The 52,185-nt window shown below is 47.2% G+C and overlaps 3 protein-coding genes across 3 annotated transcripts; all 3 read right to left on the bottom strand.

Annotated features, from left to right (window-relative positions):
* Positions 1 to 14,177: 14,177 nt before the first annotated feature.
* Positions 14,178 to 19,366, bottom strand: LOC144455966 (galectin-1-like). The gene is made up of 4 exons (XM_078150486.1): positions 19,342 to 19,366; positions 15,416 to 15,479; positions 14,825 to 14,996; positions 14,178 to 14,337 (listed from the first exon to the last, which is right to left on the bottom strand). The coding sequence occupies exons 1-4, from the start codon at positions 19,364 to 19,366 to the stop codon at positions 14,191 to 14,193; spliced, it is 408 nt and encodes a 135-aa protein (XP_078006612.1). The 3' UTR covers positions 14,178 to 14,190.
* A 5,766-nt stretch (positions 19,367 to 25,132) lies between these two features.
* Positions 25,133 to 28,063, bottom strand: LOC110205618 (galectin-1-like). The gene is made up of 5 exons (XM_020982305.1): positions 28,055 to 28,063; positions 27,779 to 27,889; positions 26,316 to 26,395; positions 25,725 to 25,896; positions 25,133 to 25,279 (listed from the first exon to the last, which is right to left on the bottom strand). Exons 1-5 carry the CDS (start codon positions 28,061 to 28,063, stop codon positions 25,133 to 25,135), a joined length of 519 nt encoding a protein of 172 aa, XP_020837964.1.
* Positions 28,064 to 32,992: 4,929 nt separating this feature from the next.
* On the bottom strand, positions 32,993 to 36,382 carry LOC110205588 (galectin-1-like). Its single transcript, XM_020982280.2, has 4 exons — positions 36,232 to 36,382; positions 34,287 to 34,366; positions 33,711 to 33,882; positions 32,993 to 33,212 (listed from the first exon to the last, which is right to left on the bottom strand). The coding sequence occupies exons 1-4, from the start codon at positions 36,238 to 36,240 to the stop codon at positions 33,066 to 33,068; spliced, it is 408 nt and encodes a 135-aa protein (XP_020837939.1). The 5' UTR covers positions 36,241 to 36,382; the 3' UTR covers positions 32,993 to 33,065.
* Between the last annotated feature and the right edge of the window lie 15,803 nt (positions 36,383 to 52,185).

Raw genomic sequence — 52,185 nt, 5'->3', positions numbered from 1 at the left:
GAGAACAGACAACTAGGTCACTTGGGGAGCTGGGAGGCAGGTCTGATGTACTGATCCCAGAAGATGGAGAATCTCTCTCTCTCTCTCTCTCTCTCTCTCTCTCTCTCTCTCTCTCTCTCTCTCTCTCTCTCTCTCTCTCTCTCTCTTTCTCTCTCTTTCCCTCCTTCCCTCTCTCTCTCTCCCTGCTTCTCTCTCAGAATCTGTGCTGTGTTATGGGCATTGGGGAAGGGAAAAGGTCGTCTCATGAGCAGAGAGTTAAAGACACTAGGGGAGAAGAGATCAGAAGAAGATGACAGCCCATCCTCTTGGCTGCCCTGCCTCTGGTCAGGTTGCCTCAGTCTCCAGCCCAGCCATCAACTCTCCCATTCTGTTCACTTAGTAGTGGGGCACCTCCAGTCCATCTCTGTCTCTCTCCCACTGCTGGGCTCTGCTCAGGGAGAGTGAGTCAATGTGCACTCAGTGAACCTCATCACCTAAGGCCATCATCTGACCCCAGAAACCAGGCTCAGAGAGGTACTAAGGCCTGCCCTCAGCCACACAGCCAATTCCCAGCACAGGCTGCCCTGGAACCTGGCTTTCATCTTTGCATCTCCAGGCACCCAGAGGCTCTTTTCACTCAGGACTGGGGGCTGCATCTCCTTCCTCCCTCTGACACTGGGCCTGGCCTAGAGGGAGTGATCCCCAAATGTCTGTGGACTGATCACCCCCCTTCTGCTCTGGGGAGCGTGGATGTGGTGAATGGGGCTCTTCCAGCCAACCAGCCCTAGGCCCCGGTCCAAACCCAGAAGTGGTAAGCCCATCATTGAGAGTGCACTGTGGAGGCCCTGGCCTCTGTTTCAGAGGACCTACAGTATTGTCCATTGTCTGTGGGCTCATCCCATGGTGATACAAATCCAGGAGCTGAACCAGAACTAGTTATGCATAGAAGATGTTTGAAAGCCGATGTCTTGCTTTCTTCCCTGTCTGGTTGGAAGAAATACTAGAATTTATTATACTTCAGAGGAGGAGAGGAGAGATCAACTGCTCACAGAGAGGACCTCAGAAGCCTTGTGGTCCAACTTCCTCATGTTACAGAGAAGGAAACTGAGGCAGGGGGAATGACTTGGGCACCTAGGAGCACAGGTGTAGACAGCTGGAAGGACCTTGGAGGCCAAGGTCTTCATTTTATTCCTGAGGAAACTGAGACCCAGGGACTTCTCCAAGGTCACTTAGGCAGTGAGGATCAGAGGTCAAACTCAAACCCCATACCTCTGACTCCAGAGCCAGTGAATGGATTTCCATTCTCCTCTCCTCTTGCCTCTAGTTGTCTCTGAGCTTCCTTAGGCTGGTCCTCAAAGGGTCACAGTGCTTCCCTGGTTTATATTCAGCATCTTTCCAGCTGGTGGGCTTGCCCACTCTCTGTGCTCTGATCCCCTATCTTAACTAATATTCAGAAGTTCCCCTGTAGTTACTAATGTGGGAAATCCTTTTCCCATTGCTAATCAGGGATTGTCATGGCTTCTAAGGGCTTGTCTCCTTATTTGTGTGATGGCCTGGGCTCTGGACAGTTTGGGAAAGCCTACTGGCAGTTTTTCAGAAAAATGTGGTAGTAGTGATGGTGTTTTTTCATTTAATGAAGATTTTATTTTTTTTAAATTTCCAACAACCTTTTTTTTAAATTCTGAGTTCCAAATTCTCTCCCTCCCTCTAATCCTTCACCCTTACAAATAACAGACAAGCAGTATGGTATCAAGTAGAATAATATTATAAATATACAAAAATGCAGAGTAATACTAGTAACACCAGAAGTCAATGACAATAAAGATGGCATTTCTCCCATCGGAAAATTTTCCCTGGACCACAGGTGGAGAACCCCTGTCCCAAAGAGTCAGCAAAGGACCTCCACTAAGGTGGAGCGACTTGTCCAGGGTCACCCAGCCACTCTTCCCAACTCCAAACCCAGCCCTCTTTGACCCAGACCAGAATAACACAGACAAGGTCAGCTGTTCTCATTAGCAGCACTTTTATTAGTAATAAGAGAGAGCCAAGATTCAAGAATGCTGGGAAGCTGGCTTGATTTGGAGCCTTATTCGAAGCCCAGTGATCTGACTGCAATGTCACCATGAGTTCCCACATAGTTAATTCTTTCTGTGTCAGTGCGATTCAGGAAACTGAACACAAAGCCATCATGCAGCTTTACCACAAAGAATCTCTCGTCAAATGCTATGAAAATCTGAATGGGGAGAGGGAAGAAGTTGAACAGAGAACCCTGGGTTTGGAGATAGGAAAGCCTGGGTTCAAATTCTACCCAGAGATACTTAAACAAGACCCTGCGTGATCTTAGGCAAATCATTTCTCCATTCTGAGCTTCAGTGTCCTATTCTGCAAAAGGAGGGAGTCAGTCCAGATGGTTCTCTGCAGCTCTACATCAGGGTCCTATTACGTGTCATAAGGCACTCTAGTCTTCTGTCATCCTGTTGGGACCACACCCCAGCCCAACTCTCTCCCTTTCTCCCCCTACTCCAGCTGTGGGGGTGCTGGGCTTCTTGCCCCACCCTTTGGAAACCCACTGACCCCTTTCTCCTCTAGCTTTTCATCTTTTCTCCATCAGAGTTTGCTTCCAGGGCTCTTCTGTCGCATGCAAGGAGGGGATGAGATCACCTCTTGGGCCCTTCCCAGCTCTGACACGCTGGGCTGATTCTGGCCTCTTACCTCTGTTCTGGCCCCCCTCTGAAAGGGGAAGTGCTTCATCTTTCTTTCCCTCCCGAAATAGTCACCACGCTTGGTGTTGCAGATGATGACATGGTGACTACCAAGGTAGTTGAAGCGTGCGTTGAAGTGCAGTGCAAAGTTACTATTATCCTCGCCTATATCTATTGAAAAGCTGGGAATTGAGAACACATCTCCATCATTGCCATGGGGCCGAGAGCCTTGGAAACCCACCACTCAGAGAATCCCTGAGCTAGAAGACCACCCCCACCCAAGGGACTCTCACTCAGTGCTGACCTGAAGCACCATGGCTTCTCTTCCTACCCCCACCCTGTTCAACAGGTGACCATTGTACACATTTTGCTACCTCCAGGGCCAGGGAGCTCACCACCTATGCAAATTCTCCATTCCAGGTACTGGGTGGCTCCTGTTAGGAAGTTTTCCCTCATGCTGAGTCATGGCCCTGCCATCTGGGGTTGAGGCAAAACCAGCTGGGTGCTTCTAATCAAGGGTCAAGTGCAAGCAGGTTTGTAAAGGATCCAGCTCTCACCCATGGTTTTCTGTCATCCATCCCATGTCTCACTTACTGCCTGGCATCAGGTAATATGTCTCCCGCTATTCTTATGAATGCTCCTTGTGTCAGGTTCATGTCATAGGCTGCTATTGGCTGAAGAGAGCAAGCACAGCATGGTTAGGGCTGGCTGGCAGCTGAGGGGACCCAGAGCTTCTGGTTGGGCAGGGCCACCCTCCAGGAAGGATCTAGGAAACCAGGCTCTCCTCCAGTCATTACTGCTGAAGTGGGAGTCAGTCCCAGCTCTGTGACCTTGGGGAAACCCCTTCATGTCTCTGGACCTCAGTTTCCCTATCTGTTAAATGAGGAACTAGCCTAGGTGATTGATTCAGTCCATTCCTCATTTTGTAGATCAGGAAAAGGAGGCTGCAAGAAGGAAGAAGGGAGCTGTCCCCAGTCACACAAGTGAGCACAGAGATCGAACTGGAATCCAAGCTTTCTGGGTCCCAGGACCAAGTTCTCTCTGTCCCACTAGATACCTCATCTCCATCTTTGGCTGACATCACATGTACCCTGGCTCATGGGCAAGGATGAAGGAGGAAGGGAGGACAGTGGTGCTACACCAAGGGTAGGAGATAGACTACAGCTCAACTGGAAACTCTCTGGCAGCTTAGGTCAACCTTACCTTGCCTCCCCAATACCTTCAGTCACTGTTCTGCCCTCTTCTTCACTCTCCCAGAGCTGCCTTCATCTCACTTAGCAGGCAAATTAAAAAAAGCCTCCCCAGGAAAGTTTTCAGGAAGAGCTTCCCTCTTCTGCAGAGCCAAGTCCTGGTCCCAGTCTAGGGCAGCAGCCAGCTCTGCCCAGGAGAAGGGGAGTTGGCAAGGGAAGGGAAGTTTCAGAAAGAAAAAGAATCAAGGGTGACCTTGACTGAAACACTTAGGTAAAGGAACTTAGTTTCTCCTGCCCAGGGGTAAAAGGGTAAGGGAACCACGGCAGCAGAGGTGTGTGGTCCCTTCCTGTACCAAATCAATGAAGAAGTCCTTGGGAGCAGGGGGAGGGAAATCCTATGAGCTGGTTTCCTGGAGAAGAGGGAAGTAGTGTATTTGTGAGATCAACTTCGTATTATTTTTAAAGGGGGGGCGGGTCTAGAATTAGGAAGGACCTTGTTCCTGGCCCACCCCTACTGCCATCTCTAGACTTCTCCTTTTCCATCGGAGCCTCCTCAGCCTGGACTCTTTCGGTACCAGCGGGCTGGGTTGGAATTAAGTCTGCAAGGCAGTCATTCATTCTAGAAGTCTGATCCTCTGGCAGAAGATTCATCTCTGCCCCCATTCTCCCTCCGCTCCGGACCTCGTCCCTTTCCCTTCCCTGTCTACTCAAGGAAGGTAATTCCCCCACATCCTATCCCCACCTCCATGCAGATGAAGCCCCTCAGTGCCAGGGGATGCCCTATCCACGGGGACATGCCACGTCCCACTTCCTCCTTGCTCGTCTCTCCCAAGGATTTCTGTGGACTTACCAGTTCGGCAAAGACAATTGGCAAGGGAATGGGGCGTGGAAGGGCCCACTCTTACAAGAACTGGAGAGATAAGGGTCGAGGGGTTCCAGAAGGAGATAAAGGAGTCCCAGCCACACGATGGGAGGGCGGGACATTAGAACATTTCCACTGCCTCTCAAACACGCAGTCTCGAGTCTCCTAGATTCTCTCCAATAGCCGACCCCAGAGAACCCCCCACTTTTGGACTGGCAACATATATACCCCGGACAAGGAGCCCCTGGCACACTCACTTGGGCCATGATTGAGGGTGAGAAATACTCCTTCGATTCTCCTGGTTGTGCTGGGTTTCCGAAGCATGAAGTCCAACTCCTACTCTGAGATGGTAACTCAGGGAGGTGGTGCACCCTTCAAATAGGCAGTCGATCCCGGGGCTTCCTCGAGTCCCCACCTCCGCACTCCTCCAGCCCTCCCCTCTGGCAGTTTCCCCCAATCCGGAGCACAAAAGGGGAAGGGCGTATCTCGGGGGCGCGGGGCCGATTGAGTTTTTGAAGTCTTTCTAGGAGGGGCAGCCAATCCAGGAGGAGACAAGCCTTTGGCCACACACCCCCACTTCAAGCTCCTTCCTTTTCTAGTACTTTCCTCCGCATCCAAACCCCAAAAAATGTCCTTTGGGGGCTGGAGTTGGGGCAAATAGCAGAGAGTAGAGAGATTGGTGGGATCAATGGAAAACTCGTTTCAGAATGAACTGGAATCTGATATTGGAGGAAAGGAGCTGGGACCGTGTGGGGGGGACCGCTAAACCCTGGTCTGGGTGACAGTCAGACCCCTGGCCTTCAGAGTCCATCTGGAGGAGGAAATCCTAATCAGAGGATCTCATAGACCTAAGAAACCATCTGATTTCTTAACAAATGGGAAAACTGAGGTCCCAGGGTCACTTGGGCAGTGAGGAGCTGAGCCAGGAGTTGTACTCAGGTCGTCTGACCCCAAGTCCAGTGCTGCTTCCACCAGGTGCGAGGATAGAGAAGCCTTTGCTTTTCTGTTCCGCCGTCAGAAAGCACTCTCTGTCCCATCCCCATCATGAGGCTGGAGGGAGGCAGGCTGAGGTTCCTCAGAAAGTGATGCAATAACCTCTGACCTTGTACCTCTGTTTCTTTGGGTCTCGTTGTCAGGGAAAGGTCTGTGGATGTCTAAGGGGAGCACCTAGCCTGGTTCTCATTCTTTGGCTGCACAAGGAGGCTCCTTTGGGGTCCCTGCCACTCCCCCCCTTTACATTCCTGCCCATGAGACTCAGTGAAAGCAGAGGTACAATGTTATTCTATGAAGCCAGAGCTGCTAGGAGGCTCCATAGGGCACCTTGCACTGGATTTGAAGTCAGGAAAAGGCTGCTTCAGATACTTAACTAGCTTTCTGACCCTGGACAAGTTTTTGAACTTCTGCGTGACTCAGTTTCCTCCACCCATATAATGAGTGTAATAGTAAGCCTACCTGCCAGAGTTGTTATGAGGATCAAATGTGATAATATTTGTAAAGTGCTTTGCAAACCTTAAAGAGTTATATATCAATGTTATTATTGATCCTTAGGACAACCATATAAAGGAAGCTTGATTAGAATGACCATTAATTTTTTCTCTTTTTTCCTTTTATTTTTTCCCACTTAATAGTATTATATTTTTTCCAATTACATATAAAGATAGTTTTGAATGTTCACTTTTATATGATTTTGAGTTCCAAAATTTTTTTCCCTCCCTCCCCTCTCCCTCCCGAAGAAGGCAAGTAATTTGATATGAGCTGTGGAGGGAATGCTTATCAAAAAGCCAGAAAAGCTTCTAAAGGAGTCATGTGAACTTGCTAAGATGATGGGACTATCAGTTGGGAGTTTTCATATGGCTGCTGCCACCACCCAAGATGTGTCCCACCTGACCCAAGAACTATACCTCCAAGCCTCTGAAGCCTGCTAATGAACAGTTTCCTCTCACAGATGCACCCTTTGAAACCTGGAATATTGATTTCACCCAATTGCCATCTGCCCTTGGTCACGAATATGTTTTGGTTATGGTCTGTATGTTTCCCCAGTGGGTATAAGTATTCCCTTGTAATACTGACACAACTTCTGGGGTAGTACAAATCCTCTTAGGAAAAACTTCCATTCTGGAGGGTTCCTAAGGAAATTCATTGTGCCTATCACTCCCAATCAACAGGAATGGTTGAAAGAGTTAATGGGATACTTAAAACTTCCCTTGCTAAATTCTCTAAACAGCTAAGTATCCCCTGGCCCAAAGCCCTTCCTTTAGCCCTGCTAAGCCTTAGCTCTAGACCATTTGGTCTATACCACTCCTTAGAGAATTTACCTCAAGTAAATGCCAGAGATTTGAGAAAAGTCCAGGGGTTTTCTTTTTTTGTGGTCCACATCCCATAGACATGGTCTCTTCCTTTTAGGGGTTTAGATCCCATTCCCATCATTCTCCCCTCAAACAAATGGGACCCACATTCTTTTGGGGGAAGGGGTAAAGGCCTTGTCTTCTGAAACTGTTTCCTTGCTGGTAAGGGGAATAGAGTTGTCCCTGCCTCAAGGGGGTCCCAAAGAGGATGTTGACTAGAACCCAGCACAGGCTGCATCCAAGGGACAATGGGGGGACATTGGCTGGTACTGTTTGCTAGCACTGTAGGTGAATGACCTGAAGTCTGGAAGACACAAATCTGACAGAAAAGACTGCAGGGCCCAGATACAGGAAGAAGTAAAAGTATAAGAGCCCCATTAAAATCATTTACATTTGACCTGCAGGATTATCTGATCTCCTTACTTTTTCAAAAGTTTAAGTAACACTTTTGCAGTTAGAAGTTTGTTCAATAGTTACACAAATGAATTTGCCAAGAAAGTGACTTCCACTTCAATTATCACAGAAAATCTCCTCCGAAACCAAACTGAAGATGTTTCTGATTTAATTTCAGTTGTTTGGTGGTATCGAATGACTTACATATTCAGGTCAAAACAGCAAGATCTCACACACTTGCATTGATCACTGATAACTTGCTCTGATTATAGAAATTTGCTACAAAAGGTCAAAGCAGAGATAAGATTTAGGGCCCAAATATGACACAATAAAATATTCTTAGCTGTGTTTGGATTCAGATAATTCAGTTTTCCAATCATGCAGTATCACATCCACCTCAGAACCAGACTCAGGAATAGCCAGATGGGCAACATTCCTCTTCAAAGGAACACAATGGGGAAACTGAGCCAGGATTCCCATCTTAGACCCAGGCTAAAATTGTCCTCTTAGATTTTCCCTATATAGATCCCATGAGTATCACATTCTCTCTGAGTAGCTTGTGGCATTTCCCTCAGAGATGGTCGATTATTGATTATCGATGGATTGTTATGATCCATCAGACAACTCAGAATAAAACTATTTATGGTTCTATGACCCTTTACCTCAAACAGCAAGTTTCACCAATCACAGCTTAGGAAAAACTTTTCCAAGATTTACATCTCAAATTTAAATTTGTCCTGGTGTAAAAAGCCATTTGTTAGAGGCCATTTCTACATACTTGCAAATTCTCAGCAAGCTGTAAACCAAACAAGCTTTTTTGCAAGTTTATACATTGAAACAATAACTAACAATAGCCAAATTATTTTACTAGTAACCAAATTATGAAAAGTTGCTTGACATGACTGAGAGAAAAAATTCACCTAATTGAAATTTGAAAGAAACCCATTACTAATCAGGTGACTTCAATTTTGTTAGGTGAATGACCTGAAGTCTGGAAGACACAAATTACTTCAGACAGAGATTCAACATCTCATCATTAACAGTTAAAACTACAACTTTAAAAGAGAGAACTTGCCCAAGTTTGGAGGCTAGCTTCTTTACCTTGATCCATCCCCCTTCCTTCTCTCCCCATGGCTGCCGGTGGCTGGGGAAGGGTGAGCAAGATGTGTTGAACCTGGGTGGTGCTTCCACGTAAAGGTTGCCCCAGGGCCCAAGGCCATTGTCAGTGGGGCCCATGCTACAGCTGCTGTCCCTCCCTCTTCCTTCCTTTCTCCAGGTGGGGGAGAGCAAATTAGAAGGTGAAGGGGGAAGGATGAAACTCTCTTCTCCTATGAAAGGTGTTAACAAAGGTACCCTCTTGACTAAAGGGAAGGGAGTGGGAGAAGGGAGTAAGTAAGCCTCAGGGAACCAAAAAGCACCTGCAGTTTTCCCAATTCCCTAGCACTGAAAGAATCAACAGAATTGGGCATATTCTTATGGATAGGGCATCCCTCCTTGTGCTCTATGCTGGGGAAGGTATACCCAGGTCCATGGCCTCTAAATGAACCAGTTGATGGAGAGACTGAGAGTATCAGTCTGAGTGTGAGATATCTTGTTGTAGCTGTCTGCCTGAAAAGCACCTCCAAGCCTTCCTAAGTGCTTGGAAAGTGACCCCAACTGCAGGGCAAGAAGGAAGGGAGTAGAGGCTTACATACCTTCCAGTCTTGGCTGGAGAAGAACTTGGGGTTAGGCAGCTTCCCTGTATGGGCCACCAAAATGTTGAGGTTTAGGGGTGCTGAGACCCCAAAATCACAACACGAGGATCCTGCCCCTATAAATTTGACCCAAGCCTTCTTTCAGCCAAAGACAAGGTTTATTAAAGTTCCACCATATTGGCCAGACTCTTAAGGCATCTAAGGATTTAGAGCACTAATGCGAGCCATCCAGATCTTAAGAATCTGAGCCTCATTAAAGCACTTTGAATTGTTACTATCAGTGTAAAACTGAGCCAAGAATCCTGCATCTCTCTAAGCTTTGCTTACACTTCACTTTTGATGGAGTTAAGTGTTGCCTCCTTAGAGACGCATGAACTATCCTGCTGGTAAACCCTGTGGATTTCTCGGTTTTTCTCTTTCAGTGCCTTCTGAATTTCTCCATCATTTTCAACAGACCGGTCTCGATGTTTGAAAGTGTTCTGGCCCACATGAGCAAATGCAGTGCTGTACACCAAATCTCTGAAAGCTGCCTACACCTTTTCTGCTCCACTGGGCTTGGCTCTCCCTCTAAGTCAGCAATCAATTGTTCATGCTCAGAAAAGTGCTCTAATCTCTTGATGTTATGTCTTCTGGGAGTGGTCTTGCTTGAGACTGCTGCTTTTATTGAACTTGAAAGTTTAGCTGTCAGAAGATAATCTATGATCACCACCTGTCACCTTCATCAGTCTCACATCTTGTTTATCTCATCTCCTTACTATGACATAGTCTATTAAATGCCAGTGTTTGCTGTGAGTGTGCATCCACAAATTTTTTTTTCCTTTGGATAAAAATGGAAGTGAATGTTGAAAACTAACCACAAATAAATAAATTTTAAAAAGAAAACAAAAAAATCAATGCTGAAGCTATTGACTGTATACCTCAGGTTTACATCAATTCCCCTCTAGCTGAACTTTTAACTAAAGAAGAGATTTTGAATGTCATTAGGCACCTCTTGTGTGGCAAAGTTCCTTGTGCTGACTCTGCACCAACTGAGCTTTATAAGGCAGGGGGTCCAATGTTCATACAAAAACTGACTGAAATCTTCCAGGTTATGTGGCAAGAGAAGGTTATTCCCCAAGAGTTCAAAGATACCTCCAGTGCCCACTTCCTCCTGTCCAGCCTTGTGGGTCCAGTGGTGAGCTATAGATCAGGATGACTAGAGATGGCCCTGGATGTAGTGGGAGACCTTGGCCTTTTTAAGCTAAGGTCTTTAACAGGTCTCAGTTTGACTAAGGCAAGGCACATTCAGTGATGAAGGGTAGGTAAGAAAAGAAGCAGAGAATGATCTCTTTACCAAGTCAAAAAAAATGAAAAATGAAAAAAATCAATCTGTGAGGGGAAGACCCTCAGGGTTTCTGGCCCAAACAGAAACAATTGCTCTTTACATTCACTGAGAGCCAATCAAGGCCCAAGCAGTGACCAAGTGGGGTTTGGCCTGGGCCAATTGTTGGCCAATCAATGAGAGCCAGAGTAATAAAATGAAGGAGAATTTCCTCAAAATCAAAGCTTCCTGACAGTGGAACTGATTGAGAACTCCATCATCAAGGATGTTCAAGCAATGGCTTGTCATAAGGAATGTCTCTGCACTAGGTCAGGGGTGGATCTCTGCAGGCAGTAAAGGGCAGAGCTAGGATTTGACTGCAGCTCTTTCGACTCCCAATAGGAGTCCCATATCTCTAGTGTTTCTATATCAAGTTCATCCTAATAACCTTAATTTGGTAGGTGACTAGGAAAAGCCTCTTTCCCCATTTGATGCATGAGGAAATTGAAACTCAGAAAGCCCCACCACGTCAACTCAAGGAAGGGAGTAGCAGGGACCCCATTGGGGTCCTCCCAGTGCAGCTAGAGAATGAGACACAGGCTAGGGGCCCCAAGAAGCCTGTGACACACTCTCCTTTAAAAAACCCCCAGATCCTTCCCCTGACCATGAGACCCAATAAATACATAGGTACAAGGTCAGAGATTAGTGACTCCTATGATTCCTTAGGCCAAAGAGGGATTGTTAAGGGAGGAGATGAGGGGACATGAGTTCTCTAAGAGAAAAAGAAGGGATCTCATTTCCCCCATCTTGCCTACTCTTTTACCCCTACCTCTTGTCCTTCTTATGAGGGGGATCTGAAGGCTAGGACCTAGAGCTGCAAATCCTAGCAATAGAGACAGCATCCACCTTGGACAGCTCTCAGAACTGCAAGTCACCAGTTCTCTGATCCTCAGTTTCCTCATCTGTGCATGGAAAGATAACAAGCAATTTGTGCACTTGGAGAGGAAAAGAGAATTAAGATCTTTATTTTCACTGAATTCTAATGCAAAAGTACCATTTCCTTCTGCTACAACATTTTTTTTTCAGAAGGGCTTCACCAGACTGCCCAGGGGGTCAATGACAGAAACCAGTATAAGTACAGCTGCTCTAAGACTCCAAGTGCAGAGAAGGTACTCACTTGTATTGGGCAAGGGGTGGGGGCTGGGGGTTTCCTCATCTGGCATTACCTGATCCATCCTGGAGACTCCAGTGTGGGTGAGTACAGTGGTCAGACCACAGCAGTGACCAAAGAGAATGTCCATCTCCAGCTGGTCACCCACCATCAGGGTGTGAGCTGGGTCCACGTCAAAGTGCTCTATGATATACTCGAACATGTAGGTGCTGGGTTTGCCTACCATTCCCACCTGACGCCCTAATGCTGTCTCCACTGCTGCTGTCAGGCTCCTGGTCCCTGTGGAGTGGAGGGAAAAGAGAGATGCTGAGCCTGAGATGAGAAAGGAGAAATGCAAGCCTGGAACTCCCTACCCCCCCCACCCCATAGCTCTGATTCCTTATCATGTCAAACTCACCATCTTAGATTTATCATGGAGATGCAGCATGGTCTTCTGGGTTAGAGTGCCACCTTGGACAGCTCTCAGAGCTCTAGGCACCTTTCTTGAGTCACAGAGGTGTAAACCTGCATTGCTAGACTGGACTCTCTCATTTGACAGGTTCTAGGTCCAGTCCCCACTCCCAATACACTTCTGGGAGGCAGTGTGGTGCAATGGATAGAGGCCTGGGCTCGATTCTTCCCTCTGATCATGGCATCGTGACCCTGGGTAAGTTAATAACCTCTCAGTGTCCCCAGGAAACTCTATTAGTAAAAGGAGGAAAGGTCCATTTTTTACAAAATTAAATATTAGTTATGTGCCTGTCCTATTGCCCCCTAGACCATGAGCTCCAGGCATGCTACCCAAAGTTTCTCTCTAGCTAGAGGAAGCGTCAAGAACCAGTGGGACCCGGGTTCAAATCTCACATGCCACATTTACTGGCCAAATGATCCCTTAGGAAGTTACTGAAGCTCCTGTCCTCCTGGCAGGGAAGGTGCTGACCTGCATTGGTAGAGGGAGGGCTTTTCTCATTCTGGAATCACCCAAATCAAAATCACATCTCCAGTTCATCTCTGTCTTCCTCCCAGTGCTGGGAGCTGAGCAGAGGCTCAGGAAAAGTGAGTCAACGTGCATTCAGTCAATCTCATGACCTAAGGCCATCTTCTGACCCCAGAAACCAGGCTCAGAGAGGTACTAAGACCTGCCCTCAGCCACACAGCCAATTCCCAGCACAGGCTGCACTGGAACCTGGCTTTCATCTTGTTTGTGGACTGATCACCCCCTTCTGCTCTGGGGAGCATGGATGTGGTGAATGGGACTCTGCCAGCCAACCAGCCCTAGGGCCAGGTCCAGACCCAGGAGTGGTAAGCCCATCTCTGAGCATGCACTATGGAGGCCCTGGCCTCTCAGAAGACACATAGTATGTTCCAGTGTCTGTGGGCCCATTCTATGGTGATACAAAGTCTTTGAATTGGGAGCTGAGCCAGAACCAGGTATTCTTACCAAATACTTGAGAGTTGATTTCTTGCTTTCTTCCCTGTCTGATAGGAAGAAATACTGGAATTTACTATACTTCAGAGGAGAGGAGAGATCAAAGGCTCACAGAGGGGACAGCAAAGGGCATCTGGTCCAACTTCCTGATATTACAGAGGAGGAAACTGAGGCAGGGGGGAATGACTTGGGCCCTTAGGAGCACAGGTGTAGAGAGCTGGAAGAACCTTGGAGGCCAAGCCCTTCATTTTACTCCTGAGGAAACTGAGACCCAGGGACTTCTCCAAGGTCACTTAGGCAGTGAGGATCAGAGGTCAAATTCAAACCCAATACCTGTGACTCCAGAGCCAATGAATGTCTTTCTCCTCTCCTGCCATCTTGCCTCCAGACCCCTCTGAGCTTCCTTAGGCTGCTCCTCAAGGGGACACAGTGCTACCTTGGCTTGTATTCTTCACCTTTCCAGCAGCTGGGCTTGCCCACAGTCTGTGCTCTGGGCCCCTGTCTTCACTAATGTATAGAGGTTCCCCTGCAGTTACTGCTGTGGGAAATCCCTTCCCCATTGCTAATCAGGGATTGTCATGGCTTCTAAGTTCTTGTGCCCTTATTTGTATGATGGCCTGGGCTCCTGACAGTCAGGCAGCTTCTCAGAATAATGTGGTGGTGGTGATGGTGCTTTTTCATTTAATGAAGGTTTTATTTTTTTTTTAATTTCTAACAACCTTTTTTTTTTCCCTTCAAATTCTGGGTTCCAAATTCTCTCCCTCTCTCTAATCCTTTGCACTTACAAATAACAGACAAGCAGTATGGTATCAAGTAGAATGATGTTATGAATATATAAAAATGCAGAGTAAGACTAGGAAAACCAGGAGTTAGTGACAATAAAGAGGGCATTTTTTCCCCATCTGAACATTTCCCATGGACCCCAGGTGGAGAACCCCTCTCCCAGAGAGGCACCAAAGGACTCCTAAGGTGGAGGGACTTGTCCTGGGTCACTCAGTAATCCTTCCCACCTCCAAAGCCAGCCCTTTCTCTCCCAGACCAGAATAACACAGGAAACGCCAGCTGCTGTCACCATCAGCACTTTTATTAGTAAAAATGGAGACCAAAGGTTCAAAAAAAGGTCTGGAGCTGGTTTCATTGGAACGCTCATTCAAAGTCCACCCTTCTGACGTGGAAGGAACCATAAACTGATATGAAGTCTATTTGCCTTAAACCAAGGTGATTGGGGTAAGTGCAATCATAGCCATTATGCATCTTCACTCTAAACTGCTGGTCCTCCAACATTACCTGAATCTGAATGGGGAGAGGACAGAAGGAGCTGAACTCAGAACCCTGGGCTTGGAGACAGGAAGACCTGGGTTCAAATTTCTCCTCAATTCACTTAGTACAAAGACACTGTGACCGTGGCCAAAGCATTTGTTCATTCTGAGCCTCAGTTTCCTATTCTGTAAAATGAGGGCACCAGACTAGAGGACCCCTGAGGTTCTCTCCAGCTCTAATCTTGGGTCCTGGGACAACCAAGAGTCTAGTGTTATCCTATTGGGACCACAGCCATTCACAACTCCCTCCCTTTCCCCATCCCCCACTTCAGCTCTGGGGATGCTGGGCTTCTGGCCATTGACTTTTGGAAACCTGGTGACCCCTTTCTCCTCTAGCTTTTCATCTTTTCCCCATCAGAGTTTGCTTCCAGGACTCTTCTGTCAAATACAAGGACTGGATGAGATCATCTCTTGGGTCCTTCCCAGCCCTGATATTTTATGTTCTAATTCTCTGCTCTTACCTCCACTGTGGTTCCTGGCACATAGGGGAAGTTTCCTTCCCTGTGTTCCATACCCCATTTGCCATCCTTCCTTGAGTTGAAGACAATCATGTTGATATCACCAAAATAGTTGAAGCGTGGGTTGTAGTGCAGGCCAATGTTAAGCTCATCCTTGCCCAGGTTAATTCTAAATCTGGGAATCAAGAACACATCTCCATCATTGGCATGGGTCCCAAGAGCCTTAGAAATCTCCTCTGTGAGAGTTCCAGAGCAGAAGAACCCCCAAAGTGATTCTCATCCAATCCTGACCTGAAGCACCTTGGCTTCTCTTCTGTATTACCTGTCTGCACCCTGTTTAACAAGTGACCACGGTATACATTTTACTACCTCCAGAGACAGAAAGCTCACTACCTATCCAAACTGTCCATTCCAGGTACATTTTAGGTCCTGTTAGGAAGTTTTTCCTGATGCTGAGTCCTGGCCCTGCCATCTGGGGCTGAGGTAAAATCAGCTGGATGCTTCTAATCAAAGGTCAGGTGCAAGAAGGTATGTAAAGCACTCAACTCTCATCTAGAGTTAAATTTTGTCTCATTCTTTCCATCCCTCACTTACACAGTGGCATCAGGCAGGATATCTCCTTTTACTTTTATCCACACTCCAGGTTGGATATTCAACGCTGTAAGATAAACTTCCTGAGGAGATCAAATAAAGTAAGGTTAGAGCTGGCTAGGAGCTGAGGGAACCCAGAACTTCCAGTTGGGGTTGAGGCAGGTTCTGGGTTCTAGGAAAGGTTTTAGGAAAGCAGATGCTCCTTCAGGCTAGCTTGTGCTGAAGAGGGAGTCAGCCCTGGCTCTGTGACTTTGGGCCTCATTTTCCCTATCTGTTAAATGAACTAGCCTAGATGATTGATCCTGTCCACTCCTCACTTTAAAGATCAAGAAACAGAGGCTCCAGGAAGTAAGAAGGGACCTGTCCAGGGTCACAAGAGTGAGCAACAGCATCAGAAGTGGAATACATGCTTTTCTTGGTTCATAGGTCCATGTTCTCTCTGTCACACTGGATCCCACAACACCATTTTTGTCTAGCATCATATGTATACTGGCCCTTGGGCAAGGATGAAGGGGGAAGGTAGGAACCTGGTGGTATTCCAAGGGTAAGAGACAGCCTATAGCTCAATGGGGGAACTCCCTGGTAGCTAGGCAAGCCTTCCCTTGCCTTCCCCATACACCCTAGTCATTGTCCTGCCCTCTTCCTCATTCTCTGACAGGTGCCCTCATCTCACTAAGCAGGGAAGGAATTCCTCCCCAGCAAAGTTTTCAGGAAGAACTTCCCCCATTCCCCAGAACCAAGTCCTGCTCCCAATCCAGGGCAGGACCCAGCCATGCCCAGGAGAAGGGGAGTTGGCAAGGGAGGGGGAGGTTCAGAAGGAATGGGGAATCGAGGGTGAACTTGGCAGCAACAGTAAGATCAAGGAACTCAGCTTCTGGGGTCCCCCAACTCTTTAGAAGAAGAGTAAGGCAACAGGGCAGCAGAGATGTGGGGTCCCTCCTTGTTCTAAATCAAAAGAGAAGTCTTGGGGGGATTGAAGGGACAGACTTATCTTGTGGGTTACCTAGAGAAGAAGCAAGAAGTGTATTTGTGAGGTTAATTCGGTCTTGTCTTTAAAGGGGACAGGACTAGAGTTTGGAAGGACCTTAGGAATCGCTTGCCTCCTATCCCACCCTGTTGGCCATCTCCAGCCTCCTCAGCCTGCACTCTCTGCATACAATCAGGCTGGGATGGAGTTAACTGTATGAGACAGTCACTCATTCCAGAAAGTCTGATCCTCTGGAAGACGATTCCTCTCTGCTCACCTCTTCCCTTTCCCTTCCTTCTCTCCTCAAGGAGGGGGATTCTCCACATCCTACCCTCATCCTCATGCACATGTACCCCCTAACAGCCAAGCAACACCCTCCTTCAGGACTGGGGAACCTGTGGCCTGGAAACCACATGTGGCCTTCTAGGTCCTTGGGTGCAGTCTTTTGACTGAGTCCAGGTTTTACAGAACAAATCCTTTTATTAAGGCAGTTTGTTCTGTGAAGTTTGGATTCAGTCAAAGGGCTGAGGACCTAATCGGCCACACGTGGCCTGGAGGCTGCAGGTTCCCCACCCCTGCCCTACTCTAACCCATGCCAAGTCCCACTTTCCCTTACTCTCCACTCTCCAGGATCTCTCTGAACTTACCAGGTTGTGAAAGACCTTGCACCGGCAGCCAGGGATAGCGGACAGCTTCAAGGTGAGGGGGGCATGGGGGGGGCATGGGAGGGGCAGCCGTCCCCAGGGCTGGGAAGATCGGGGTGGGGGGATGGAGAAGAGAAAGGTACCCCAGTCCATACGCAGAGGAAGGGTAGAACGTTCCCACCCGCTCGGGAACACAGCCTCCAGGAATCTTCAGGATCCTTTCTAAGCACCAACCCCAGAGGATCCCCCACCCTCGGACCCTTAGCCTATAACCTGTGCAAGAACCCCCGCAGCCTATACCCTGGCGCACTCACTTGGGGCATAATGGAGGGTGAGAAATGTTCCTGCGATTCTCCTGGCTGCGCTGGGTCCCGAAAGATAACGTCCAACTCCAGCGCAGAGATGGTGAATCAGGAACGCGTCTGAGCCTTCAAATAGAAGGTCGGGCTCTGGGCTTCTGTGGAGTCCAGAGCAGCACCCCACCCCAGCCACGCCCTCTCGAACTTTTCCTCCAGGCGGAGCACAAAAGGGGAGGGGCGGCATATCAGGGGCGGGGCCTGGGGAATTTTTGAAGCCTTTCTTGGAAGGTCAGGCCAATCATGGTGGTGACATTCCTGTTGTCAAGTCCCCTCCACATCAAGCTCCACCCTTTTCTAGCCTTTTCCCCACATCCAAACGCCAAAAACTGCCCTGTATGGGATGAGGTTGGAGCGCGCGCTAGAGAGATCGGGGGAGCCAATGGAAAGCTAGTTTCAGAACGAACGAGAATCTGCTATTGGCAGGAATGGGGTGAGGGCATACTGTGGAGGGAAGGCCATGCTCTGGTCTGGGTCAGAGTCACCCTTTTGGCCTCCAAAGAGTCCATCTGAAGGGGGAAATCCTAATCCGAGGATAGCAAACCCTGGGGGAAACTTAAGAAAGCTACTGGTTTCTTGACAAATGTAGAAATTCTGACCACAAGCAAAGGCCCCAGGATAGGGGCCCCAGGAAGCCTGTGACACACCCTCCCCTGGGACACCCACAGATCCCTCCACTGACACCTTGAGGCCAATGAAACCAAGGTGCAAAGTCAGAGGGTACAGCCCCTGTGATTCCATTAAACCAAAGGGGGATGGTTGATGGAGAGAGGATGAGGGGTCATGAGCATCCAGAGGGAAAAGAAGGGATCATCTTTTGCCATCTTGCCTACTCTTTCACCCCTGACTCTTGATCCTTTGAGGAGGGGGACTTGAAGCTCTAAGTCATAAACATTCTCTGACCCTCAGTTTGCTCATCTGTAAATTGGGATTGTAATAGAATTAAAACTAGGGTATCAAAGTCCACAGGAATGCACTCCCTTAAAGTCAAGAAGGCCAGGCTTCAAATTCCACCTACCAAGTCACCTAACTTTTTAGTGCCTGAAATCACTCTCTAAGACAAGTGTTCTTAAGGTGAGGTTCAGAGATTTCCCTGGGATCCATGGATAGATTGCAAAGAATTTGTGAACTTGGAGAGGAACAAAGAAGTTGAATCTTTATTTTCCCTGAACTTTAAATGAAATGTATTATTTCCTTCTACTATTTAAAAAGAATTTTTTTTCTCAGAAGGGCTTCACCAGACTGCTAAGAGGGTCAAAGGCACAAACCAGTGAACAGACTTCTGTCTTCTGTCTCAACATTTCAAAGAAGGTATTGACTTGTATTTCGGGTGGGGGGCGGAGATTGTCCACCTGGAAGTTCCCAATATATACAATGTCATAGCAGATAGGATTCCTGTTCCTATCCCCTAACAGAATCATCAAATTGCTATTTGGAAGGGTCCTCAGACATCTATTGAAATAAAATCTTCCTTTGAAACATTTACCCCAAATGGTTAGTGGGTTCCCTTTGAAGATTTCCAACAATGGGAAACTCACTCCTTTTGGAATCAACTAGTCCCACTCTGGACAGCTTTCATTGTTGGATTGAATGGACAGGTCCCTCTGTACCTTCGCAATTCCTTCTGATTCTGCCTCTGGGGCTGAGCAGGACCTCCTCACAGGCAAGGCTCAGGTGCCCAAACCCAACACCCCTAACTATTCCTTCTCCCACCATCTATCTCAAGAATAAGAGAAGTACTTCATAAACCTTGGAGAAGTTAGAGTAACAGAAACCATGATGCCCAGGCAGAGGGAGCCCCCAACAGTGAGCAAAGCAGATCAGACACAGCTCCCCTCCTCCCAAGAGCCTCACATCCTGAGCCTAATTCCAGCCCCTATATCTCCCACAGTCCTGGTGCCACACACTCTCCCACCACCAGCACTGCCATCTGTGTGATGCATGGACAAGTCATATCTCCACTCTGAATCTCAGTTTCCTCCTCCATAAAAAGGAGATAACCGTCCTTGCACCAACTCCCTCCCTAGATGTTATGGATGAAAGATGAAATGGCTGAGGAGACAAAGGCTCTGTCTTCCAAGCTTATCAAAGTCTTGAGGAATGCCTGGAAATTGCCAACAAAACCAGGACCTGGCGTCTTCCTCACCTTAGGGCAGCCTCACAAATAGAGAGGGGGAGACAGATTTTTATACATAGTAAACAATTAATCAAATGAAGCCAATTTGGGACAGCTAGGTAAAGCAGTGGATAGAGAACCAGCCTCGGAGTCAGAAGGTCCTGAATTCTGATCTGAACTCAGACACATAATACTCACTAGCTGTGTGATTCTGGGCAAGTCACTTAACCCCAACTGCCTCACCAAAAAATGAGGCAGATTAATTCAAAAGAAATGTATAATATTAGCTAATCTGATTTCTACTTGGAGGAAAGATTAGGAAATGTCCAAATTGGGAGAGAAATAGCCAACAGTTACAATTCCCTGAATTCAGAAAAAGAGGTGCCCCACTCCCCCCCAAGTGTCTTTATACAATCAAAGGAACGTAATAACAGTAACTGATTGATCAGTACACGGCCACTTTTCAGATAAGACATACAGGTTGTTTCTGATGTAGAATTGTGGGAAAATTCCTTGCATCAGTGTTTGGACCTGGCCAGGTTTCTGGTCAGCATAACTTAGTTCTTTACTTTAGGAACTCTTAAGCAGCAGGGAGAGGTGGTCCCCATACCAGCCATGCAAGACTATGTTCAAATGATATAATAAGGCTTTCTCCCAATTCCCTCAACTGAAGAAAGTTTTTCCCTGAGAAAGAATTTGTACTAGACCCATAATTAAGGAGAAATTGAACTGGATTAGCTCCAGAATTGAATCCTGGGATGGAATCAGTGAAGTTCACTCAATTCCCAGAATTAATCACTTGCTGTTCTGTTCCCCTCAGTCTCCACAATTCTCCCTTTTAATTAATGGTGGAGTGGAAATCCCACTCCTCCCCTGGATTATTTATCTGTAAATTAAGCCCATCAGGGTTTTCATAAATTATAATCAGAATTATCTAAGTCAGGTTACAAACCAAACTCTTTAGAGGCCATACAATGAATTAATTTTGAGAAGAGAGATTTACATGTCAACGAGGTAACCAAGAAAACTTCAACATAAATATAAACTGCATGAAACAAGGTCCAAGGAAAACAATAATGATCATCAAGATTAATTAAGCTCAAGTCTCCTTGCACCCTAGTAACCCACTCCCAATGTCCATTTAATCAGCAGATTTTGAAGCCCAGATGCCTCCTGTAGCCCTCTGGTGCCAGCAAACATCTTCTCTTGGACATTCTGGAAGAGATCTGATTCTCAAGACAGCTCTGGAGGAGCTGTTTCTCTGGTTCCAAATCACTTGTAGAAGCTGCCTAGACAATTTTGCTAAAATCTGAAAATAACAAAACTTCATATAATTTAGTACAGTGTCTTAAATTTGGTTCTCTGACCCTGAAACTTCAGAACATTTCAGTTTTTATATGCCACTTGTTTCTTTCTTTACCTACATCTTGTCCCTGATATAAGAATGCTAAAAAAAAAAATTCACGAGTGTCTGACTGGTAAAATGAACCCTGTATTTTAAAACTGTCAAACAGATATTTTAAAATGGGAAAGTATGGGGCAGCTAGGTGGTGCAGTGGATAGAGCACCTTCCCTGAAGTCAGGAGGACCTGAGTTCAAATCTTGCCTCAGACCAAACACTTGACACTTAACTAGCTGTTTGACCCTGGGCAAGTCACTTAACCCCAATTGCCTAAAAAAACCCAAAACAACTGGGAAAGTAGTGTTGTTTGGAGAGAAATATTTGAAAACTTTAACTCTTTCTGGAAGAAGAAGTTGTTCATATGGACTGTTTGTGCCTGACATGTGTTAGAGCCTTCCCAGCTTGTATTGGTCTGTTCAGGCAGAGGTGGACACACTGTTCTTTGACCTCAATGTAGTGATGTCATTTTGGTCCTCTTCAAGAAAGAAGGACCACAAGGGCAGCTAAGGGCCCAGTGGATCAAACTCCAGCCTTGGAGTGAGGAGGAACTGAGTTCAAATCCAGCCTCAGACACTTGACACTTACTGGCTGTGTGACCTTGGGCAAGTTAATTAACCCTGTTTGATTTAGGAAAGAAAGAAAGGAAGAAAGAGAAAGAGAAAGAAAGAAAGAAAGAGAGAAAGAAAGAAAGAAAGAAGGAAGGAAGGAAAGAAAGAAAGAAAGAAAGAAAGAAAGAAAGAAAGAAAGAAAGAAAGAAAGAAAGAAAGAAAGAAAGAAAGAAAGAAAGAAAGAAAGAAAGAAAGGAACACAATCAATTAGGGGAGGAAGTACCTTTGAGAGTATGGGGTCTTGCATCTGAGACTTCTGTTCCCCTTCCTGGGTCATGATCCTCATTCTACAAAAAAGGAAACAGGTCCAGTGTGGGCAGGTGACACCCCTGGTCACACAGCAGATAGGGCAGTGCCAGCATCCTAACCCAGGTCTATGCTACTTCCTCCTTCCTCACAGGGTGAGACACAGAAGCCACATAGAGTCTGGGAGGTCACCCACTTTCTGGTTGACAAGTCAGGGCTCTCTGGCTATTCCTATTCACCCTTTCCATCTAAGAAACGACCATATGTTCTCTCTGAAGAAGGAATTGAGTGACTTGGCCTGGGTCTATCCAGCCTATGCAGGGCTGGAGCCCCTCCAAAGTCTTCTCTGTCTTCAGAACTCAGTTATGTTCAGGCCTGAGATCTTGTGTGCCTGCCCACAGCCCCATCTTCCTTCAGGGTTCTAGTTAGCTCCCTCTGCCTTTTCTCATATCGTTTCCTTCCCAGGGTTTTCCAGCACTTGTGGGGGATGGATCTGGTGATGGCCAAACACTAGGCAGCAGATACACAGCAATTAAAACTGGTTTACTTATTCATTTCCAAGTTCCTAGGGCTGGAGAAGATGAGATTTGAGTACATTTAGGAGAGGTCATGTGACCCTTCCTAGAGCAACATAATACCTTAAAAATAAAGTAGTAAATAAACCAGTCCTTGGACAGGGGGACAAGCACATCAACAGTCCCAGGGAAAGACATAGAGGGTCCCAGCATGGGCATCACAGCCCTTGGGGACAGGGTTCTCATTCCTCTTAAAATCTGTGCAGGAGCCACATGGCCCCTCCAGTACTCAGGGCACCCCTCCCATTGACCCACTAACACCTGGAAGTTTAATGGATCCCAGCCTTCTGACTGGTGGCTCAGGACACATAACAATGTGTCCCACACTTGATGCTCCAGAAATTTGAACCAGTCTGATTGGCTCAGTTGGATACAGGGCCCCAAGCTCAACCCCCTGGAGAGTGTGCGTATGGGCGAAGGGAAGCCCCTGAACCAGTCAGAGCAAGGGAGTTGGGAATTCATATCATAGAGTGTTCTAAGAAAGATCCCCTTAGGATCAGAGATTTAGAGGTGATAGGGGTTTCAGGAGTAATTTAATACAACATCCTCACTTTTACAGAGAAGGAAACTGAGGCACCCCTTGTTGCTAGAGTCATAGTTCCTGGGTCTAGAAGAGAGAGAGTGGGGAGAAAGAAGTTAAGGCAGCATCAACCTTCAGAGCTGAGAGAAGGGGAAAGTGGGGGCTGATCTGAAGGGGGAGGGGAAGGGATGCTGTCAATAGAGAAATGGCACCCAGTAGAGGAAAGCAGGAGGTAATGGGGGATAGGACACCTAGCCCCACCTAAAGGGAGGAGAGGTAACCAGGTCCCTTGTGGAGTTGAGAGATAAGTCCTGATCTACTGATCCCAGAAGATGGAGAATCAGTTTGTGTGTTTGTGTGTGTGTGTGTGTGTGAGCATATGTATGTGTGAGCATATGTATGTGTGTTTATCTGTCTGTCTGTGAGAGCATTGTACTGGGGTTGGTGACAGGGAAACATCCAAACTGGATCAGGATATGGGCATACCCTCAGGATATGGGGTCCTCTCCTGAGTACAGTGTAGAAGAGATGAGGGGAGAAGAGATCAGAAGAAGACGACAGCCCATCCTCTTGGCTGCCCTGCCTCTGGTCAGGTTGCCTCAGTCTCCAGCCCAGCCATCAACTCTCCCATGCTGTTCACTTAGTAGTGGGGCACCTCCAGTCCCTCTCTGTCTCTCTCCCACTGCTGGGCTCTGCTCAGGGAGAGTGAGTCAATGTGCACTCAGTGAACCTCATCACCTAAGGCCATCATCTGACCCCGGAAACCAGGCTCAGAGAGGTACTAAGACCTGCCCTCAGCCACACAGCCAATTCCTAGCACAGGCTGCCCTGGAACCTGGCTTTCATCTTTGCATCTCCAGGCACTCAGAGGCTCTTTCCACCCAGGGCTGTGGGCTGCATCTCCTTCCTCCCTCTGAGACTGGGCCTGGCCTAGAGTGAGTGATCCCTAAATGTCTGTGGACTGATCACCCCCCCTTCTGCTCTGGGGAGCGTGGATGTGGTGAATGGGGCTCTTCCAGCCAACCAGCCGTAGGATCAGGTCCAGACCCAGGAGTGGTTAGCTCATTTCTGAGCATGCCCTGTGGAGGCCCTGGCCTCTCCTTCAGAAGACACATGGTATGTTCCATTGTCTGTGGGCTCATTCTGTGGTGATACAAAGCCTTTGAATTAGGAGCTGATGCTTACCAAATGCTTGAGAGCTGGTCTCTTGCTTGTTTCCCTGTCTATTTAGAAGAGATACTGGAATTTATTATATTTCAGAGGAGGACAGGAGTGATCAAAGGCTCACAGAAGGGACAGCAGAGGCCTTGTGGTCCAACTTCCTCATGTTACAGAGGAGGAAACTGAGGCAGGGGGAGTGACTTGAGCCTATAAGAGCTGGAAAGACCTTGGAGGCCGAGCTCTTCATTTTACTCCTGAGGAAACTGAGACCCAGGGACTTCTCCAAGATCACTTAGGCAGTCAGGATGCGAGGTCAAATTCAAACCTAATACCTGTGACTCCAGAGCCAGTGAATGTCTTTCCACTCTTCTCCTACCTTGCCCCCAGATGTCTCTGGTCCTCAAAGGGACACAGTGCTTCCCTGGTTTGTATTCAGCACCTTTCCAGCAGCTGGGCTTGCTCCCTGTCTGTACTCTGGGCCCCTGTCTTCGCTAATATATAGAGGTTCCCCTGCAGCTACTACTGCGGGAAATCCCTTCCCCACTGATAATCAGGGATTGCCATGGCTTCTAAGGGCTTGTCACTCTACTTGTGTGATGGCCTGGGCTCCTGACAGTCTGGGTGAGCCCTTCTCAGAATAATGTGGTGATGTCTTGTTGCTGTGTTTGTTTTGTGAAGGTTTATTTTTTAATTTATTTATGTTCTTTTTGAAAAAAATTCTGAGTTCCAAATTCTCCCCTCCTAATTAGTGATCCCCTCTTCATTTAAAAGTCAAGTAATATATTGTAAAGTAGAATAATGGTTTCACAAATGCAAAACTCACAGTCATACTTTTAACACCAGATGTTAATGACAATAAAAGTAGCATTTTTTCCCACCTGAAAATTACCCAGGGACCCCAGGTGGGGCACTCTTTTCCTACAGAGTCACCAAAGGACCACTGAGGTTGGTGGAGGGACTTGTCCAGGGTCACTCAGCCACTCTTCCCAACTCCAAACCCAGCCCTCTCTGACCCAGAGCAGAATAACACAGACAAAGTCAGCTGTTCTCATCAGCAGCACTTTTATTAGTAATAAGAGAGACCCAAGATTCAAGAATGCTGGGAAGCTGGCTTGATTTGGAGGCTTATTCAAAGGCAATTGCTCTGATTGTGAGGTCCCCGTGAATTCCCACATAGTCAATGGTTGTTATCTTAGTGCGATTTGGAAAACTAAACTGATAGCCGTCAGGCAGCTTCACCACAAAGAAAGTCTCTTGAAGTTGTATACAAATCTGAATGGGGAGGGGACAGCAGAAACTGAACAGAAACTGGAGACTGGAAGACCTGGGTTCAAATTCCACCCCAAGACACTTAAACAAGACCCTGCATGATCTTAGGCAAATCACTTCTCCATTCTGAGCCTCAGTGTCTTATTCTGCAAAAGGAGGGAGTCAGTCCAGATGGTTCTCTGCAGCTCTACATCAGGGTCCTATTATGTGTCATAAGGCACTCTAGTCTTCTGTTGTCCTATTGGGACCATATCCCAGCCCAACTCCCTCCCTTTCTCCCCAAACTTCAGCTCAAGGGATGCTGGGACCCCTTTCCCCTCTAGGTTTTCATCTTTTCCTCATGAGTTTGTTTCCAGGGCTCTTCTATCAAATGCAAGGTGGGGGGATGAGATTATCTGTTGGGCCCTCCCCAGCTCTGACATGACGTGCTCTGATTCTGGGGTCTTACCTCCATTCTGGTCCCCTTCTGAAAGGGGAAGTAGGAGTCCCTTATTTCCTTGCCAAAATATTCATTATACAAGGTGTTGTAAATGACAACATTGTGACAGTTACGGTAGTTGAAGCGAGGGTTGAAGTGCAGTGCAAGGTTATCGTAAGTGTCGCCCAAATCTATTGCAAAGCTGGGAATTGAGAACACATCTCCATCATTACCATGGGGCCCACAGCCTTGCAAACCCACCACTCAGAAAATCCCTGGGCTAAACGACCTCCCAAGAGACTCTCACCCAATCCTGACTTGAAGCACCATGGCTTCTGTTCTCCATTACCCCTCCTACCCCAACCTAGTCACACAAGTGACCGTTGTACACATTTTACAACCTCCAGAGACAGGGAGCTCACTACCTATCCAAACTGTCCATTCCAGGTACTGGATAGCTCCTATTAGGAAGTTTTCCTTGAAGCTGAGTCATGGCCCTGCCATCTGGGGTTGAGGCAAAACCAGCTGGGTGCTTCTAATCAAGTGTCAGGTGCAAGAAGATGTGCAAAGGATTCAGCTGTCACCCATGGTTTTCTGTCATCCATCCCATGTCTCACTTACTGCCTGGCATCAGGTAATATGTCTCCCACTATTCTTAGGAATGCTCCTGGTTTCAGGTTCATGTCATGGGCAAACATTTGCTGAAGAGAGTAAGCATAGCATGGTTAGGGCTGGCTGGCAGCTGAGGGGACCCACAGCTTCTGGTTGGGCAGGGCCACCCTCCAGGAAGGATCTAGGAAACCAGGCTCTCCTCCTCCTGCTGAAATGGGAGTCAGTCCCAGCTCTGTGACCTTGGGGAAGCCCCTTCATATCTCTGGGCCTCAGTTTCCCTATCTGTTAAATGAGGAACTAGCCTAGGTGATTGATTCAGTCCATTCCTCATTTTGCAGATCAGGAAACAGAGACTCCAAGAAGGAAAAAGGGACCTGTCCCCAGTCACACAAGTGAGCACAGAATTAGAACTGGAATCCAAGCTTTCTGGACCCCAGAACCAAGTTCTCTCTGTCCCACTAAATACCTCATCTCCATCTTTGGCTGACATCACATGTACCCTGGCTCATGGGCAAGGATGAAGGAGGAAGGGAGGACAGTGGTGCTACACCAAGGGTAGGAGATAGACTACAGCTCAACTGGAAACTCTCTGGCAGCTTAGGTCAACCTTACCTTGCCTCCCCAATACCTTCAGTCACTCTCCTGCCCTCTTCTTCACTCTCCCAGAGCTGCCTTCATCTCATTTAGCAGGCAAATAAAAAAAGCCTCCTCAGAAAAGTTTTCAGGAAGAGCTTCCCTCTTCTGCAGAGCCAAGTCCTGGTCCCAGTCTAGGGCAGCAGCCAGCTCTGCCCAGGAGAAGGGGAGTTGGCAAGGGAAGGGAAGGTTCAGAAAGAATTTAGAATCAAGGGTGACCTTGACTGAAACACTTAGGTGAAGTAATTTAGCTTCTCCTGCCCAGGGGTAAAAGGGTAAGGGAATCAGGGCAGCAGAGCTGTAGGGTCCCTTCATGTAACCAAATCAATGAAGAAGTCCTTGGGGGGCAGGGGGAGGGAAATCCTATGAGCTGATTTCCTAGAGAAATGGGAAGTAGTGTGTTTGTGAGATTTATTGTTTTATTTTTAAAGGGGGGGAAAAAGGGGATGGGCTAGAATTAGGAATCACCTAAGGAATCACTTGCCCCCCTGGCCCACCCATTCTTCCATCTCTAGCCCCCTCCTTTTTCAACAGACCCTTCTCAGCCTGGACTCTTTCTGTACCATGAGGTTCAGTTGTAGATAATTCTGTAAGACAGTCATTTATTCTAGAAAGTCTGGTCTTCTGGCAGAAGATTCATCTCTGTCTCCATTCCCCCTTCCCTCCACCTGGCCCCTTTCCCTTTCCTATTTATTGGAGGAAGGGGATTGCCCGACATTCTACCCCCACCCCCATGGAGACATTTCCCTTGAGAGGCAGAGGACATAGCCCTAAATTTACTCCATGCCAAGTCCCAATTCCTCCTTGCTAGCCTCTCCCCAGGATGTCTCTGAACTTACCAGCTTGTCAAAGACAATTTGCAAGGGGGATGAGGCATGGAAGGGCTCGCCCTTACCAGAGCTGGAGAGGTCCGGGTAAAAGATGTTAGAGAAGGAGAAGAGAAAGGAGCCCTGACACGTGGGACAAGGGAGTGGTGTGGTGTGGTTAGAACATTCCTCCCCCCCAACACACTCTTCTCGAGTGTCCCAGATTCTTTCCAAGCCTCAAGCTCAGAGGATCCTTCACTTCGAGACCCTAAGACTATACCCAGGACAAGGAGCCCCTGGCACACTTACTCTGGCCATGACTGAGGGTGAGAAATGCTCCTTCGATTGTCCTGGCTGTGAGTTTCTGAAGGATGAAGTCCAACTCCCACTCTGAGATGGTAACTCAGGGAGGTGGGAGACCCTTGAAATAGACAGTCTGGCTTCCTTGAAGTCCCCGCCTCCACAAGCCTCCAGCCTTCCCCTTTGTCACTTTCCCCCATTGCAGAGCACAAAAGAGGAGAAGGCCAATTTTGGGGCGGGGCCGATAGTGTTTTTAAAGTCTCTCTAGGAGGGGCAGCCAATCCAGGAGGAGACAAGCCTTTGGCCACACACCCCTACCTCTAGCTCAGTCCTGTTCTTGCATTTTCTTCTACATCCAACCCCCGCCCCAAATGTCCTTTGGGAGATGGGGTTGGGCCGAGTGGTAGAGAGATTGGTGGGGTCCGTGGAAAACTCATTTCAGAGTGAACTGACAACTGATATGGGAGGAAAGGAGCTGGGGCCATGTGGGGAGATGGCTAAACCCTGGTCTAGGTGAGAGTCAGACCCCCCGGCCTCCAAAGAGTCCATCTGAAGCGGGAAATCCTAATCAGAGGATTTCATAGTGTTGAGGGACCTAAGAAATCATCCGATTTCTTAACAAGTGGAGAAACTGAGGCCCCAGTGTCACTTGGGCAGTGAGGAGCTGAGCCAGGAGTTGTACTGAGGTCGTCTGACCCTAGGTGCTTCCACTAGGTGTGAGGATAGAGAAGCCTTTGCTTTTCTGTTCCGCCATCAGAAAGCACTCTCTGTCCCATCCCCATCATGAGGCTGGAGGGAGGCAGGCTGAGGTTCCTCAGAAAGTGATGCAATAACCTCTGACCTTGTACCTCTGTTTCTTTGGGTCTCGTTGTCAGGGAAAGGTCTGTGGATGTCTAAGGGGAGCACCTAGCCTGGTTCTCATTCTTTGGCTGCACAAGGAGGCTCCTTTGGGGTCCCTGCCACTCCCCCCCTTTACATTCCTGCCCATGAGACTCAGTGAAAGCAGAGGTACAATGTTATTCTATGAAGCCAGAGCTGCTAGGAGGCTCCATAGGGCACCTTGCACTGGATTTGAAGTCAGGAAAAGGCTGCTTCAGATACTTAACTAGCTTTCTGACCCTGGACAAGTTTTTGAACTTCTGCGTGACTCAGTTTCCTCCACCCATATAATGAGTGTAATAATAAGCCTACCTGCCAGAGTTGTTATGAGGATCAAATGTGATAATATTTGTAAAGTGCTTTGCAAACCTTAAAGAGTTATATATCAATGTTATTATTGATCCTTAGGACAACCATATTAAGGAAGCTTGATTAGAATGACCATTAATTTTTTCTCTTTTTTCCTTTTATTTTTTCCCACTTAATAGTATTATATTTTTTCCAATTACATATAAAGATAGCTTTCATCATTTACTTTTATATGATTTTGAGTTCCAAATTTTTTTCTCCCTCCCTCCCTTCCTCCCCCCACAGAAGGCAAGTAATCTGATGTAGGCTATACATGTACAGTCATATTAAACATATTTCCATCTTAGTCATGTTTTGAAAGAAAAATCAGAACAAAAGGGAAATCCATTAGGAAGAAAAAGAGAGAGAGAGAGAATAGTGTGCTTCAATCTACATTCAGACTCCATAAGTTCTTTTTCTGCAGGTGGACAGCATTTTCCATCATGAGTCTTCTGGAATTGTCTTGGATCATTGCATTGCTGAGAAGAGCCAAGTTTATCAAAGATGATCATCACCCAGTGTTGCTGTTACTGTGTTCTGCTCACTTCATTCAGCATCAGTTTATGTAAGTCTTTCCAGATTTTTTCTAAAATCTGCCTGCTCATCATTTCTTATAGCACAATAGCATTCCATTACATTCATATACCACAACATGTTTAGCCATTCCCAATTGATGTAGGATGCCAGTTTAAAAAATCAGCAAAGGGAGGCTCAGATACTTTGAATGAAGTATCTGTAGGCATATGGTTCTTGTTCTTTGGCCTCAAACAGGACCAAAATGACCTCACTATGTTGAAATCAAGGTACAGTGTCTAACTGTGGCTGATCAGAGGAATACAAGCTCAGAACATTATACCACAGGTCGGGCACAAATAGTACACATCAACATTTGGAGCAGAGATGTCTCTAAATCTGAGCATGTCACGTTTCTTTTGAGCACCGCAATTCTGCTTCGTTTGTACCCCACATTGCCTTCTTTGGTGTGGGCACACCATGCTGGTTGGTCCTGTGCCAGTGTGTTGCATGTCTCATTGATTCCAAAGTTCTTTAGAGAGATCTTGAGAGAGTCCTTAAGCACTTCTTCTGACCTCTGTGTGAGCACTATCCCTGTGTGGTTTCTCTCTAAACTAGTCTTTTACACAAACCTATATTTGATATTGGAACAGAATGGCCAGAATGCCTGGCAATGCAGTCCCAGAAAGGACCTCAGGGTCCAGCACCTCCTCTTGTCAGGTGATTATCCGAATCTTCCATTTGCTTTAACTAATGGCTCCACATATGGATAGTGTTGTGCTAACTGGTGGAGAATCTGTGTTTTCTTGGTGTTAACTCAGGGCTGCTATTTGCCTGGGATACCAGCTGAATTCTCTCACAACAAGAGCTGTTTGTCTTAGAGGTCTAAGGGATTTTTTTGTGGTCCATAACTGTGAGCACATTCCCAGTACCAAAGGTGAGAGGAATCATCTCTGGAAAAGTGTTTGTACTTTTTTTTTGTTTGTTTCATCTATAGGGTGGGATCCCTGCCTGCTTCAGTAATCAATCCAGGGGTGGGTAGGCAGACAATTTTTAGAGCACCTTTTCTATCCTCTTCCTCACTATAGGAGGTGAGCAGTACTATTCTTATGAGATTGCTTCAGACAGCCTGGGGGCTGCCGAATTCCACTGCTGCAGTGAGAAGTGAGAAGACCCTATGGCTTGGGCCACTTTTGTGCAGGGTTGTCACTACAGCTCCCAGTGTATCTTTCTCCTGTCCAGTCCTTGTGGGCAAGATAGAGATCAAGATGACTGGAGATGGCCCTGGATGCAGAGGGAGACCTTGGCCTTTTTAAGCTAAGGTCTTTAACAGGTCTCAGTTTGACTGAGGCAAGGCACATTCAGTGATAAAGGATAGGTAAGAAAAGAGGCAGAGAATGATCTCTTTACCAAGTCAAAAAAAGAAAAATGAAAAAATCAGTCTGTGAGGGGAAGACCCTCAGGGTTTCTGGGCCAAACAGAAACAGCTGCTCCTTACATTCACTGAGAGTCAATCAGGGCCCAAGCAGTGACCAAGTAGGGTTTGGCCTGGGCCTATTGTTGGCCAATCAATGAAAGCCAGAGTAAAAAAATGAAGGGTAACTTCCTCAGAATCGAAGCTGCCTGACAGTGGAACTGATTGAGACCTCCATTGTTAATGATATTCAAGCAATGGCTTGTCATAGGAGTTACAGAGAATGTCTCTGCACTAGGTGAGGGGTGGATCTCCGCAGGCAGTAAAGGGCAGAGCTAGGATTTGAATCCAGATCTTCTCACTCCCAATAGGAAGAGCTCCCTTATCTCTAGTGTTTCTATATCACTTTCCTCATAGCAACCTTAATCTGGTAGGTGACTAGGAAAAGCCATTTTCCGCACTTGATGCATGAGGAAATGGAAACTCAGAAAGGCTGAGTGAGTGGTCTGTGGTCACACAGTTACAATGTGTGGGAGCTAGGATTCAGAACCAGCTTTATGATTCATGGTGTCTAGGGCGCTGGGCTTGGAGTCAGGAAGGTCTGGGTTCAAATCGCATTTCAGGCACTTACGAGCTGGGTGAATCACTTCCTTCCCTCTGTTTCCTCAGTGGTAAAATGAAGGGCATAGACTCTGGCCTGGAAGGCCCCTTCCAGCCCTAAATCTAGGGTCTAGTGCTTTTAAAGGGTCCAAGTATGCAAAGGGAATTGTGCTGAGAGTTGGGGATGGAAGACACATGAATGTATGGGACACTCAAAGAATTTATTATACTTCAGAAGAAGAGAGGAGGCTCACAGAAGGGACCCCAGAGGCAATCTGGTCCAACTTCCTCACATTACAGAGGAGGAAACTGAGGCAGGGGGAATGACTTGAGCCTAGTGGAGCACAGGAGTAGAAAGCTGAAGGGCCTTGGAGGCCAAGCTCTTCATTTTACCCCTGAGGAAACTGAGACCCAGGGACTTCTCCAAGGTCACTTAGGCAGTGAGGATCAGAGGTCAAATTCAAACCCAATACCTGTGACTCCAGAGCCAGTGAATGGATTTCCCCTCTCCTGCCATCTTGCCTCCTGATGTCTCTGAGCTTCCTTAGGCTGGTCCTCAAAGGGACACAGTGCTTCCCTGGTTTGTATTCAGCACCTTTCCAGCAGCTGGGCTTGCCCATGGTCTGTGTGCTGGGCCCCTCCCTTCACTAATATGCAGAGGTTCTCCTGCAGTTACTACTGTGGGAAATCCCTTCCCCATTGCTAATCAGGGATAGGTCAAGACTTGGAAATGCTCAGCACCTTTTTTTGTATTATGGCCTGGAGTCCTGACAATCTGGGGAAACACATGGGCCACTTCTCAGAATAATGTGGTGGTGGTTGTGGTGTTTCTTCATTTAATGAAAGTTTTATTTTTTATTAGTTTTTAATACTGTTTTTTTAAATTTTCTGGGTTCCAAATTCTCTCCCTCCCTCTAGCTCTTCCCCTATACACTTAACAGGCAGGTAATATGGTATCAAGTAGAATAAGGTCATAAATATATAAAAATGAAGAGTAAGACTAGGAAAACCAAGAGTTAGTGACAATAAAGAGGGCATTTTTTTCCCATCTAAAAATTACTCATGGATACCAGGTGGAGAACCTCTGTCCCAGAGAGTCACCAAAGGACCATGGGGGTGAAAGGTCTTGGCCTCCAAATGCAGCCCTTTCTCTCCCAGACCAGAATAACACAGAAAACGTCAGCTGCTATCATCATCAGCACTTTTATTAGTAAAAACAGAGACCCAAAGGTCAAAAAATGTCTGAAGCCGGTTTGATTGGAGGGCTTAATCGAAGTCTACTTTTCTAACATTGAAGTCACCTTGAAATGAGGCGAATTCTAGTTTTTCAAGCTGAAGGCGATTGGGGAAAGTGAACTCATAGCCATCATGCGTTGTCACTTTATAAGCAGTTTCTTCAAAGCTTATGCAAATCTGAAGGGGGGAGAGGACAGAAGGAGTTGAACCCACAACCCTGGGCTTGGAGACAGGAAGACCTGGGTTCAAATTCCACCTCAAGACACTTACTACAAAGACATTATGTGACCCTGGGCAAAGCCTCAAGCTGAGCCTCAGTTTCCCTTTCTGTAAAATAAGAGGGTCAGGCTAGATTGCTCCTGAGGTTCCTTGCAGCTCTAAGTCTAGCATCCTATTTTGTGTCCTGGGCTACCCCAGAGTCCTCTCTAATTCTATTGGGACCATGGTCCTTCACTACTCCCTCCCTTTCCCCATCCCCCAGTTCAGCTCTGAGGATGCTGGGCTTCTTGCCGTCGACGTTTGGAAACCTGCTGACCCCTCGCTCCTCTAGCTTTTCATCTTTTCCTCATCCGAACTTGCTTCCAAGACTTTTCCTTCAAATACAAGGGCCAGATGAGATCATCTCTTAGGTCCTTCCCTGCTCCCATGTTTCATGTTCTGAGTCTCTGCTCTTACCTCCACTGTGGTCCCCTTCACGTAGGGAAAGTTGCGCTCCCTTTGTTCTGTACCCCAACGGGCTTCGGACAGGTCATTGCAGATGATTGTATGCAAGTCACCATAATAGTTGAAGCGTGCATTGTAGTGAAAGCCAAGCTTTTGTTGGTCCTTGCCCAGGTTAATTTTAAACCTGGGAACCGAGAAGACATCTCCATCATTGGCATGGGTCTCAGAGCCTTGGAAACCCCCTCTGTGAGAGTGCCAGAGTGGAAGAACCCCAAAGGGCCTCTCTCCCAATCCTGACCTGAAACACCTTGGCTTCTCTTCTGAAATCCCCTCCTACTCCCACCCTGTTCAGCAAGTAACCATGGTACACATTTTACTGCCTCCAGAGGCAGGGAGCTCACTACCTATCCAAACCATCCATTCCAGGTACTGAGTAACTCCTGTTGCTGAGAGTCATGGCCCTGCTGTCTGGGGCTGAGACAAAATTAGCTCAATGCTTCTAATCAAGGTCGAGTGCAGCAGATTTGTAAAGGATTGAGTCCTCCCTCAGGGTGAAATTTTGTCTTATGCCTCCCATCTCTCACTTACACTGATGCATTAGGCAGTATATCTCCTTTTATTTTTATAAGCGCTCCATGGTGAAGGTCCAATTCTTGAATATACATATTCTGAAAAGCCCAAATACAGTAAGGTTAGGGCTGGCAGGGAGTGGAGGGGACCCAGAGCTTCTGGTTGGGGTTGAGGCAGGTTCCAGGTTCTGGGAAAGGTTTTGGGAAAGCATGTGCTCCTCCAGGTTAGCTGGCGCTGAAGAGGAAGTCAGTCCCAGCTCTGTGACCTTGGGGAAGCCAATTCATGTCTCTGGGCCTCAGTTTCCTTATCTCTTAAATGAGGAACTACCCTAGATGATTGATCCAGTCTACTCCTCACTTTACAGATCAGGAAACAGAGGCTCCAGGAAGTAAGAAGGGACCTGCCCAAGATCACAAGAGTGAGCAACAGCATCAGAAGTGGAATACATGCTTTTCTTGGTTCATAGGTCCATGTTCTCTCTGTCACACTGGATCCCACAACACCATTTTTGTCTAGCATCATATGTATACTGGCCCTTGGGCAAGGATGAAGGGGGAAGGTAGGAACCTGGTGGTATTCCAAGGGTAAGAGACAGCCTATAGTTCAATGAGGGAACTCCCTGGTAGCTAGGCAAGCCTTCCCTTGCCTTCCCCATACACCCTAGTCATTATCCTGCCCTCTTCCTCATTCTCTGACAGGTGCCCTCATCTCACTAAGCAGGGAAGGAATTCCTCCCCAGCAAAGTTTTCAGGAAGAACTTCCCCCATTCCCCAGAACCAAGTCCTGCTCCCAATCCAGGGCAGGACCCAGCCATGCCCAGGAGAAGGGGAGTTGGCAAGGGAGGGGGAGGTTCAGAAGGAATGGGGAATCGAGGGTGAACTTGGCAGCAACAGTAAGATCAAGGAACTCAGCTTCTGGGGTCCCCCAACTCTTTAGAAGAAGAGTAAGGCAACAGGGCAGCAGAGATGTGGGGTCCCTCCTTGTTCTAAATCAAAAGAGAAGTCTTGGGGGGATTGAAGGGACAGACTTATCTTGTGGGTTACCTAGAGAAGAAGCAAGAAGTGTATTTGTGAGGTTAATTCGGTCTTGTCTTTAAAGGGGACAGGACTAGAGTTTGGAAGGACCTTAGGAATCACTTGCCTCCTATCCCACCCTGTTGGCCATCTCCAGCCTCCTCAGCCTGCACTCTCTGCATACAATCAGGCTGGGATGGAGTTAACTGTATGAGACAGTCACTCATTCCAGAAAGTCTGATCCTCTGGAAGACGATTCCTCTCTGCCACCTCTTCCCTTTCCCTTCCTTCTCTCCTCAAGGAGGGGGATTCTCCACATCCTACCCTCATCCTCATGCACATGTACCCCCTAACAGCCAAGCAACACCCTCCTTCAGGACTGGGGAACCTGTGGCCTGGAAACCACATGTGGCCTTCTAGGTCCTTGGGTGCAGTCTTTTGACTGAGTCCAGGTTTTACAGAACAAATCCTTTTATTAAGGCAGTTTGTTCTGTGAAGTTTGGATTCAGTCAAAGGGCTGAGGACCTAATCGGCCACACGTGGCCTGGAGGCTGCAGGTTCCCCACCCCTGCCCTACTCTAACCCATGCCAAGTCCCACTTTCCCTTACTCTCCACTCTCCAGGATCTCTCTGAACTTACCAGGTTGTGAAAGACCTTGCACCGGCAGCCAGGGATAGCGGACAGCTTCAAGGTGAGGGGGCATGGGGGGGGCATGGGAGGGGCAGCCGTCCCCAGGGCTGGGAAGATCGGGTTGGGGGGATGGAGAAGAGAAAGGTACCCCAGTCCATACGCAGAGGAAGGGTAGAACGTTCCCACCCGCTCGGGAACACAGCCTCCAGGAATCTTCAGGATCCTTTCTAAGCACCAACCCCAGAGGATCCCCCACCCTCGGACCCTTAGCCTATAACCTGTGCAAGAACCCCCGCAGCCTATACCCTGGCGCACTCACTTGGGGCATAATGGAGGGTGAGAAATGTTCCTGCGATTCTCCTGGCTGCGCTGGGTCCCGAAAGATAACGTCCAACTCCAGCGCAGAGATGGTGAATCAGGAACGCGTCTGAGCCTTCAAATAGAAGGTCGGGCTCTGGGCTTCTGTGGAGTCCAGAGCAGCACCCCACCCCAGCCACGCCCTCTCGAACTTTTCCTCCAGGCGGAGCACAAAAGGGGAGGGGCGGCATATCAGGGGCGGGGCCTGGGGAATTTTTGAAGCCTTTCTTGGAAGGTCAGGCCAATCATGGTGGTGACATTCCTGTTGTCAAGTCCCCTCCACATCAAGCTCCACCCTTTTCTAGCCTTTTCCCCACATCCAAACGCCAAAAACTGCCCTGTATGGGATGAGGTTGGAGCGCGCGCTAGAGAGATCGGGGAGCCAATGGAAAGCTAGTTTCAGAACGAACGAGAATCTGCTATTGGCAGGAATGGGGTGAGGGCATACTGTGGAGGGAAGGCCATGCTCTGGTCTGGGTCAGAGTCACCCTTTTGGCCTCCAAAGAGTCCATCTGAAGGGGGAAATCCTAATCCGAGGATAGCAAACCCTGGGGGAAACTTAAGAAAGCTACTGGTTTCTTGACAAATGTAGAAATTCTGACCACAAGCAAAGGCCCCAGGATAGGGGCCCCAGGAAGCCTGTGACACACCCTCCCCTGGGACACCCACAGATCCCTCCACTGACACCTTGAGGCCAATGAAACCAAGGTGCAAAGTCAGAGGGTACAGCCCCTGTGATTCCATTAAACCAAAGGGGGATGGTTGATGGAGAGAGGATGAGGGGTCATGAGCATCCAGAGGGAAAAGAAGGGATCATCTTTTGCCATCTTGCCTACTCTTTCACCCCTGACTCTTGATCCTTTGAGGAGGGGGACTTGAAGCTCTAAGTCATAAACATTCTCTGACCCTCAGTTTGCTCATCTGTAAATTGGGATCATAATAGAATTAAAAGTAGGGCATCATAGTCCGTAGAAATGCACTCCCTTAAAGTCAAGAAGACCTAGGTTCAAATCTCTCCTTCCAAGTCACCCAATTTCTCAGTTCTTGAAGTCACTAAGATAGATGTTTTTAACCTGGAGTGCACAGATCACACTGGAATCCACAGATAGATTGCAAGGGATTTCTGAACTTGGAGAGGGGGAAAAAATGAATGTTTATTTTCCCTGAAAATACATTCCCTGAAATGTATTATTGTCTTCTACTATTAAAAAAAATCATTTTTTTTCTCAGAAGGGTTTCACCAGACTGCCCAGAGGGTTAGTAGAAGAAACTGGTGAATGCATTCTGCCCAAAGTCTCAAAGTTTCAAGGAAGGTACTGACTTATATTTGGGGGACCCTTTGTTTACCTGGGAGTTCCCTATGCACACCATATCAAGACAGAATGAGTCCTTGTCCCTGTTCTCTAACTGAGTCATCAAATCTCCACTTGGAAGAGACCTCAGACAACTATTGAAATAAAATCTTCCTCTGAAATATTCCCTCTAAATGGTCACTAGGTTTCCTTTGAACACCTACAACAATGGGAACTCATTCCATATGGCATCAACTGGTTCCACTTCTAGACAGCTCCTATGGTTGGATTGAATGGACAGCTCCTTCTGTACCTTCCCCAATTCCTTCTGGTTCTGCCTCTGGGGCTGAGCAGGATCAGGCTAAATCCTCTCCTGTAGGGTAGCGCCTCTGTACTTGAAGACAAGGCTCAGGTACCCAAGCCAAACTCCCCTAACTATTCCTTCTCCCATCATCTATCTCAAGTGTAAGAGAAGCACTCCATAAACCTTGGAGAGGTTGGAATAACAAAAGACATGATCCCCAGGCAGAGGGAGCTCCCAGCAGTGAGCAGGGCAGAACAGACACAGCTCCCCTCCTGCCAAGCCCCACCACCAACTCCAAGTGCTTCACATCCTAAGCCTGATTCCAGTTCCTTCATCTCCACAGTCCTGGCACCACCTCACTCCCCCACTCCCTGCACTGCCAGCTGTGTGACCTGTGGTCAAGTCATATCTCCACTCTGAATCTCACTTTCCTCCTCCATAAAAAGAGATAACCATCCTTGCACCACATCCCTTCCTAGATGTTATGGATGAAAGATGAAATGACTGAGGAGACAAAGGCTCTGTCTTCCAAGCTTATCTATGTCTTAAGCAATGCCTGGCAATTGCCAATAAACCTGGCATCTTCCTCACCTTAGGGCAGCCCCCAAATACAGGGGGAGAGTGATATTTGTACATAGAAGATAATCAAAATAAGCCAATTACTTAAAGGGAAACAATACAATATTAGCTAATCTGATTTCTAATTGGGGGAATGATTAAGAACTTTCCAAATTGAGAGAGAAAGAGTCAACAGGTACAATTTCCTGAATTCAGACAAAGGAATGTCCCATTCCCCCCAAGTGTTTTCATACAATCAAAGGAATATGGAAACAGTAACTGACTGACCAGTATAGGGCCAATTTTCAGATAAGACATACAGGTTGTTTCTGATGTAGAATTGTGGGAAAACTACTTGCATCAATGTTTGGACCTGGCCAGGTTTCTGGTCAGCATAACAGTTCCTCAGTTCAGGAACTCTAAGTAGCAGGGAGAGGTGGTCCCCATCCCAGCCATGCAGGGCTAGTTTCAAACAATACAGTAAGGCTTTGTCCCAAAGTTTTTCCCGAAGAAAAAATTTGTACTAGACCCATAATTGAGAAGAAATTGAACTGGGCTAGGTCCAGAACTGAATCTAGGGATGGAGTCAGTGAAGTTCACTCAACTCCTACAATTAATCACTTGCTGTTCTACTCCCCTTAATCCCCACAATTCTCCCTTTTAATTAATGGTGGAGTGGAAAACCCATTCCTCCCCTAGAGTATTTATCTGTAAATTAAGCCCATCAGGGTTTTCATAAATTATGATCAGAACTATCTAAGTCAGGTTACAAACCAAACTCTTTAGAGGCCATACAATGAATTAATTTTGAGAAGAGAGATTTACATGTCAACGAGGTAACCAAGAAAACTTCAACATAAATATAAACTGCATGAAACAAGGTCCAAGGAAAACAATAATGATCATCAAGATTAATTAAGCTCAAGTCTCCTTGCACCCTAGTAACCCACTCCCAATGTCCATTTAATCAGCAGATTTTGAAGCCCAGATGCCTCCTGTAGCCCTCTGGTGCCAGCAAACATCTTCTCTTGGGCATTCTGGAAGAGATCTGATTCTCAAGACAGCTCTGGAGGAGCTCTGTTTCTCTGGTTCCAAATCGCTTGCAGAAGCTGCCTAGACAATTCTGCTAAAATCTGAAAATAACAAAACTTCATATAATTTAGTACAGTGTCTTAAATTTGGTTCTCCAATCCTGAAACTTCAGGCTATTTCAGTTTTTATATGCCACTTGCTGTTTCTTTCTTTAACTACATCCTGTTTCTGATATAAGGATGTTAAAAAAAATTCATGAGTGTCTGACTGGTAAAATGAATCCTGTATTTTAAAACTGTCAAGCAGATACTGTTAAAATGGGAAATGAGAGTGTTGTTTGGAGCGATGTACTTTGAAACCTTTATTGCTTTCTGAAAATAGGAGTTGTTCATATGGAGTATTTGTGCCTGATGTGGGTTGGAGCCTTCCCAGCTTGTATTGGTCTGTTCAGCCAGAGGTGGACACACTGTACCTTGACCTCAATATAGTGATGTCATTTTGGTCCTCTTGGAGAAAGAAGGAGCACAGTCAATTAGGAGAGGAAGTACCTTTGGGAATCCAGAGCCTTGAATCTGAGACTTCTGTCCCCCTTCCTATGTCATGATCCTCATTCTACAGAAAAGCAACCTGAGGTTCAGTGTGGGCAGATAACCCCCTCCTCCCCCCGGTCACATAGCTGATAGGACAGTGCCAGGATTATCACCCAGGTCTCTTCTACCTTCTCCTTCCTCACAGGGTGAGTCACAGAAGCCACAATGGGTCTGGCAGGTCACCCACCCTCTGGTTGGTGCCCCTTCCCAGTCTGGGCTCTCTGACTGGCCCTATTCACCCTTGCCTTCCATAGAAATGACTATATGTTGTGTCCAAAGAAGGCATTGAGCGATCCCTTTTGTTTGAGGGAGGAATGATGAGAAGGAGATCTAGACCCCAAAAAGGAAAAACCCTGGACTTTCCCACCTGGCCAAATCTCTGCTCTTGGCCTGAGGCTATCATCCAGTCAACTGTCCTTTCTTTGTGGCTACACCCAATCTCCCAATTTTGTTACCCTTAACCTAACCTAGCCCTCCATTGTTTTACCACCCTAAATTCCCCCCCCACCCCAGGCCACTTCCCACCCTTAATCCTAACTAGGCTCTTTTCTCCCTTGGCAACCCTTGGAGTTCTATTCCCTCATAGACTGCTTGGCCACTCCTAGATACTTTCCATAGTCTTTCTGTATATATAAGGTCCATCTTGTCTCCATTAAGATGCTGAGATTCTTAAAATCCATCCATGGCTTACATTCTTAAAATCTAGCCACATAATCAGATTCTTATAATCTAGCCAATAGCTTACTAATGTTCAGACTCCTTAAGAGTCTGCCCGATATGATGGATGTTCTAATAAACCTTGTCCTTGGCTGAAAAAAAAGAGAGAAGGCATTAAGTGACCTGTCCTGAGTCTGCCCAGCCTGTGTGGGGCTGGAGCCCCTCTAAAGCTTTCTCTATCTTCAGGATTGTTGATGCCTGAGATCTTGTGTGCCTGCCCACAGCCCCACCTTCCTTCAGGTTCTAATTAGCTCCCTCTTCCTTTCTCATACCTCTTCCTCTCCAGGGTTTTCCAGGATTTTGAAGGGATAGATCTGGGCTAGACACTGGCAGCAGAGTATGGGCAGGACAGCTCTCAGGAAAGCCTCCATCCCAAGGTACTTGACCCTATGGACAGATATACAGCAATTAAAAGTGATTTATTTATTCATTTCCAAGTTCCCAGGCAGGGAAATGGGGGTTTTGAGTACATTTAAGAGAGGTCATGTGACTCCTCTTGGAGCACCCTAATACCTTCAAAACAAAGCAGTAAATAAACCGGTCCTTGGGCAGGGGGACAAGCACATCAACAGTCCCAGGGAAAGACATAGAGGGTCCCAGCATGGGCATCACAGCCCTTGGGGACAGGGTTCTCATTCCTCTTAAAATCTGTGCAGGAGCCACATGGCCCCTCCACTACTCAGGGGCACCCCTCCCATTGGTCCACTAACACCTGGAAGTTTAATGGATTCCAGCCTTCTGACTGGTGGCTCAGGACACATAACAATGTCTCCCACACTTGATGCTCCAGAATTTTGAAATTTGAACCCAGCTGATTGGCTCAGTTGGATACAGGGTCCCTAGCTCAACCCACTGGAGGGTGTGTGTATATGGGAGAAGAGAAACTGCTGAACCAGTCAGAGCAAGGATTTGGGAATTAATGGCACAGAGTGTTCTAAGGAAGATCCCCTTAGGATCAGAGATTTAGAGGTGATAGGGAATTTAGGAGTAAATTAATACAACATTCTCACTTTTACAGAAAAGGAAACCGAGGCATACCTTCTTCCCAGAGTCATAGCTCCTGGGTATAGAAGAGAAAGAATGGGGAGAAAGAAGTTAAGGAAGCATCAAACTTCAGAGCTGAGAGAAGGGGGAAATAGGGGCTGATCTGAAGGGGGAGGGGAGGGGATGCTGTCATTAGGGAAATGGCACCCAGCAGAGGAAAGCAGGAGGTAATGGGGGATTGGACACCTAGACCAAGCTGAAGGGAGGAGAGGTAACTAGGTCCCTTTGGGAGCTGGGTGGCAGGTCCTGACCTACTGATCCCAGAAGATGGGGTGTGTGTGTGTTGTGTGTGTGTGTGTGTGTGTGTGTGTGTGTGTACCGTGGAGGGGTTAGGGGGAGGGAAACATCCAAACTGGATCAGGATATGGGCATTGGGGAAGGGGTCCTCTCCTGAGTACAGTGTAAAAGAGATGAGGGGAGAAGAGATCAGAAGAAGATGACAGCCCATCCTCTTGGCTGCCCTGCCTCTGGTCAGGTTGCCTCAGTCTCCAGCCCGGCCATCAAGTCTCCCATGCTGTTCACTTAGTAGTGGGGCACCTCCAGTCCCTCTCTGTCTCTCTCCCACTGCTGGACCCTGCTCAGGGAGAGTGAGTCAATGTGTACTCAGTGAACTTCATCACCTAAGGCCATCATCCGACCCCAGAAACCAGGCTCAGAGAGGTACTAAGGCCTGCCCTCAGCCACACAGCCAATTCCCAGCACAGGCTGCCCTGGAACCTGGCTTTCATCTTTGCATCTCCAGGCACCCAGAGGCTCTTTTCACTCAGGACTGGGGGCTGCATCTCCTTCCTCCCTCTGACACTGGGCCTGGCCTAGAGGGAGTGACCCCCAAATATTTGTGGACTGATCACCCCCCTTCTGCTCTGGGGAGCGTGGATGTGGTGCTGAAACAGAACCATTTATGCGTATAAGATGTTCGAGAGTTGGTCTCTTGCTTTCTTCCTTGACTGGTTGGAAGAAATACTGGAATTTATTATACTTCAGAGGAGGACAGGAGAGATCAAAGGCTCACAAAAGGGACAGCAGAGGCCTTGTGGTCCAACTTCCTCATGTTACAGAGAAGGAAACTGAGGCAGGGAGAATGACTTGAGCCTATAGGAGCATAGGTGTGGAGAGCTGGAAGGACCTTGGAGGCCAAGCTCTTCATTTTACTCCTGAGGAAACAAGCCCAGGGACTTCTCCAAGATCACTTAGACAGTGAGGGTCAGAGGTCAGATTCACACCCAATACCTGTGACTCCAGAGCCAGTGAATGTCTTTCCCCTCTCCTGCCATCCTGCCTCCAGATCCCTCTGAGCTTCCTTAGGCTGCCCCTCAAAGGGACACAGTGCTACCTTTTTTTGTATTCCTCACCTTTCCAGCAGCTGGGCTTGCCCACAGTCTGTGCTCTGGGCCCCTGTCTTCACTAATATTCAGAGGATCCCCTGCAGTTACTGCTGTGGGAAATCCCTTCCTCACTGCTAGTCAGGGATTGTCTTGGCTTCTAAGTGCTTGTCATTTGATTTGCTTTATGGCCCAGGCTCCTGACAGTCTGGGAAAGCCCTTCTCAGATTAATGTGGTGATTGTGGTGCTTTTTTTCATGTTGTGAAGTTACATTATTCTATTTTTAACATTCACTTTTTCAAATTTTGAGTTCCAAACTCTCTTCCTTCCTCTACCTGTTGAAAGGGCAAGCAATGTGAGATGAATTAGAATAATGTCTTTAAATATATAAAACACAGAGCCATACTAGGAACACCACAAGTCAATGACAATAAAAGTAGCATTTTTTCCCATCTGAAAATTACCCACAGACCTCAGGTGGAGAACCCTTGTTCTAGAGAGGCAGCAAAGGAAAACTAAGGTGGAGGGACTTGTCCAGGGTCACCTAGCCACTCTTCCCAACTCCAAACCCAGCCCTCTCTGACCCAGACCAGAATCACACAGACAAGGTCAGCTGTTCTTATCAGCAGCATGTTTATTAGTCGTAAGACAGAGGCAAGCATCCACAATGCTCTGAAGCTGGCTTGATTGCAGGGCTCACTCGAAGGCAAAGGTTCTGATTACAAAATCACCAAAAACTCCCACGTAGTCAATGTTTGTTGCCTCCGTGCGATTGGGAAAATTCAAGTAATGACCGTCAGGCAGCCTCACCAGAAAGAAATTCCCTTCAAATTCTATGCAAATCTGAATGGGGAGAGGGCAGAAGAAACTGAACAGAGAACCCTGGGCTTAGAGACAGGAAGGCTACCTCAACACACTAAAAGAGACCCTGTGTGATGTCAAGCAAATCGCTTCTCCATTCTGAGCCTCAGTATCCTGCTTTCTAAAAGGAGGGAGTCAGACCAGATGGTTCTCTCCAGTTCTAAATCTAAGGTCCTCTTACATGTCATAAGACACTTCAGAATCTTCTGTTATCCTGTTGAGTCAACAGCCCAGCCCAGCTCCCTCCCACTCCAGCTGTGGAGATGCTGGGCTTCTTGCCCCTGCCCTTTGGAAACCCACTGACCCCTTTCTCCTGTAGCTTTTCATCTTTTCCCCATCAGAGTTTGTTTCCAGGGCTCTTCTGTCAAATGCAAGGTGGGGGGATGAGACCATCTGTTGGATCCTCCCCAGCTCTGACATGCCTTGCTCTGATTCTGGGGTCTTACCTCCACAGTGGTCCCCTTCTGAAAGGGGAAGTGGGTCTCCCTTACTTCCTGTCCAAATTTGCCATCAACCATGGTGTTGAAGACAATGTGGTTCTGATCATAACCAGTCGAAGCGTGGGTTGAAATGCAGTGCAAGGTTGTTGCTATCCTTGCCCATGTCTATTGTAAAGCTGGGAATTGAGAACACATCTCCATCATTGCCATGGGACCGAGAGTCTTGGAAACCCACCACTTAGAGAATCCCTGGGCTACAATACCCCCCAAGGCACTGTCACCCAGCACTGACCTGAAGCACCAATCCTTTTTTTCTGCATTACCCTTCCTACCCCAACCCAGTCACACAAGTGACCATTGTACACATTTTACAACTTCCAGAAACAGGGAGCTCACTACCTATCCAAACTGTCCATTCCAGGTACTGAGTAGCTCCCATTAGGAAGTTTTCTTTGACACTGAGTCATGGCTCTGCCATCTGGGGTTGAGGCAAAACCAGCTGGGTGCTTCTAATCATGGGTTAAGCACAAGAAGGTTTGTAAAGGATCCAGCTCTCACCCATGGTTTTCTGTCATCCATCCCATGTCTCACTTACTGCCTGGCATCAGGTAATATGTCTCCCGCTATTCTTATGAATGCTCCTTGTGTCAGGTTCATGTCATAGGCTGCTATTGGCTGAAGAGAGCAAGCACAGCAAGGTTAGGGCTGGCTGGCAGCTGAGGGGACCCATAGCTTCTGGTTGGGCAGGGCCACCCTCCGGGAAGGATCTAGGAAAGCAGGCTCTCCTCCAGTCATTAGTGCTGAAGTGGGAGTCAGTCCCAGGTCTGTGACCTTGGGGAAGCCTCTTCATGTCTCTGGACCTCAGTTTCCCCATCTGTTAAATGAGGGACTAGCCTAGGTGATTGATTCAGTCCATTCCTCATTTTGTAGATCAGGAAATGGAGGCTGCAAGAAGGAAGAAGGGAGCTGTCCCCGGTCACACAAGAGAGCACAGAGATCGAACTGGAATCCAAGCTTTCTGGGTCCCAAGACCAAGTTCTCTCTGTCCCACTGGATACCTCATCACCATCTTTGGCTGACATCACATGTACCCTGGCTCATGGGCAAGGATGAAGGAGGAAGGGAGGACAGTGGTGCTACTCCAAGGGTAGGAGATAGACTACAGCTCAACTGGAAACTCTCTGGCAGCTTAGGTCAACCTTACCTTGCCTCCCCAATGCCTTCAGTCATTGTTCTGCCCTCTTCTTCACTCTCCCAAAGCTGCCTTCATCTCATTTAGCAGACAAATAAAAAAGTCTCCCCAGGAAAGTTTTCAGGAAGAGCTTCCTTCTTCTGCAGAGCCAAGTCCTGGTCCCAGTCTAGGGCAGCAGCCAGCTGTGCCCAGGAGAAGGGGAGTTGGCAAGGGAGGGGAAAGTTCAGAAATAATTCAGAATGAAGGATGACCTTGACTGAAACACTAGGTAAAGGAACTTAGTTTCTCCTGCCCAGGGGTAAAAGGGTAAAGGAATCAGGGCAGCAGAGGTGTGTGGTCCTTTCCTGTTCCAAATCCATGGAGAAGTCCTTGAGGAGCAGGGGGAGGGAAATCTTATGAGCTGGCTTCCTAGAGAAGAGGGAAGTAGTGTATTTGTGAGATCAATTGGATATTATTTTTAAAGGCGTGGGGGGGGGGCTAGAATTAGGAAGGACCTAAGGAATCAATTGCCTCCCTGCCCCACCCTTTCCTCTGCCTCTAGCCTTCTTCATTTCCAACAGAGCCTCCTCAGCCTGGACTCTTTCTGTACCACGAGGCTCAGTTGTAGATAATTCTGTAAGACAGTCATTTATTCCAGAAAGTCTGATCCTCTGGCAGAAGATTCATCTCTGCCTCAATTCCCCTTTCCCTCCCTGGCCCCTTTCACTTTCCTGTCCATGCAAGGAAGGGGGTTGCCAGACCTTCTACCCCAACCAGGAAGGAGACTTCTCTTCAGAGGCACGGGACACCCTAACCTTAATCCGTGGGAAGTCCCAATTCCTCCTTGCTAGCCTCTCCCCAGGATTTCTCTGAACTTACCAACTTGTCAAAGATGATTTGCAAGGGGGATGGGGCATGGAAGGGCTTGCCCTTGCAAGAGCTGGCAGAGGTCTGGGTTGGGGGTTAGGAAAAGAGAAGAGAAAGGAGCCCCGGCCCATGGCGGGAAGAGGAGTGATGCGACGTGATTAGAACATTCCCCCCTCCGCAACACACTCTTCTCGACGGTCCCCGATTCTTTCCAAGCCTCAAGCCCAGAGGATCCTTCACTTCGAGACCCTAAGCCTATACCCAGGACACGGAGCCCCTGGCACACTCACTTTGGCCATGACTGAGGTTGAGAAATACTCCTTCGATACTGGTTTTGCTGGGTTTCCGAAGGATGAAGTCCACCTCACACTCTGAGATGGTACCTCAGGGAGGTGGCAGACCCTTCAAATAGACCGTCAGTTTTCGGGCTTCCTCGAAGTCTTTTCCTCCACAAGCCTCCACCCGTCCCCTTTGGTACTTTCTCCCAATTCGGGGCAGAAAAGGGGAGGAAACGTATTTCAGGGTGAGGCCAACAGAGTTTTTAAAGTCTGTCTAGGAGGGGCAGCCAATCCAGGAGGAGACAAGCCTTTGGCCACACACCTCCACCTCTAGCTCAGTCCTGTTCTAGTATTTTCCTCCACATCCAATCCCCAAAAATGTCCCTTGGGAGATGGGGTTGGGCCGAATGGTATAGAGATTGGTGGGGTCCATGGAAAACTCATTTCAGAATGAATGCTATTGGCAAGAAGGGCCTGGGGGATACTGTGGAGGGAAGACCATGCTCTGGTCTGGGTGGTTCAGCAATCTTACGAGCTGATTTCCTGGAGAAGAGAAGTGTATTCATGAGATAAATTTTGTTATTTTTTAAATGGAACAGGACTGAAATTTGGAAGGTCCCGAGGAATCACTTATCCTTTTCCCCACCCCATCGGCCATCTTCAGCCTTCTCCTTTTTCACTGGAGCCTTCTCCACCTCCACTGTTTCTGTGCTATTAGGCTGGGTTGGAATTAACTTGCTAAGAGTTCATTCTAGAAAGTCTGATCCACTGGCAGAAGATTCGTCTCTGCCCACCTCGTGCTTTTGACATCCTTCTCAACTCAAGGAAGATGATTCCCCCATATCCTATCCCTCACCACCGCCATGTAGATGTAACTCCAAACAACCGTGGGAGACTCTAACTCGTGCCAAGTCCCACTGTTCCTTGCTCTCCTGTTCCCAGGATCTCTCTGACCTTACTAGCTTGTCAAAGACCTTGCACCAGCAGCCAGGGACAGCGAAGACTTTCAAGGTGGGCAGGAGAGGGCGGAGGGCAGGGGCAGCCTATGCCAGGACTGGGAAGATCAGGGTTGGGGGATGGAGAAGAGAAAGATATTCCACTTCAGACGCAGAAGAAGGGTAGAGCTTTCCCACCCACTCGGGAACACAGCCTTCTCGAGTCTCTGGGATAATTTGCAAGCATCAACCCCACGGGATCCTCCATCCTCGGACCCTCAGCCTATACCTTGGACAAGAACCCCCGCAGCCTATACCCTGACGCGCTCTCTTGTGGCATAATGGAGGGTGAGAAATGTTCCTGCGATTCTCCTGGCTGCGCTGGGTCCCCGAAAGATAACGTCCAACTCCAGCGCAGAGATGGTGAATCAGGAAGGAGTCTGAGCCTTCAAATAGAGGGTCGGGCTCTGGGCTTCTGTAGAGTCCAGAGCAGCACCCCACCCCAGACCCTCCCCCTTGAACTTTTCTCCAAGCTGGAGTACAAAAGGGGAGGGGCGGCATATCAGGGGCGGGGCCTGGGGAATTTTTGAAGCCTTTCTTGGAAGGTCAGGCCAATCATGGTGGTGACATTCCTGTTGTCAAGTCCCCTCCACATCAAGCTCCATCCCTTTCTAGCCTTTTCCCCACATCCAAACGCCAAAAACTGCCCTGTATGGGATGAGGTTGGAGCGCGCGCTAGAGAGATCGGGGGAGCCAATGGAAAACTCGTTTCAGAATGAACGAGAATCTGCTATTGGCAGAAAGGGCCTGGGGGCATACTGTGGAGGGAAGGCCATGCTCTGGTCTGGCTCAGAGTCAGCCCCTTGGCCTCCAAAGAGTCCATCTGAGGGGAGTATTCCTAATCTGAGCATGGCAAACCATGGGGAAACTTAAGAAAGCGACTGGTTTCTTAACAAATGTAGAAACTGAGGCACTAGGGTCACGTGGGCCTGAGGAACTAAGACAGGACATTTTAAAAAAATTAACTAATTTATTTTTAATTTTTAACATTGACTTCCATAAGCTTTTGAGTTTTAAATTTTTCTCCCCCTCCCTGTCCACCTCCCTCCAACCTTCTGCCTGGAGACAGTGTGCAGTGTGATATAGGCTCTACATAAACATTCTATTAAACATATTTTCACATTAGTCATGCTTTAAAGAAGAATTAGAACCAATGGGAGGAACTACAAGAAAGACGAAACAAAACAAAAGAGAACAAAAAAAAAGAGCATCTTCCATCTGTATTCAGAATCCATAGTTCTTTCTCTGGATGTGGATAGCATTTTCCACTGTGACAGTTTTGGAGATGTAAGCCAGGACTTCCACCCAGGCCTTCTGACCCCAAGCACAGCACTTTTTCCACTAGGTTCCAGGATAGGGACACCAGGAAGCCTGTGACACTCCCTCCCCTGGGACACCCACAGACCCCTCTAACTGACACCCTGAGAACAACAAAACGAGATCAGAGGGCACAGACCCCTATGATTCCATTAAACCAGAGGGGGATGGTTGATGGAGAGGGAATGAGGGGTCATGAGCTCCCAGAGTGAAAAAAAGGGATCCTCTTTTGCCATCTTGCCTACTCTTTCACCCCTGCCTCTTGATCCTCTCAGTAGGGGGACTTGAAGCTCTAAGTCATATACATTCTTTGACCCTCAGTTTGCTCATCTGTGAATTGGGATCCTAAAGTAGGGCATCATAGTCCATAGAAATGCACTCCCTTAAAGTCAAGAAGACCTAGGTTCAAAATCTCTCCTTCCAAGTCACCCAACTTCTCAGCTTTTGAAGTCACTAAGATAGATGTTTTTAACCTGGGTTCACAGACGTCCCTGGGGTACTTGGATAGATTCCAAAGGATTTGTGAACTTGGAGAGGAAAAAAGAATTTGAATATTTATTATCACTGAACTTTAAATGAAATGTATTATTTCCTTCTACTATTAAAAAATAATAATTTTTTTTTCTCAGAAGGGCTTCACCAGACTGCCAGAGGGTCAGTAGACGAAACTAGTGAATGGATTCTGCCCCAAGTCTCAAAGTTTCAAAGAAGGTACTGACTTGTGTTTGGGGGGCCCTTTTTCACCTGGGAGTTCCCAATACATACAATGTCATAAAGACAGGATTTCTGTCCCTATACCCTAACAGAATCATCAAATCTCCACTTGGAAGGGACCTCAGGCATTTATTGAAATAAAATCTTCCTCTGAAACATTACTTTCAATGGACACTAGGATCCCTATGGACTTCCAATAATGGGAAATTCACTCCCTATGGTGTCAAATGGTTTCAGTTGTGGACAGCCCCCACCGTTGTATTGAATGGACAGGTCCCTTTGTACCTTTTCCGACTTCTTCCTGCTTCTGCCTCTGGGGCTGAGCAGGATCAGGCTAAATCCTCTCCTGTAGGATAGCCCTTCTGTACTTGAAGACAAGGCTCAGGTACCCAAGCCCAACTCCCCTAACTATTCCTTCTCCCATCATGTATCTCAAGTGTAAGAGAAGCACTCCATAAACCTTGGAGATGTTGGAGTAACAAAAACCATGATCCCCAGGCAGAGAGAGCTCCCAGCAGTGAGCAGGGCAGAACGCAGCTCCCCTCCTCCAAGCTCCCCACCAACCCCAAGTGCTTCACATCCTAAGCCTGATTCCAGTTCCTTCATCTCCACAGTCCTGGCACTGCCCCACTCCCCCACTCCCTGCACTGCCAGCTGTGTGACCTATGGACAAGTCATATCTCCACTCTGAATCTCAGTTTCCTCCTCTATAAAAAGGAGATAACCATCCTTGCACCACATCCCTTCCTAGATGTTATGGATGAAAGATGAAATGACTGAGGAGACAAAGGTTCTGTCTTCCAAGCTTATCTATGTCTTAAGCAATGCCTGGCAATTGCCAATGAACCAGGACCAGGGCTCTTCCTCACCTAAGGGCAGCCATCCAAATACAGGGGGAGAGTGATATTTGTATATAGAAGATAATCAAAATAAGCCAATTACTTAAAGGGAAACAATACAATGTTAGCTAATCTGATTTCTAATTGGGGGAATGATTAAGAACTTTCCAAATTGAGAGAGAAAGAGTCAACAGGTACAATTTCCTGAATTCAGACAAAGGAATGTCCCATTCCCCCCAAGTGTCTTCATACAATCAAAGGAATATGGAAACAGTAACTGATTGATCAGTACAGGGCCAATTTTCAGATAAGACATACAGGTTGTTTCTGATGTAGAATTGTGGGAAAACTACTTGCATCAATGTTTGGACCTGGCCAGGTTTCTGATCAGCATAACTTAGTTCCTCAGTTCAGGAACTCTAAGTAGCAGGGAGAGGTGGTCCCCATCCCAGCCATGCAGGGCTAGTTTCAAACAATACAGTAAGGCTTTCTCCCAATTCCCTCAACTGAAGAAAGTTTTTCCCTGAGAAAGAATTTATACTAGACCCATAACTGAGGAGAAATTGAACTGGGCTAGGTCCTGAATTGAATCTTGGGCTGTAGTCAGTGAAGCTCACTCAATTCCCAGAATTAATCACTTGCTATTCTACTCCCCTCAGTCTCCACAATTCTCCCTTTTAATTAATGGTGGAATGGAAATCCCACTCCTCCCCTGGATTATTTATCTGTAAATTAAGCCCATCAGGGTTTTCATAAATTATAATCAGAATTATCTAAGTCAGGTTACAAACCAAACTCTTTAGAGGCCATACAATGAATTAATTTTGAGAAGAAATAACCAAGAAAACTTCAACATAAATATAAACTGCATGAAACAAGGTCCAAGGAAAACAATAATGATCATCAAGATTAATTAAGCTCAAGTCTCCTTGCACCCTAGTAACCCACTCCCAATGTCCATTTAATCAGTGGATTTTGAAGCCCAGATGCCTCCTGTAGCCCTCTGGTGCCAGCAAACATCTTCTCTTGGACATTCTGGAAGAGATCTGATTCTCAAGACAGCTCTGGAGGAGCTCTGTTTCTCTGGTTCCAAATCACTTGTAGAAACTGCCTAGATAATTCTGCTAAAATCTGAAAATAACAAAACTTCATATAATTTAGTACAGTGTCTTAAGTTTTGTTCTCCAATCCTGAAACTTCAGACAATTTCAGTTTTTATATGCCACTTGCTATTTCTTCCTTTGCCTACATCCTGTTTCTGATATAAGAATGTTAAAAAAAATTCATGAGTGTCTGACTGACAAAATGAATCCTGTATTTTAAAACTGTCAAGCAGATACTTAATTTTTTTTTATTTTTTTAAATATAAATGTACTTATTTGTAGGTTTCAACATTCATTTCCACAAGTTTTTGAGTTCCAAATTTTCAACCCAGATCACCCTCCCCCCACCCCAAGATGGCATGCATTCTGAATATCCCTTCCCTTAGTCTGTCCTCTTTTCTTTCTCTCCCCCCTTCTCTTATCCCCTTCCCCTTCTATTTTCCTGTAGGGCAGGATAGACTTCTGTACCCC

The sequence above is a fragment of the Phascolarctos cinereus genome, unplaced genomic scaffold (assembly GCF_003287225.1).
Source record: "Phascolarctos cinereus isolate Bilbo 61053 unplaced genomic scaffold, phaCin_HiC Scaffold_1;HRSCAF=81, whole genome shotgun sequence".
Taxonomy (NCBI): domain Eukaryota; kingdom Metazoa; phylum Chordata; class Mammalia; order Diprotodontia; family Phascolarctidae; genus Phascolarctos; species Phascolarctos cinereus.
The sequence above is the reverse complement of the archived record's forward strand: the minus strand, read 5'-3'. Positions and strand labels throughout refer to the sequence as shown.

Coding starts and splice junctions, on each gene's coding strand:
- LOC110205588 (XM_020982280.2), bottom strand. Junction 33,883..34,286: donor ATACTGCCTAATGCATCAGT/GTAAGTGAGAGA, acceptor CTCGGTTCCCAG/GTTTAAAATTAACCTGGGCA. Junction 33,213..33,710: donor TGAAGGGGACCACAGTGGAG/GTAAGAGCAGAG, acceptor TCCCCCCTTCAG/ATTTGCATAAGCTTTGAAGA.
- LOC144455966 (XM_078150486.1), bottom strand. CDS start 19,366: ATGGAGGAGGAAACTGAGATTCAGA. Junction 15,480..19,341: donor GGAGGAAACTGAGATTCAGA/GTGGAGATATGA, acceptor TTTATCTTACAG/CGTTGAATATCCAACCTGGA. Junction 14,997..15,415: donor ATCCTGCCTGATGCCACTGT/GTAAGTGAGGGA, acceptor CTTGATTCCCAG/ATTTAGAATTAACCTGGGCA.
- LOC110205618 (XM_020982305.1), bottom strand. Junction 26,396..27,778: donor AAATTGTCTTTGACAAGCTG/GTAAGTTCAGAG, acceptor TACTCTCTTCAG/CAAATGTTTGCCCATGACAT. Junction 25,897..26,315: donor ATATTACCTGATGCCAGGCA/GTAAGTGAGACA, acceptor CTCAATTCCCAG/CTTTGCAATAGATTTGGGCG.